Below are 72089 nucleotides of genomic sequence, written 5' to 3' on the forward strand. Positions count from 1 at the left end.
AGGCACGGTGCGTCTGTGGCATATAGACCCCATACATATTTGATGGGGCAGTGGCAAAATCTGCCCAGAGGACGTTGGTTACCTCAGCCTGAAATGCACCAAAGGACAGCTGTAGGTGAGCAGGCAGAGACCATTAACCCGCTCTTACTACTGTTACTATGACTGGATGATTTTCATGAAGTAAACGCTTTTTAAAAAAACCTGAAACGCGGAGAAGCAATATTAAATTAGTGGGTGGGGTAAAAAACACAACAACAGATTATCTAAAAGAGCTTAGATAAAATAAACACTGAAACGGATGGCTTTATAGATTACATTAAATGCAGAAGTGTCAAGCCAAACGCGGCGTACAGGGGTCTGCTTGTAAATAATTAATCTTTGCTCTTCATGTCTTCTTGTCAGTACAGACAAGGGGCTTGTATCCTGGCAACGCGCCATGGTTCCCACATGCTGCAGGGACACGGAGGCCCTCAGGGGGGAGACAGTTTTCAACCTGCCAGCAGCAACCACGCACACAACCGTGATCTGCTGCACACGCAGCACGCATGTATGCATGAGAATTGATGCTAACTGTGTGTCTGCACTTGTACATGCTAAATGCACATGTGAGTGCATGTGTCGGTGTGCCCACGTGTGCAAAATAATTTATACCAGTGAGCCTGAACAGCAAACAGAGGAGGTGTGTTTTTACCTGCAACCTTCCAAACAGATGCTTTTGTCAGATACTGAACTTGGTCTGCACAGCAGCACGGATGTTTCGAGTTTTTCCTGTTTTTACAGCTCGACCCTCTTTAACTGCAACACTCAGGTTGCAAGTTATTTTATTTGACTTGAAAAGAAAAGCATTTTCCAACATCTAAGGGAAAGATCTGAGACAGGGTGGCTTACTGACTCGATCAAGTCATTGTTAGAAATATCTTGTCTCATACTGTGATTATTAGAACTATGACTCAGTATTATTTAATGAAAGGAAAATAAAGATTTATCATCCTTTTTTTTTCCACACAGGCATCATGTTTCTGAATGTCTGACCAATTAACACTAAAGCTTCCTTCGCCCTAACAGCTCATAGCTATTTCATATCTACTCTTCCCAATTCAAAACAACTGTAAGTGTAAATGCAATATGCTTGCTGCATATAGCAGTCAGCAAGCACGACAAATGTTTCCTGAAAAAAAAAGAGCTTTAATATTTGTCTGAAATGTTTTGCTAAACATCCTGAATTTTGCACAACAAACAGGTAATTATTGGTGATTATTTCTGCATCTAACATGAAAAATCCCCACCCAGGCCAGCAGGTTCTGCAGCGATGCCACAACGATCCTGAAAGTGGGGGCATTAGCTTCTGTCTGCTAAAAGCATGTGATACCCGTTTTTTAACCCTTTGCCAAAAGAATATTTTGCTCGTTTGAAGTGTCATTAATTTAGATGTTTCATTAAAACGCAGAAAAGGAAGAAAGAAAAAGAGGCACGCACTGTAATTTCAGAGCAATTTGATGCGAATTTTAAAGGAAGCATTTTCTTACATTCTCTTCTGTGCTTCCTTTCCACAGCTTCTTTCTGACGATTACAAAATAGTGAAACCCAAGCACAAACACGTAAAGGTAGAGTAGCACAGAAAGTGTCATGGAGTGTCTAACTGTGTGTGTGCAGGTTTAGAGCTGACGAAGGCCTCTTTTCTCTGGCCAATTATTATTCTAATGGCCTTTCAGTCAGATGCAAATAGCACTAATGGCAAAGCTACAGTGAAGCTGGTGAGGGAGGGGTGTGTGTGTGCGTGTATGTAAGTGTGTGTGAGCATTAATTATATGAACGTTGGTTGAAGAGAAATATGCTGGTGTATGCGGGGGTGGGGCATTAATAAGTGTGGCTCATTTGGATCAATGAGAGTTCATTTTTCTGCTCAGTTGAAATATTTGACACCAGTACCACGGACAGCTCACATTTGCTGCAGCTGATCAAATATTAAAAACAACCCACAGTATTTTACAAAATTTAACAGTGAATTACCTTTAATGTTTTTGAGTAGTTTTATTGTTATAGATCCAACTCGTGTCGTCAGTTGTGTATTCTTTCAGTGTTCTAAAATTACTTCCTGTCTTTAACGTGACATCATTCATGCATGTTGCTTTAAAATGTTGTTAAATATTTAGTCAATAATAATGCCATTTCTTTTTACTTTGTCTCTTCATTTGTGTCAAAAGAAATGCTAAAGCTAATGTTAAAGCTTTGATCTGTTGAGTTATTTATGGTGATGATTAAAAAAAAACTAAGGCCTTTTAATCAACAATTCTTACGATTTTGGGCCAGACCCACTTTCATTTTTTTGTTAATATATTTATTAATATAAAAGAAAAAACACCAACATTTATATTTTAAGGCATTTCATAATTAAAAAAGCAGTTCCTTTAATGTCACTGTGACTAGCACTGTTATGAAAGAACATCACATATTTTATCTGTCTATTTCTTTCTGCAGAGGCACATGGGTAGCTCACATTAAATTATGAATTATATCAGTCACTGACCCATGTGGTGTGCAGCACAATGCCTGACATCCTGCATCAGAGCTGTGATTGTTAGGAGCTGGAGAGCTGTGCAGGGAGGCGACCATGCTCAGCTATTAACGCTGAGAAAGACAATGTCACTTAGGAGGGGCTGAGCGCTGCTGCATGGACTCACAGATGAAGTCTGCATGCAGGATTTGCTTTGTTGCTTTTCAACTCCCTCATCTCCTCTGCATTTTGAGAACCTCCCTGTGGATGAGACTTTTGTGGTCCTCCAAGGCCCTCTGGGCCCTGGTACTGTATTGTGCTACAAAATGAGATCAGGGCGAAAGAATGTGAGGGCTGGGTCATTATCATAATCAGACAACAGCGAGCGATGGAGCCGTGCAGCACAGCGATCCAGAGCTGGGTGCACTTGTGCCATTATTTTCACACATTTCTTTAATAAGATTTTTGAAATGAGCAGCTAGAAAGATGGCAGAAAAACAGGACTCCTTCACTTTGACAGCCTAATTTAAATGAATAACAATGAGGAGAAGATGTAGCTTCAGGAAATGGGTAAACAACGAGATCATTTTAAAATTCTGTGAGACAAAAAGAAAATGAATAATTGACTGTGTAGTAATCAGTGATGCTGTTAAACCAGGACATTTTTTTTCTTTTTTGCATAAAATCTCTTATTCTCCAATTTTTTTTTTTTTTTTTACTGTTTCTGGACTGTTAAAAAGGCATATTATATGTAATAATTGTGTCAACTATGATTGTACAACATTTTTAGTTTGGACCCTAAACAAGATTTTTGCTTTTTATTATTGTGCAGTATTTTTTAATAAAGTAGTTTATGTGCCCTACTTTGAAAATTGCTGTGAAAAGTTGTTGTTTACTTATATTAGTTATGTTTTATCTATAATTTATTTGTAATCAATAGCGTTTGCAGCTAGAAAGCGATAGGACATCAGCTCTGCACAGGAATTTTAGCCAATAGTTCATAAACTTTAAAAGAAAAAGAAAAAAAAAGAATTTCTAAGACTATTTATTAAAAACCAGATCAAAAGATCCAACTATTTTACCTCAGAGTACAACGGGATTCACTGTGGATTCCTAGTAACCATAAGTAGAAGCTGAAAAACAGCATCTCTGGTGGGATGGGGAGCTTCTGAACACAGAAACAATTGTTTATTCATTTGAAAAGAGGAAGCACAAAATCAAAAATAAGAAAATAATGAGTGTGGAGAAGGAAAGACTGTTGAGTTTCCAAGCATGAGAGACTGGCTGAACTGTTGTCAGCAGTGTGCGATCATGGAGTGTACATTAGTGGATTCACATCAAGTCCTCTTAGCTAGTCTGAGCTGAAAGCATGTATCTGTGCCAGCTCCTCACCATTGAACTCTCAGTGGCAGAACTCAAGCCCCCAGGCTGTGACAGCTGTGGGCCATGAAGTGCTGTTTCCCAGAGAGCCAGCCAAACATTCCTCCATGCTTTGAGGCTCACAATAGGAACAATAACTTAAGCAACAACGTGGCACTCCAACAAGGAGAGGATGAGGAGAAGTGGTGGCTTGTTTTCTGTGAGTGTCAATTATCCGACTGACTATATATCTTGCTTTGCGGCTTTTCCCTCGTCGCCTCTCTTTTCTCTCTTTGCTTTGACTGTCCCAGCTCACACTTGAGAAACTTTACATGGTTTGAACACAACAGATTCCACTTTGTCCTGTGCTTGGCAGTGCTGCCCACGCATTATGCACAAGCTTAATTTCCATCCACTTTCCTTTTAAGTGCAGCGTAATTCATCTGGAGAGAATGTTGAGGCTCCCTCTGAGAGTTAAAAGAACAGAACAAAATGAGCGCAGACAAAGAAGCATAACCTGTTCCAAGGAAAGAAGCTTCAAACTGCTTCTTTTTTTCTTACACTCTACCACAGATTCTGTTTCTGTCCTTCACATCACAAATCAAGCTCAGCCATTTTTCTTCTTCTCTGACAGCCTTTGAAATGTCAAATCGACCCCATAAGTGCAGGACGATTACACTCAGACGTACACCTCACTGCACACAGGAAATGACTCCTCCTTCTCATGCAAATGCATTTGATCAAACTGCACTAATGAGTCAGGCTTTCTGACGCACCACTGCTTAAGAATAGTGCAACAATGAGTAAGTCAATGATAGAGATTGGTTGGACATTTTATTGACTGATCAAATATGGAGGTAAATTCCTTATAACAGTGTTTTGATGATGATTTATTTAGGGACTTATTGCGGGAAATACTTTTTGCATCTGTCAAAAATAAAAAAGAATGTGCAAAATGATTTTGGGCTTTACAATTCCATTTTTTTCTTTTACGTAAAAGATTTGAGGATACTCAAACTGTTTCATGTATTTATTAATATTCTTCTGGTCCTCAAAACAGTAGCATAAACACACAAATGTGTATGATTGATCCACACAGATCTGCAAATTCATGTTACAAATCCCAACGTTTGACTTAAAAACTCTGAAATAAACCATAAAAAAAGCTTTATCATTTTACAAAATGATAAAGCGTTGTCATTTGGTTCTAAATCGTTCTTTTTTTTCCTGAACTATTTTCAAAAAACACGAGGTGATGTAAAACGTTTTACACCTTTCTGCTCATAATCTGAGCTGTTGTGTCTGCAGGAAAAAAAAAACATTTCCATAGACAGTGTTGTTATAAAGAAAAAAATCAGATTTGGCTTTTGAACCTTTGTTTCACCCCAGACATGGAAGTTAAAAAAATAAAAAACGTTTGTTTGCATGAAGCTTACTTTTCTGTGCAGAGAAAATTGTTGACAAATGTAGAGTTGTTTAAATTAATCGATGTGCTGCTGAAAACCAACAAGCCAAACATCTCTACATCTGCAAATCTTCACACACGAGGACAAATTGTTATTTCAAAAGCCCCAAATTATTCATCACTGGGAGTTAGTGAACTCTACCAGATGCAAACATTTTGTGCAGATGTAACACTCATTTGGATGTGTGGACACAAACTGGGCCCTGAATATATGTTAAAAAAAAAACGCCCCTCTCACCCTCCGCGGGTGGTTTCTCCTCCAAGCTCGGGTCCTCTACCAGAGGCCTGGGAGCTTGAGGGTCCTGCAGTATCTTAGCTGTTCCTAGCACTGCGCTTTTCTGGACTGAGAGGTCTGAGGTCTTTCCAGGTATCTGTTGTAGCCACTCCTCCAGCTTGGGGGTTACTGCCCCGAGTGCTCCAATTACCACAGGCACCACTGTCACCTTCACTTTCCATGCTTTCTCCAGTTCTTCTCTGAGTCCCTGATATTTCTCCAGTTTCTCATGTTCGTTCTTCCTGATGTTCCCATCGCTTGGCACTGCCACATCCACCACAACGGCTTTCCTCTGTTCTTTATCCACCACTACAATGTCTGGTTGGTTCGCCATTACCATCCTATCAGTCTGGATCTGGAAGTCCCACAGGATCTTTGCCCTTTCATTCTCTACCACCTTCAGAGGTGTTTCCCATTTTGACCTTGGGGGTTTCCAGTTCATATTCTGCACACATGTTCCTGTATATTATTCCAGCCACTTGATTGTGGCGCTCCATGTATGCTTTCCCTGCCAACATCTTACATCCTGCAGTTATGTGCTGGATTGTTTCAGGCGCCTCTTTGCACAGCCTACACCTTGGGTCTTGTCTGGTGTGGTAGATCTGAGCCTCTATCGCTCTGGTGCTTGGAGGAGAAACCACCTGCGGAGGTTTTATATATATATATGAAAGTTTAGTTTTCTAAATGAAATTATTGAAATAAACACGCCTCTTCATAATAATTTTTTTGGAATGAGTCTGTACATTACATTCAACCCTGTTGTCTTATGAAAATTATTTTAAATAAATAAATAAAGAGATGCATGATTTTAGTATTTTATTAACTTTGTGATCAAGGAACAGGATCTCTTTGCAGTTTAATGAATAAAACGCATTTTCCTTCAACACCAGATTTTGTTTGTGATGCTTTAGAAATGGGTACCTGTAAATACCTGTGAGCATCTAAGATGACCCCCCCCCCCCCCCCCCCCCCCCCATGCACCCACACACACAACACTGCAGTCAGAAATGGATGTTCCTTTACAAGAACATCTCAGCCTTCTGTGCAGGATCCAGTCTTTATCTACAGCATGCTAATTTGTCTCCAGGTAACAGCACATTTATGAAGCTCAAAGCAGCGCGTGAGGCAATTTATTAGTCTAATTTAAAATGTCTGTCAGCAAAATGCTGTGGGAGGCAGTAACTGCATGATAATGACAGTGCAGTGAATGGAGAGTGTCATGTTATAAAAAGGATATGTGCAGGCACTGCTTTCTATGCTAAGTTTGAGCCACCTGCCTGGGGAGTGAGGAGGCTGGGGCGTTCATAAATGAAAAAAACATGCAGCAGTTGAGTAGATTTATTGATGGCAACTTACTCATTAACAGACACAGCCAAAGTTGACCTGAATAACCTTTAACACACATTCCTTTAATCGGTGTGTGTTGACATGTAATACACAGGTGAGAAAGGAGGACCCAATAACTGACCAACAGAGCCATTTTCATGCAGCACTTTGTACAACAAGAGTACAACCAAGGTCCACCGTCATTGTGCCCTGTTTCCAGTTCATGCAGACCATCTGGGGCATAGAAATCAGGGTTTACATTAGGGAAAAATCAAATATAGTGAAACCAGTGAGAGATGTGAAACATAAAGTTACATGTGCTTAGATTTGAAGATAAGATTCATGTAAAGTACATTGGGCCTCGGTTGCTCAGTTGGCTGTGTGTAGCAGGTGCATGGAAAGCCAGTGTTAATTTCTCAGGGGGAGCAACAAGCTTCATCCAGTGTGGGTTCCTAGGCAAGACTCTTCCTCCTACTGCCTAGCTATGTAGCCCAAAGGGGGACTGGGACTGGGTCTCCCTGTGCTTGTCCCCAGCTCGGATATAATACAGGGTTGTGTCAGGAAGGGCATTTAGCATATAACTCTCTGCCAGGGGTGCCCAAACGTTTTTGCTCAAAGGGCCAAAATCTAAATGTGATTTCGGTCCGTGGGCCAAACAATACGTTTTTTGCATGTCATGAAATAAAAGCAGAACATAAAGAATATGGCTCAATTTTTTTATTTTGATTCTGTATTTATCAAGGTAACAAATAAAAAGTAAGTAACATTTCTCTTTGAAACCTTTAAATATGACAGCAGGGCCTCAATGGCCATTTTAAACTGAAAAACTAGAACAAGCTAAAACAAAAACTTTTTTCCAAATACAACAGCAAACTGGGATCCTTGGTGAGAGAAGTGAAGCTGGTCTTTTGACTTTAGCAGTGACTCAATGTTGGGCTGCAGCTTTCTCACTGATAGTGTTAATTGATCTAGCAAGCGTGAGTCTGTGAGGGTCCTCCTGAGTTTGATCTTGTTCAGGTTCATGAGACTAAATGTTTGCTCACAAATGTAGGTGCTGCCAAACAGAGATAGCATTACTTGTGCATTGTTTCTCATCTGTGGGTACCTTTGTAGTGATACATGTGGAAAAAAGCCTTTAGGGGTAGTGATGCACATTTTCTTTTTAGCTCTGAGTCACATTGAAACTCAATTAACACTATCTGCAAGTGTTCTGGAACGGAGTCAGGGCTCACGCTGGAGGGCTGAGAAAAAATCTCCACGGCATCTGCAGTCCTCTTGTCCACAAAGTGCAAATTAAACTCCATATTTAAGTTGCTGAGAAGTTCTCAATAGTCTGGCAACCTATGCACCACCACATTCACTTCTCTAAGGCTAGGGAAGTGTGCCAAGTTTCCTAGAGAGAAAAAGTCAAATAAGAATTTGTCCATTATCATTAGCACTGTTCTGAGGCCACAGAAACTACAGGACACAAAAGACAAAAAAGAGAACAAAGAAAAGCAGACCCACAAAGACGAACAATGACACGTTTTCTGTCAAACAGGCGTAAGCACCGCGGATAGCGACACATCACAGCGACGCAGCGACAGACACACATGGAGCAGCCCGTGTGTTATAATCGCAGATAACAAACAGCCAAAAGTCTGTGTGCAGCATGTTATTGACTTACCTGTTGACAGATGCCGACAGAGTAGTTGCAGCTTCCTTTGGAAAGCTTTGATCTGGTCAAACAGCTCCGTTATGATCTGTTCTTTGCCTTGAAGTTGAACATTCAGATTGTTGAGCAAGTCTATGATGTCCACCATAAAGGCCACGTAGAAAATCCATCTTTTATCGGAGGGAATTTGTGTCCCTCTGCTCGCACTCAAAAGAAACTCAGACAGCGCAACTCAAAATCTTTTGAGTACATTGACCTCTTGTCGTCCCTCACAGCGTCCCAAGTACCGACAACTCCTGTGTTAATTCCATGTCATCGTTAATTCCCCGAACTAAAATCAAAAGCTGAATCCGAAATGTCAACCCCCTTGAAAGTTAGGAGCACATGGCTCCTGTTGGTGGGCATCAGAAAGTGTCCTTACAAACCATCACCCAGCAAATTCAAATTACACTTCTAAGTACTGTAACACTCAGCATTAAATAAGAGTATTTACAAAAATTCATCAGGGTTCTACTTTCTTTCTTAACTGAATGTGTTTGTTTCGTTTTCTTCTATTTACACCAAAAAACTCCAACAAAACACAATGATGTTTCTCAGGTAAGTTGTTATTTTGAAATATACATGTATACAAAAAAACACCACCCGTAGTTGAAACCACCACCCAAATACACCCAGTCTTTTTCTTATTTACACAGTAGTTTAAAGTTTCTTTGGCCTATTTTTTCCCTCTGGACAAAGTGGTCTTAAAGATGATGGGCCCTGTGACACTCCGTCCGCGTTCTGATGGTCAACAGCTTCTTACCGGATCAGCTGTGATGGAAATCGTGTGACTTTCTGGTAAAGGAAGACCTTAGGAAGGGCGGCAGAAAGTTCCGGTATATTCCTCAGCTTTTATAATCGATAGTACCATCTGTTGCTAATCCATCCTTTAAGCGGCAGTCAAACATCACTCCAGCCAGTTTGTTTCTCCTTCCCTTCTCCTCCTGCCCCCCCCCCTCCCTGTACTGTAATTTGCTTTAATCAGCCACACACCTGAGAGACAGGAAGTCACCGGCAGGAAGTCTCTTGGCCGCCATATTAAAAATACATTTTTACAACATAAACAGTCTAAACACAAATACATAAAAATCAAACCATAGTGTGCTCACATGATAAAGAAAATGAAATACTGGTCCATTAATAATACAGGTGGCTTTGGGATGGAATGCATTTACTGTCTAGTATCCCAACAGAAAATGACAATCCAAATGTTATGTGGCACTGCTACAGTACAAACACATTCAGTTCTATCACACAGGCACACACAGCACAATAGGGAGTCACTGGGATCCTGTCTCCCCTGTTGGAGGGACACTTGGCTTTACCCAATGCTGGAGTTCCAGCGGAGCCGGTTGGTAGAGTACCCGGGGGCCCATGCTGATGCCATTAATGCGACTCTGGATTGCTTCTCGAGGTGATGGTGGTGGTGGTGCTTGGGACCCTTAGGCAGTGGGAGGCCATTTATGAAGGGCATGTAGGGTCTTCTGGCATATGGGGTCCTGGACTGGACCTATTTCATCTTGGGATTGGTTACTGGAGCTTTTGCTCTCTGAATTCTATAAATAGAACAGTACTGTCAAATTATATTGAATGTGAAAAACAAAAAACTGGGCTCAGAGGTCAATCTCTCAATGTTCCAAAGAGCACACCAGAAACATATCTTCTCCAATTCTGTTTTTTAAGGATTCAAGAAAGACAATCCCACAGAATGACAGACTTATTTATTCAAGTGGATCAGTGAAGGAAGGAACGGGAGGTATCAGCAGCTAAGAGGTACTCACATTTATTGATGACCAATCTGTGTTGAAGTGTATAGATGCCTGTGACAAGAAAGAGAGTGACACACACATAGTTGTGTTTGTTTTATTACACGTAAAAAAAATCAACCAAAGGTTATTTTTCTAAGTTTAACTTTTTTTTTTCTTGCACCAGATTTCCAATCAACAGTCTTCTGCGTTTTCTCTCTGAAGCTGTCATGAACACAAGCTAATCCAACAAATTCTCTGGATAGATTATTAAAGCTTGATGCTGATGTGCAGGACTGGAGCTGGACATAAATGTAGCAAATGTTCAAACCTCCAACAGGTTTGTTCTTAAAAGAGGAACCAGGGTTGCCTTTTTCTTTCTGCTCTATTTCTTGAACCTCTGGGTTACCTCCTAATGTTACTCTTTAATTAATTTTCCAATAAATAGAATTCTTCCTTAAATTTACAAACGTCAAGCAAGTTAGACACTTAGAACAACTAAATGGAAAGATAACTTTATTTTTATTTTTTTAACTTGTCATGTCCAACAGCTGGGCAGACAGATGAGAGCTGAAGGCCTCTTGTGTTGGACATATTTTACTTTAACAACAGGGGTTATAAATCTTCTGACAACCCAGAGGTATGTCTGAATAAACCCCTTTTGTAATTGAGGCCAAACTTTATGAATTTTCAATCATATTTGAAAATGTTTTGTGTTGGACCGGACGGAAAAGGAAAGGAGGGAAGAAGGGATAGGAGGGTGATTATATGCTGCTTCCCATGAAGCAGCATAAAGCAACAAGTTGCTGGATGGTTATAATCATTACAATGAGGTTCAGATGTAATACAAGTCTATAAGGGTGGGGCCTTTCCACAATGGGAAGATATAACTTGAATGCAGCACAGGTGAAAATTTACGCTCAGAAACCTGATTAAACTCCTTTAAATGTACAACAAGTCCTAACTTGCAAGTCCAGTTTAAAAATAACCACAGAATTTACTATTCAGTACAGAGGATGACCAGTGGCCGGTTTAGCTCGTGCTGGTTTGCAGCACCTTCCATCCAAGAAACCAGGGTTCAAATCCAGGCTGCTCCCTATTCCCTTCTCTGCTGCTGTGCCAGTCCCAAGCCCAGTTGGATTGAGAGGGTTTATGAAGGAGCTTTAGTTTTAATGCATTAGCAACATTTTATCCTGCAGTCAAGTTTTTCAAATATTTCCTGCTGCATGCTAGTGCGTGTTTTATTACAGAGTATGTGTGGCTGAGTACACACTACCATGAACAGTCTGGTGGCAGCTTGTGAACGGTAGCACCACACAGCAGGGCTCCTACTGCGTGGTGCTTCAGAGCACATGCTGACAGAGATGCTCTATTTGATGAGGTGCTAAATGTTTGTTGTTCTTGGGAACGTCTAATTTGTTGCCATAACATATGCATGTCTTCAGCTGCTGAATGATGAGTGTGTGTGGAGAACTGCCAGTCTGTCATCCCAGATGCTTCAAACTGCTTTTATTCCCAACTTTGACAGTCATACAGCAACAATTTGAACTTCCTGATAGGTATTGACCAACAAGTAATGCTATTACAAAGGATTGGTGCCTCTAAATAATGTATATAATGGCTGTCATTTGTTTGTAGGTCTGTAATAAAAAATAATGCCTCATCTTTAGGAACAATCTTATATTTAGGCACAGTGCTGTTACAAGTGGAAAACAAAACTTGCTAAGAATTGTATGTTTTGGGTCATTAATCTGTTGGAGGACCCAAACAATGACCAATTTTAAGCCTCCTGGTGAAGGGAAGGATGTTCTTAATCAGAATTTAAGAACTGCAAGAGGTTAAACCCTTGCAGCATAAAGTATTCCCAATGGTTTTCTTGGAGACTTTGGATCTGCTATGAGATCATCAACTAACTCATGTCGTGGTGTTTCAGGCTGATTTCTCACTGTTATCATGATCATTGAAACCCTACCAGTTCAGATCTTGTTTAGAGCCCCAGACCAATAGGTGGATTGATGGTCATGTTCTTGTATTTTGTCCCAATTGCACCCACAGTTGTCATGGTAACCCCCAGTCGTGGACTGATTCTGTGGACAGTTGTATTTTCTACAGGTGAATAGTTCAAACAGGTGTCTTCAATTAAAGTGACAAGTTGATTAGGAGAGTCTGACTGGTCTGTGTGAACCAGAACTCTTAGTGGTTACGAGATCAAATACTTATTTACATATTTTTTAATAAATTGAAATAGATTTCTCAATTTTCTTTTACATAAAATAAAGACGGTTTTAAAACAAAATTGAAGTAAAATGTGCTGAAATTGCTCTAAACTCAAAGTTGTGTCTTTGCAAAGAATAATTTTTTGTTTGAAGTTTCTCTTAATTTGTCAAGCCTTAATTCTGTTTGTTGTTCCACTACTGGTTAAATTTGGCAGATTTTCACCAGCTGTGACTTGTTATGGTGTTCTTCACAACACAGTTCTGATTGCAGGAATGGACTGTTCTTGTTTTCCATGCAAAAAACGAATTTAGTTGTTTACCTTTTGATGTGGTTTAGGGAAATTAGCAAACAATAATGGATACTGATGTTGCAATAAACTGCATGTTCGTGGTCAATAGTAAATTGATTAAACTTGTTTCAAGGTTAATTATTTAGCTTGATTGACTTACATTTAAACTGACCCTGAAAAGAGCAGAGACAAAGACAAAATGGACCCTCCATGTATAGCTGATGAGTGATTATGGAGTCAACAGCAGAGACAAAGGATAGCATCTGCAGCTATGTTGACCTAACAACACACAGGCAGCTCATCAGCACAGTACACCCAGAAGAACACAACAACAGACACTCCAGTTCAAAAGGTGCTGCGGAGGGACCACCTCTGTCCATCTGTTGTCCAGTCAAGAGGTTAACTTTGAGAGATGGGTGTATTGCTCATGTCCAACAGCAGGGGTTGGAGGGTGGAAGAGGACTTAGAAGAAACTCTTGAGACCTGATCTCTTCCATGGCCTCGCTAACTCTTTCTGCTTGTGACTTTGTGCTGCCCTGGCCCAGTTCCTGGATTTTCTTGTACAGTTGGTGCGATGCTTTACAGAATGCAGACTGTTCAGTCTTACCTCTGAAAACATGACACACATACTCACATGTGACGGTGACTCCTGTTCGGTTTGCCTACCCCAGTCCGGTTGTGTCAGCATCCATCCAGATGTGAACAGGGAGGGACAAGGGCCATGTCAAAGGTCCTTGACCTTTAACTACAAAGTCCCAGGGAACAACAAAAGCTCTTGAATAGAAACTGAGTTCACATTCAAATTTAGCTACAAAATGGCTTTAAGAATGCAAGGAATTCCGAGTAGTGATATTTTCTTTGACTTTGTGAGCATTGGTGCTTTGTTTCATTTTGTTAGGGTTATTCATGTTTTGTGTTAAATACGTTTATGTTCCCAATATTCTCACCAAATTTTAGCTGTTTCCGCTGCTTTGTGTAAATTATAACTCTTAGTTGTTTTAAGAATGTGGTTTTTAGTTTGTCATTGTCGGGTCCAAGCTTTTCTTTTCTTCATTGGGGGTTAGGGGGGCAGTTGCCTCCTTGTTCACTTTGTTTGGCAAGTGTGAAAGCTCATTTGAAACTGTCCACAAGCATCAATCACGATAGAAGTATTTCTGAGAGGAGGGAAAATTAATGTATTGGAAATGTACGACACAACGTTAACAATCAAGTAAAAAGTCCAAACGTACATCAAATAATACCTTGTGGTTTACCAGCTGACAGGCACACTAATAGTGTCTAGTCTCACAAACTCCACAGCTTTCACAAATGTGTGGGACCCAACATAAAACTCTGTAGTAATGGTTCATGGTAGTGTGAATCTGAACTGTGTTCGTATTACTAATTACACAATCTCTTAAATAACTAGGTCTTCTGTCTCTAGTACCACCTGATGGGAGATTCATCACCTGTCTCTGTTTGGTTATTCCCATCAGATGTGTCAATTTGGGTATATTATTGAATCTTCAAAATTGACTGTATAAGAGAACTGAAGCATCTGAGTGTGACATCACACTTTGACCAAAGGAAGTCAGTTCAGCCCCCATTTTATCAATTTTGTTCTATAGCAGACGGTGCAGTGGTTTTGAGTTTGTCTCCCTTCCTGGTTTCTCATGGGGCCAGGTCAGACCAGCTCTTGTCTATTTGAAAAAACTTTTAGTGATTTTGAGCTTGTTTGCTTCGTGTTCTCTCCCTGTTTCAGGGAAAAACTTGTTGTCTCACATAATCGAGGATGAAGGCTTATTGAGTTGCTCTGTCTTCAGCATTTCTCCTTGTTGCAGTCAACATAGCTTTAGAATTCTAACAGATGCTTCACGAAGATTTAGTCTCTTTCCAGTATTCTCAGACGCCAACCTTAAATTCTTTCTTTTCTTTCTTGTCATTGACCCCTGTAGTCTTCTACAGGAATTGCTCATTGTACACGCATTGTTCTTTCACGCTCAAACCTCCGATCTCCCACATCCCCACCTTGTCTCTTTCTCATTGACTTTGGAGCAGATGGCAGGCCCTGCTCTCTCTGTGTGAGCTTGACTGACGGGGGCTGGCCTTCACCCATCAAAGATGACCAGTCATGTGATGTTCCATCCCTTCCTCTTCCCTGTCCTTAAACTGTACACTCCTTCAACTTTGACCATACCTCTTTCTTTCTATAAAAGGTTTTGTATAAATACAATTAATTTGACTTCAGTAAACAGATATTTTGTTTTAAACCCTTTGGTTCATTTTCCTTTCTTGTGCAGAACAGTCTGCTAAGATTATTCTGTGTAATATAATATTTCAGTTGAGTTTTGGACTTAAAAGTCAATGCAACATCTTTCTACTTTTCTGGTGGACCTTATCCTTGTCCCCCAATGAACTGGTCTTAAAGTCAAATGTTCATATAAACAGAGCTCTTAAATGTGTTCATCGTGTGGAGATTCTGTGTTTAGGATGTTGTGATCAGCTCAAAGCCATAGCAAAAATGAGGTGAGACATAAGCAATCAAAGACACATTTATCAACTAGGTTAATTGTGCGGTGACAACCCCCGTCAAACTATGTAAACAAAAAAAATAAAAAATTAGACTTGCACTCTGAAGAATGTGGTACCATCTTTTTGCGAGACAAAGTGAAGCAGCTGAGATTGGATTCAGCCACCCCATGCATTAGCAAGAATAAAAAATAAATCAATATACCTCTTGGGTTCAAGAATGTCACGTCCTTCACTCCTTTGACCCATTTTTAAGCTGACACCTGCAGCCATTTTCACATTATTACATGCAATAACTAACTGTAATGTTTCAAAGTTGGGGAACTGCAGTTCTTACCTGCAAGGCAAACAGATGGATGTTTTTTTAGAATAAAAGAGATGGATCCTTTACCTTTCTGCCCATTCCTTCTTTGTTTTAACATTTGGACAGCTGTGGTGAACAGGAGGGAGTCTTTAGCTGCTGTTGACAGGCCGAAACCTTCACATCACCGCTAAACCAAGCCGGGGAAAGTCTTTCAGCTCAATGTCAACCTGCAAAGTCAAACCAGAGCTATCAGAACCTCAGGTTATGTCTACTTTAAAACCACCTCCTGATTCAACAGAGATCTGTGTGAAACAAAGGCAAATGCCACTGACAGGGCTGCATTATTTTACAAAAACAGCTTGTTGCAGTCACTCATTGCAAAGTCAAATTGATTTCCTCTCACTTCTCAGGAAGAAGTAGGTCTTTGTCCCACTGAAAACCATAACCTGGCAACATAAATAGAGTAGCAAGATGGAGAGGAAATGAACAAGGATCCATCTTCGATGTGCCGCAGAGGAACAGCTGTTTCAGGTCACAGCCAAAGATAAGCCTTCTCATTCCTCTCCCTTATCTCCCTCTCTTCTTCTTATTCATGTTTAGGCTCACTTTTTGAAACATCCCGACACTTAAGCCGGCTGTTCTTCTTCTGCCCATCCTCTCCTAACATTTCACCATCCCTGGATGTTTTTGTTAAATCTAGCACTTTTGGGAACCGCTAATAGCCACACTTTAAATTTGATATCAAATAAAATTTGTTCTTAGCATCTGGAAACAGCTTCAGAACAATTTAGGTTGTGAATTCGGTTTTCTGCTGTTCAGTTTAGATTTTTGTTCTTTAACAAAATACAAATGCAGTGAGCAAAAAAAAAAGCTGCATTCATTTAAACTTTCTTTTTATTATATGGATTTTGCAACCCGGTCTCATCCTAAAATGTGTAGTAGCTACATTTGTCCACATGGAAATGCGTGAGAGTTTCACAAAAACGCCCCCTAAACTGTGAGGGGGATACGTTTCATTTTTCTATTCATTTTCTACGAGCCTTCTCAGGATCACGTGACTTTGGAGGTTTGGCCTGCCGTGAGCAAAAAACATGGCGGATGCACGTTCATTTTTCGGTGGAATATCCCATAAAACAAGATATTTTGAGGACTAATTTTTATTTTGACAACATTTCTAGTGAGAAATATACCATTTTCTTTTAAAATATGCTTTCATTTTGGACATACAGTTTGTAGTTTGCTTGTTTCGTTCAACTTTTTCTCCCAAAGGCTCTGTTACGTTGGAGAAACACGTTAACTTTCATTCATATCTGCAGACGTGCGCGTGGGTCACGTGACTAATATGATTCTCTTTTTTTCCGCAGAAAATGCCATAAAATAGGAGTGATTGTGGACTAATTTATTTTTGAAAACATTTCTAGCAGAATATATCCCCTTTATTTTCATAATATCCATTCATTGCAGACATGCAGTTCGTAGTTTGTTTGTTACGTTCAACTTTTCCTCAAAGGATCTGAAGGCGTTTGATCTTTTCCATAAATATATGCAGCCTGACGTGGGTCACGTGACGTGACGTGAGTTTCTCTTTTTTCATATAGAAGATCTCGTAAAAAGGTACGTTGCTATTTATTAATTATTTTTATTTACATTTCTACGGACCCGTGTATAGGTTTCATGCTGTGTAGTTGCGACTTTGAAGGACATTTAAACAAACCGGAAGAATGTTGTTCAGGAACGGACTGGAGGGTTCTCTAAATTTACTTAGCGATTTATTTTATTCAATATTCTTTTACATGTTAAAGTATTCACACTACAAGTCTAAATACTGTGTACAATGTCTGATCTTTCCCATCATATCTGTGGGCTGACGTGGGGTCATGTGACGCGAGTTTCTTTTTTTTCCCGTGGAAAAAAAATCTCGTAAAATAAGATCGTCTGAGGTTTAATATTTACGTTTAACAACATTTCTAGGGACCGATGTACTCTGTCGTAACGTCCATGCAAGCGTATTTTTTCAACATCAACTAGTTGAGTTAAGAAATACACTGTAAATAATAAAAAAAGACGTTTGGCTCTAAACTGGTTTTGTGATTGCTCCCAGTCCCACGTTTATCGGGAAGATTAAGTTTTAAAAATAAGCCCAGCGACAAACAGGTGTTTATTTTTATTTTTTACAGAAATTAATGTTTCCATTACTAATGCAAACTTTTTGTTTTGCAGGTACTTAAAGAAACAAAACATCAAATGTTTCTCAGAGGGAAGGTATCATGTCGCATGACAGATTGCAGTTGTTTTTTATACAAACTTTATTGACTGTAACAATTCAAAACAACAATTCCAAAAAGCAACAAGAAAGAAACAAACCAGGGGATTATTATGAAATTTTTCACAAAAACATTGAAACTGACGCACAGATTGAATGTTTTAAATGCTTTCTTATTGTCAGAGTTTCTTATTGTGTTCATGTTTTGTTTGAACTCATTGATAAAGTTAGAAAAATGGGGGGTATGATTTATAACTTTGTATTTATGAATGTGCCATATGAATAAAAATAAAAAAAGGTTAATGATGTAGAATTGTTCTTTTTTATGGGATGGACAGTGGGTGAGGCACGACAGATTACAGTAAAACAGTCAAACTGCTACCACAATAGCGTTGAACTTCTGTTGAGAATAATTCATTCATAAATCTGTCTATATATTAGAATATCAGCATCTGGATCATTTACGTCTATTTTAACATAAAAGGGGCTAAAAAGAACTAACATCAACAAACAACAACTACTAATAAATATTATAGGAAATAAGGAAACTAAGTATAAAAAAGTAAAACAGAATAAATGTACATAGTATATTATTTATTATTGTAAATAAAAAAAATAAACATGTCTGACTAAGAGTGGGGGTTGAGGTCAGGGGTTTTTTTGTCTCTTTTTTGGAATCCAGCGTAGAGGCCATGACCCCCCCCCCCCCCCCCCCCCCTGCAAGAAAAGTAGAGAAGGTTCAATCAAACAGTGATAGACAATGGGCTACAGTTTGTTCACTCAGTGCTTACAGGACGACTGTTTTTAATCTGATTAGTGTCAATTATCCTTTGTAGGAAATATTAGTACTATTCAAATATTCATGAATAATTACAATATTACATTGATTTTAATGCATAGCACAAAAGCATCAAATAATCAATATCTAACAACTTGTAGAACATGAATAATAAAATTTGGACATGCATCCATCATCTACCCCTTTTGTCCTTTTATTGACAAAATTAGAAAAGATTTATATAATTTTAAATAAACAAAAAAACAAATTAGGCTGATTATTATTTGGACTTATTTATTTGCGACCAAGCAAAAAAACTGATGGAAATTCATGTTGAAGAGGCATGTTGCTGGATTGTCCGCACGTATTTTAACCATAACCCCGCCTTCTTTACTTGCAAATAGGCACTTCAAAATAAATAAATAAATTCATTAATAATATATACAACATAAAAAATGACGAGCACTCCATTAACTCCATCTGGGTTTCATAAATAAAATAAAAACGTTTACCACTCAAAACAATCATCAGAACTCTAACACAGTAAATATGCCAAACAAATTAATAAAAAAGCATTTATATACATTAGAGTTCTACTTTAAAATAGTAATAATGTAAAATAAAAACTGCTCCTTTTTTCTTTAAATGTCCTCATTGCATATTAATCTTTTCCTCCAATCACACGGCTGCATTCTGAAAGATGAAAAGTGTAAACTTGTTTAAGAGATGTTTAAGAGGACTACTGTAAACTAAGATAAATGTGTTAGTTAAAATAAAGTAATAATGCATAGTTATTTTATAATAAAAGACTAAAAAAGGCAAATTAATAATACAAAATCCAAATCTTTACAAATTCTGCAAGTATTTTGTCGTATCACTTTTTACTGGTGGAAATGCAAAGAAAAGCGACAAATAGGAAGAACTGGTTTGAACATGAATTATTGCACAAAGACGGAAAGGTGGGCGTGTCTCCAGGAAAGAGATCCTCATGACAACCAACATGATTTTTGATACGGAGGCTGATGCTTCAAGGAGAAAAGAAACGTCAACAGCCAGTGCTGATCAGAACACAATCCAATGTTCTCATCATTTGAATAAATCCTGAAATGTTCATCTGCTGGTGTTTGTCTGCATTTCTTGATGAAATTTTGCTGCAAAATAAACCCATTAACCATCACTGTTCTGTCTGTGATGGAATAAACGCCAGGGCTACTATGGGAAGATATACGGTAGTCAACATTTTCTTGGAAAGGATTCTTTTTAAATAATATTTTATAGAATCTTTTAATAGTGTGTAAAATGTTTTTAACTACAAAGCATTTTAATTGCATGTTATATGTTTTATATCAACTGTAATGCCCATTAAAAAGAAAAGCTAAAGTAAACTTGAACTGAATTATTTCTTTCTTATTAAAGATTTGAGGAAAAGTGTAAAAATAACCACCAGATGAATAATTCTGTAGTTTCACATTTCTTTGGAGAAACATTTGTTGATGATAAAAAAACACAGGAATTTCTTAAAAAACATATCATTTTTGCTAACTGTGCAGAAAAATAAGATTGTACCAGGATAGTAAAATGTCAGGAGTTGGGACACTGGTGGACGGCTGTGGGGCTGAAGTGGCGAGAGGATGGATGTCTGAAACGGTTGATGGTTGGACGGCTGAAGCACTGGAGGGCTGCTGGTTTTTCCAACCTTAATGGATGAAAATGATGAAATGATTAGTGTGGTTGTTTTGGTGAGACATGACCAGATCTGCTGACGGTTCACAAATGAAAGTTTCTAATCAAACTAGAGTTTATGCAGATTGAAGATGTCGTGTCATCAAGCTTCCATGAATAATGAGGAACAACAACAGACTGAGGTGAATGTAAAATTATTATTACCAGTATACCTGATACAAGGCCTTCCTCCAGTCAAAGCACGTTTCTGCTTGATCAGGGAACTTAGGGCACCTTAGGGGCACAACATGTGTGTGGTGAGAGGCGGGACTTTTTGGCAGGTTTGGCAGCAATTTTTGTATCGTCATCGTCAAAATTTAAATGATCATATAACACTGTGAACAGATCAACAATTGGTTAATGACTCTGAGTCACAGATGGTAAATACATACCAATACAGACACTTCATCACATGTGAGGCGTTCTCTTTTGGCCTGAAATCTTTGTAGCCCGCCTTACATTTGGATGTTTTGGCGGCCACAGCGATCACAGTTGATGCAAGAAGTTGTCGAGCCTCGTGGCAGAGTCAGCTGAAAATAGGAAAAGCAGAATTTTTATGTCTCCAGTTCCCCATTCTGATAAGATTTGGGGAAAATATTGCCATATTAATGACAATGGTTGTTAGTTTTACAATTAAATTAAGGTAGCAATTGAAGTCTAACAGTTTTGTAAGAATGTGCAGGTTATTATTTCTGAATTTTAAAAAGAAAAGTTATAAAAAAAGGTCATGAAGACTTGGTTTTGAGCTGAAGATGTCTTTCCTCTTATCCAAAATGATTTCTGGAATAAAACTGGTAAAAAAGCAGTTTGACTGGATCAGAGAAAAGGTCTGAGGGAGTGTGACGTCACCCATTTCCTTCCAGATCCATCATAACAAATTCAATTCTGTCGTCGTTTCTCTGTGATAAAGACGTCACCACGTTGGAGCCAGTTGACAGTGATTGATCTGAGTCAACGTTTCTATGGCAACTACTGTCGCCAATCAGGAGTAAGCTTGTTGAAAGTCCACACTGCTTCCACTGAAAGTGAGCTTGGTGGAATTTGTCAAACATTCAAGGTGGCACATGCTATTACTGAGGCATCTGTTGGTCAGTCTATAATTTGAATAACTTGTGATAAAGAAGCAGTTTTGTAAAACTATTAACTGGAATTAGAAAAAACATGTTGAAAAGGGTATCACAACAAGAATGGTTAATCTGACCCATAGAATGACTAACTAACAGCTGTTTGTTTCTCTTTAGAAGTCTATAGGATTTTGGCTCCTTGTACTTCCTGTTTGGAACGTGAGGGGGAGGAGTCAGTCAGTCCAAGTCTCTGAGACAGAGACTGTTTTAAAATATTTACAAAACCAAGTCCAGATGATCGTTGTTACAACGTTTTTTGTTTAAATTTGGAGAAAAACCCTAAATAGGTCAATCATAACACTTTAATATATCAGTAAATTACTGTTCCTTTTTTTGCCGGGAAACCGGCGGTGGCGCGAGCGCTGCCATAATCATTAGCTAATGTAACCCCGATTCTCACAAAGCCTCCCTTCCTCTGCTCCACCACAATAACTATACAGTCGAAACAAATAATTAATACATTTTTCTATGACGATCATAGTAACCTGCAGTCGTGTTACGTTCAGTCTCTCGATGGAGGCCGTATTTTTCAGCACCGCTCTTCCGTCACAGTGATAACAACAGCGGCATTCATCTGTCAGATGAAAATACATTCAGATGACCATAAAGTATTTTCATTACTGCCACTTGTGTTTACATTTCTTACCTTTGAGACTTCTTTAGCTCGTGCAGAGATGCAGAACGCGCGACAACCAGATTACCTTTATTGACGCCCAACACCCCCCGACCGGCGCGCGGATACGTGGGGGTGGGGTGGCTTAATGTGCACGGCGCGCACGCATGCGTATTTGCACTAAAATTTTCACATGGCCTCTTTGACATATAAACCTAACATTTCTATCATTTGTGTCTAAATTACTAGCATTAAATAACACAACTTGATGTGTGTCTGTCATAAAATATTCCATGTTGGGTCTAAATCAGATAAGCATTGTTCATCACATCAAATATTTACATATTTACTGTATTATACTGTTTTCATATATTTATTACTTTTATCATCTAAATTGTCCTAAGATTTATGAAAAAATGAAAATCACACACTGAAAAATAGGGTTTGCTTTATGAGTTTATTCTGCATAATGGAATGTTTGGCTCAAAACTGAGCTCTTTGGCATCAACTCAACCATTGGGTTTGGAGGAAGAGAATTGCTACCTATGACCCCAAGAACAGCTTCCCCACTGTCAAACATGGAGGTGGAAGCATTATGCTTTGTGGCTATTTTTCTGCACAGAGCTACGTCACCACGTTGATGGAGCCATTAATGGAAAATCCTGAGTGAGAACTTCCTACCCTCCTTAAGCCAGGACCCTTCAAATCAGTCATGGATGGGTCTTCCAACAGGTTAGTGACCTAGAACCTACAGCCAAGGCAACCAAGGAATGGCTGAAGAACAATCATATCAAGGTCATTGAGAGGCCCAGCCCATGTCAATCCTATGGAGAGATCTCACAGTCGCCAAGCAACAGCCACCAAATATTCATGATGTAGAAGGGTCAAAAGAAGGGCAAATTAATTTATATAAATTCTTTCAACTTGATTTCTTTCTAGGTTTGCAATTCTGCACAACAAACAAAGGACAAAAACTTTTTTTCCTCCAAATAAAGGCAAAACCTTGAAACTTCATGTGAGTTCTTGGCAACTGCCATTTCCCAAATCCTGCTCATACTGGACCCACATCTCCATGTCTTGGATATAAGTAATTAACTTGCCAATAACAAAGACTTATTAAAGGTCACTGAGGTGAACTTTGTAGACAAGTGCGGAAACTGTATAGTGTAAGGCTGATCGGCAAATAAAAGACCATGAAAGTCATCTTGGACTATAGTAGGCACAGAGGAGGGTTCACAGCTTCCCTTTCCTGGGCATCCCCATCTCAGCTGATCTAACTTGGTTTCCTAACATTCAGGACGTTATCAACAAGGCACATCAGCACGTCTGAAGCTGCTGGCAACCTACCGCTCAGCCAGTCCAACTGTATCCTGGTCTGGCTCTCAGATCAAACTGAAGAAGAGCAGCAGAAGCTTCTGTGCTGAAGATACTGGAGCAGATCATCGGCTACCCCCTTCCCTACCTGTCATCCTGTCTGAGTAAAGGGACGTGTCAAGGACAGCCCCCTTCCTGCAGCTAACATACTGATAAACACACATATCACTCCACACTTCTAATATTCTTAATTTCTCATGTCATTTACCCCTAATTTAAGATAACTCATTGTCATTTTGCTACATTTTACTTCAGTCTTGCTACAATTAAAATGTAGTCTGTACCCTGACAAGGATTTGGAGATGCATAGCACATTTATTATATGAGTTTAATAGGTCAGTGTTTCATTCTAAGGTGTTGGACATACAAATCAAAGGCCAAACGTTTGAGTTAAAATGAGAAGTGTCTTCAGCACAGGTGTGAGCACTGAAATGTTTAGCTAGTGTTGTAGAAACTTGAACGGAGGTAAAAAACAATGTAATTGTTGAAATTTAGGTTGAAAAACCCTTCATTGGTGCAGTTCAGAAAGAATCTCTCATTTCAATTAAAAGTCATTTATTGGTACAAAGTTGAAATGAGGTTTTCCTTTATATAAGCCTTTTTTTAGAGGTGGAGCTGGGGCTTGAACTGCAGAAAGTCTCCTCCTCAGCAGACAATTAGTCCCTCATGTTCTCTCTCCATCAATGACTCTGTGCTGCCTAAAAATGAAATGAAGAAGAAAACACATAAATGCCACAAGCCCTGGACATCCATGCAGATCACAAAGAGAAACCTCCTGACTTTGTGGGGCAGAACCTTCCAAAAGCTGGGAGGAGAGCTCTTCAACCACACTTCAAGGACCCGCAGTGCTGCTGGACTTCACCAACCACAGTCTGGTCAGCAGCATGACATCATAGAGCCTTTAGTTCTTTACCATGGCACCATAACCTGCAATCCATCACATCATGCTTGATCAGTTATGCAACAACTTTAGAAAGTGTAACCCTTGTTCTATCCTAGGCACTTTACCATTAGGAGTTGGGTCATCTAGACCCACTAGACAGAGCTCTGAACCTTTTTTCTTCAATGATTTGTGATCTTCACTGGTGTCCATGGATTACATGAAATCTTTCCACCATTATCCACCTTTGTCATGGTAGGGAGAACACGTCAATGTGAGGGGGGGGGTCACAAGATAGCACAAAGGTTACAAAAGATTTTTACCATAGGTTGATGACAGCTGATTCTTGTTTTCCTGATGCTCAGACAAAGCCCTTCAGTGTTTTTCTCTGGGTCATTTTGATTGGTCCTTGTGGGAAGAAATTAATGTATTAATAATACTGAAGAAATCAAGAGATATTCCACATCAACAGCATGAGAGTAACATGAAAGGAACAAGCCAACATTTATCTACAACATTACCACAGTCTTTACCTGGAGGTATCATTCCGTTCACGTCTGCTCCAGCTTTTCTGACTTCCGCTTATTCCAGCCACTGGCCTGAACGGCGAGGATGTCTGTGCAGAATGAAAGGATCAAAATGTATTAAACTGAGAAAACAAACTACACAAAAAGGATGCATCTTCAATGAGTATTTACCAGTTTTTGACACATATGTACTCGGAACATGTGTCTGCTGAAGAGAGGAAGCTGTTCAGTCGGTTCAGTCCCTTTCCCTGATGTTGTCCCTTCTTGATTTCATCCTCGGATCCTCATCATTTCAACCAAAATGTATGTTTGCAAACTTTTGAAACATAAGGGGTTAGAAAAAAACTCCAACAGGAATAAGGGCAGAGGCCCTAAGGGAGACCCAGGACACGCTGGGGAGACTACGTCTCTCAGCTGGCCCCGGGGTCCCCCAAGAGGAGCTGGAGGAGAGGGAAGTGTGGGCATCTTTGCTTAGACTGCTGCCCTCACAACCTGGTTCCTGATGAATGGAAGAAGATGGATGCATGGATGGAACGTGTTCAGGCCTTTCAGCAAAACTCCACGATGGCAGACTGCGATCCTTCCTCATTTACTTTGCCAAAAAACTTGTTGGAGGACTCTGGTGCTGCCACAAACTTACCTGCTCCACTTCTCCCATCTCCAGGATTCTATCAAACAAATAAATGTCGTATATTAACATGATGATATGACACAAAATACAATAAAACATATATGCAGGCATGTTCATTTTCTTAAGGAAGAGGCCATGAAAATAACCTTACATATTCTATTTCCCCATGAATGCAGTTCACAAAGGAGGTCACCACAGTGTTTTTGGTCAAAAACGCATCTTCCAAATAACCACTGAGCCTAAAAGAACAGAAAAGTTTACATAAGAAAAACATTTATACCATCAAAAATGTAGGTGCAAAAGAATTTTACACAACCCAGTTGGCTCTCAAAACAGTACATTTAGCAAGTTCCATCCACTGCTACAGCCAACATGGAGGGAGAGCATGCAGGACCCTGAAACAGATGAACCTGACAGCCTCTCCATCTCAAAGTTAGCAGAAGATCAGTCCAGGAACTATTTGTACATGTTGTCTCAACATAACTGACCAGTCTGAGAGAGGAAAGGGAAAAAAACATGAGGTTCTTTTATGTATATACATACATACAAGAAACAGGAATCAGACATTCTGTTGGAGTGGGACTTTAAGTCCCACTCCAACAGAATTTTTAGCTATTATAAAATCGTTCCCAGTGTTTTTTTTAATTACGATCATTTTGTTTTTTTAAGACATTTTTCTGCAGCACAGCAGCTCATAAGAATTTCACCTCAGAGCTGTGGTGCAGATGTTTGCCTCTGCTAATTTCCCATAAACCATTTGTTGATTCTCTCTCCCGCTAGCTTATAGCACCTCACAAGCCCTAGCCGACATTAGCATAACAAAAAAAAAATCAATGAGCAACATTGGAGCTATCCATGTGTAAACTTTTGAGCCAGATACCAGCTCAGACAAGGGAACTCAGGACATTAATGGATCTACTGGTTTTTGTCTGCAAGTGGATGCATCAGAATTGGAGCGGAGTAGAGACTTTGGCCCATTCATGGCAGTTAGAGCGTCACAACTATAAGCTTTTTGAGACAATGAGTTTTATCTTCTCCTGATCCATTGAGATTTGAATAAATACTCAGAAACAGTTTTAATCTTATATTATTGTGTATGTGTTTATATTTTTGTTAATGTTCTCAATAAAGAGAAAAATGTTTGATCTTAAAAACATGACTTCCATTGGAGCGGCTCTTTAACTTTGTTGACAATGCTAGGATAAATACATGTGGTCAGCCAAATCAGCCATAATTGTTTAGACCAGGGGTCTGCAGCCTGAGGCTCCACAGCCACAAGTGGCTCCTTGACCCCTCCTCTGTGGTTCTCCGACAAAAAATAAAACTGTTTTTAATTCAAACAAATATCCTATTTTTCAGACGACACAGCGCATCACGCAAAACATAACAGTCAGATAAGTCAAACTTTACTCAACTTGGTGATCTACTCAACAGTTGAAGCAAAGTATTACTGTGCCAGGCTCCTGACTACAGTACCCATAATGCTTCAATAATCTATCAAGCGGTGATGCACAATATTTTAAGAAATTTATGAAGAATTTTTTTAAACCTGACAACGTACCCTAAAAAAAATCAATTTGAGGTCAATACGCACAATTTAGAGGGCCTATCCCATGCTAGCCATTTAGAATAAACTATTTCCTCGAGCTCTGAGGCTCCGCCTTTCTCTTCTTGTGGGTGTCGCCTATTTCATGACATCAACCTAGAGTCGGCGTCGGCAGCGTTTCTGCGTTTCTTCCATCCAAACTTTTGCAAAGATGGATGTGAATATTGTGCAATGAAAGCATTTTGCTGAACACCACTAGCTCCATTGAGAAAGTGGGCGTGTCTGTTAGCCTGGAGGCGGTTTTAGCTGCACAGGCTCTTCCTAGAAGAGGCTGCTCCTCACTTATGATGAGGTCACAATGTGAGGACCCTCTTATTGTGAATTGGGAGGGGCTGGTGCTCAGAGGGTTTCAGAAGAATGCTGAGAGATGCGTGAATGGATCAAAATACCGCTGTGGATTAGTTTTTGTGAGGAATTAACATTATAATACACTTTAAAATTTTAAAACGTTGATGTTGCATGATATAGGCCCTTAAAGAAATACTGGCTGAGATGTACTAACAACATAAAATCTACAATGTGTAAAAAAAAAAAGCCTTTGTAAACCCCAGTAGTTATCAAGTTTCCAAAATAACATAAATGCAAATGAGTGTTTGATTTTCTAAAGGCTGAAGAGACACCTTGTGTGTCCTACTGAGTTCTGGACAGTGAGACATTAGAAAGGCTCTTAGCTGTTTAAAGGGCTGCAGACCCCCGTTTCTGGCTAAATGACCCAAAAGGAAACTTACCTCTGCGGAGACCACGTGACGTTTCCGCCCCCCGTCCTCTTTACAGAAGAGGCCTTCACCGTGATCCTGCGGCCTTTTAAATTTAAGATGGAAAAACGCCTCGTCATTCAACGTTTATCCTAAACAGCCAACACGTTTTTACTAAAAACCCATCCCTGGTTTCCCAAATCTAAACATTACATTTCTACAGAGAAAAGTTCAAAGCATCGCCCACCTTCCAGCTGTCCAAGAAGTTCTTCAGCCGCGCGCCTTCCTGCGGGTTCATCCGGGGGTTTCCGGGGGAGTGGGGTGGGGGTGCCCGTATGACGCTGCGTTCACTGGCTTTTCGAAATGCGCACTTCATGTCAATTGGGGCAAATTGAAGGCTTAAAACCCTGTTTACTTTAGATAATATATCCTATTTAATATATCCTATTTAAAACATTATTGAGAATTACTACAGGAAACAGTGATGAAACCTTTTTTAACAGATAAATTAGACCACTTCATTGTAATACTATAATATATGAGATACGTCAAAAAATTGACAGTTAAAGAAAAAAGAATATAATAGATCCTAATATTTTATAAACTCCATCAAAATAATTTTTTCATCTCATTTATCATAATATTTATAGTTTTTTCTATCACACACCATTAGACTCGTAGTGTAAATAAATTAAAATGCAGAAAAATCAATTTAAAGAACTCTTTGGTCCGTCCCTGAACTCAACATTTTTCCGGTTTGTTGTCACATGTCAATCAAAGCCTGATCGCCGCAACAGCAACACGGAACGAGAAAACCTATACACGGGTCCCTAGAAATGTAAATAAAACAAATTAGTAAATCGCAACGTACCTTTTTACGAGATTTTCCACAGGAAAAAAAGAGAAAGGCACGTCACGTGACCCACGTCAGCCCGCATATATGAATGGAAAAGATCAGACGCTTTCAGATCCTTTGAGGAAAGTTGAACGTAACAAACAAACAACTTCATGTCTGCAATATTACGAAAATAAAGGGGATATATTCTGCTAGAAATGTTTTCAAAAATAAATTAGTCCACAATCACTCTTATTTTATAGCATTTTCTGCGGAAAAAAAGAGAATCATATTAGTCACGTGACCCACGCGCACGTCTGCAGATATGAATGAAAGTTAACGTGTTTCTCCAACGTAACAGAGCCTTTGGGAGAAAAAGTTGAACGAAACAAGCAAACTACAAACTGTATGTCCAAAATGAAAGCATATTTTAAAAGAAAATGGTATATTTCTCACTAGAAATGTTGTCAAAATAAAAATTAGTCCTCAAAATATCTTGTTTTATGGGATATTCCACCGAAAAATGAACGTGCATCCGCCATGTTTTTTGCTCACGGCAGGCCAAACTTCCAAAGTCACGTGATCCTGAGAAGGCTCGTAGAAAATGAATAGAAAAATGAAACGTATCCCCCTCACAGTTTAGGGGGCGTTTTTGTAAAACTCTCACGCATTTCCATGTGGACAAATGTAGCTACTACACATTTTAGGATGAGACCGGGTTGTTCTGGGCCATCGTGCTGTTCATTGCCTCAAAGCGAGCGTAGAAGGAGTTCAGATCGTTCAGCAGGGAGATGGAGCTGTCATGTGTCTGTTGTGGAGGCTTGTAGTCTGAGATGGTCCAAAGTCCTCGCCACATGCTCTGAGTATCTCTGCTGTCGCTGAAGTGATGAGCGATCCTTCTGGAGTATTGTCTCTTAGCTTCCCTGATGCCGCGGGACAGGTTGGCCCTAGCTGTCCTCAAGGCCACCTCATCTCCATTTCTGAAGGCAGCATTACGGACCTTCAGGAGTCTGTAGACCTTTCCTGTTAGCCACGGCTTCTGATTTGCCTGGACTGTGATGGTCTTATTCACTGTGACATCATCAACACACTTGGCGATTTAGGCAGTAACAGTCTCTGTGTACACCTGGAGGTCTGTGGTGTTGTGGCTTTTTACAGCCTGCTTGAACATGTTCCAGTCTGTGGAGCTTATGTGGACCCCTCTGGGCATACCCGTATGCTTTTCCAAACTGGTCCGGCCACTTTCCCTAGGGGTCTGTGTGCAGGCATTAGCATCACAGTGATGTGGTCTGAGGAGCCAAGGTGGGGGAGGGTTCTGTAGGCTGCTCCCTTTGAGGTGTTAACACTAGTATGTTTTCTCCACGTGTTGGAAAGTTAATGTGTTGGTACAGTTTTGGAAACACACTTTTGGGGTCTGGGTGGTTAAAATCCCCAGCCAAGATGACAAATGCGTCTGGGTTTGCAGTCTGCTGCTCGCTGGTCTGTTGGTGCAGGTCATGCAGTGCCTCCTTCCTGCCGTCGTTGTTGACGCTGGGGGTGAAATATACTGCAACAAGCAATATTGCTGTATATTCCCTCGGAAGGTAGAACAAGTGACACTTTATAATCATTTATAATCATTTTAATCATTTATAATCAATCATTTATAATCATAATAATCTTTATAATCATAAACTCCAGCACATCTGAGCAAAGTTGAAGTATTAGAGGTACATATCTTGTGGCATCGTTTTTTGTGCATTAGCCAATCACACTCTTCACACAGTCCAGTAAGTGTGGGTTAGCATGCACGGTGCACAGTAAATGTGTCTGCGTGAGGTGTTGACCTGAACTGCAGACAGCTTACTCACAGTAGACAGGCGGCAGCAGAATCCTTATCTTGCCTACCTTCTCTGATGGTGTTCTGATGGGCCGATCTGCTTCTGAGTACTGAATCCAGGGACAAAACCACTGATAATGTTAAAATTGAGGAGAGGAGGGCAGAGCAGAGAGTAGTAAATAAACAAAACACCTTTTACAGTGTAAACAACAAACTGAGGATGTTTCTGTTGTAAATTGTGACAATAAAACTTTCACTAAGTCAAATGTTTACAGAAAAACACAAGGACATTGTGTACTTCAATCTGGTCAGATTGGGCCTCTTTGTGTTGTAGACACCTTCCCAGCCTGCTTCACCTGTGATGTGCCCAAGAACAAAGGCAGCGTTTCCTTCAAAGGGGAAATTATGTCATATCTAAAGCACATTCTGAAATGACGCAGTGTAAAACACAGTTTGACATTTAAATACCAGAGCAATAGGATGCGGTAAATGATTCTACACTGATGTATCTTATAGTTCCCTAAAATAAATAAATGAAGAAGTCTTATTGTGTTTTCCTGTAATAATGGCTTCTATCACTAACAATTAATTTTAGCAAATTTGTTAATAAATTATGATCCAAGAATTTAACTCTATTCATGAGTGATTAGAAATACAATTCATCAGTTATCTAAGATGACAGCACACAGAAAAACAAAACTTACAGGCAGAAACCTAAAGCTCAATAGTTAAAAAAAAGACTTATCTATAATAACTCTGTTAAAGAACAATACTAACATGCCTAAAAGACACATACTGATGAACCTGACCAGCAGACTTTAGCAAAGTTGGAGCTCTGTTATCAGCACCGCTCACCAATGAACCTGAGACCCGTGTGCCTCAACCTTTTGAGACAATACTACAGATACATTATGCAACATTGACAGGTAATGATGGCAGGATTAAATATAATTATAAGGAAGATAAGTGTTTTTGTCTGTGAACCTACATATTTCAAATAGTAGGTGAGAGGCAGGCATGTGGTGCAGATTTTCCATTTTTTTGGACCCCTCCGAGCCCGATAGGTGCGCACTCCTTGTGGTCCTTGATTGCAGCCTGGCTGTTAGAAATGAAGAAATTAGACAGAGTGTAGCTTGTGTGGACATCCTACGGGCATCCAACGGGAACCTATGTATCACCTGCACACTCCGTGCGTGCAGCATTTGCACCTTGCCTCTGGTGGAAGGTTGGCGCAAGTGTGTGGCAGCATAGCCGCCACCAGCGTGTGAATATGAGTGTGAATGGGTGAATGGGTTTGTGACTGTAAAGCGCTTTGGCCTTTGAGTAATGGCGCTATACCAGTATACGCCATTTACCAATTGCGCATGGTCAGTAAGGAGCCAGTCCTTGCACCTTTGTAACGACTAGAGTGTGGCACAATGACGCAGTACGACAGCATCACTCGTAGGTCCTAAGTGCGTGTAACTCACATTATTCTTAATATGTTATAATGCACTTACCACAAGCACAACAATAGTACGTTCCATTTTCATAATGTTCCTTAAGGTGGCTGTACAAGCCTTAAGAGAACTGCAAGGCACAACTGCACTCCCCTTAAGATGCAGCCTCTACGACCCTCCACGCGGCCCAGAGAACCCAAAAATCTGCCCCACCCGTATGGGTCAGCCCCTGTACAGGTCCATGTTACCAAGGCAGTACTGTGATTGATCACTTTTGGAATGAATTACTCCCAATGCTGTAAACCAGTGCAGAGTAGCCAAGTAGTCTGAACCCAGAAGAACTCCAGCTTTGACCATAGGTCTGTGTCACACAGCCACTACGTACATATTGCGGATTTTCCACGTATGAAATTCCGGTCTTCTGTGATACATGTGTAATTGTGACAGGGTTCTTCTCAGCAGCGAATAAATAAATCACTCTCAAATAAGATGACCAAGCCAGCAGACTCCAAATTTCAAAAATGGGATTTTATTGATCCCCCAAAAAATAATCATACAATAAATTCAGCTGATTTCGGGAGAGCCTGTTGCCACCACTGCAACCAAGACTGTCCTCTCTCACCTGGGAAAAGTTCACCCCTTATAGAGGCTTAGCCCCTCCCACATTCCAATTAACCAACAATTCCTTAAAACAAATAACTGGAAGAATTATCAGCATAACTCCAAAATACAGATATTTAACAGAAAAAACGGCAACAATTGAAATACATAATTAGGTTTGAAACAAAATCAATTAGACAGAAAGGGGGAACAAAGCAAGAAAAAAAAAACAATTCTGACACATGACGTCACTTCCTGTTTCCTGTGGATATAGATGCTGATGTGTCCATTGCTCTGGTTTGGCTGTTGGTGGAGGAAAATTTTGATGGTGAGTGAGATTCTGTTTAAAACCAAGTGTGCACCCTTACAATTAAACACAACATGAAATGTGAATAATTTGTGTCCTACAAAACTATAAACTGTTACTGGGCTGGGAGAAAAGAGAAAAAACAAACAATTGAAGCTCATGTTCAGGCTCTGTCCTGCAACCTATGATGCTACTTCATCACAGTAATACACATAATTCATGATTTTTTTCTTGCACTCGTCATTCGTTGATGTCCATCGAGGGTTTCAGTTTTGAGCTGTTCCGAATATTTATATCGCGTAAACGGCACACGTATTAGATTCAAATAACAAAATTGATGCACCAGTCACTAATGACTTGCCACAGTTCATGTTCTATGTTGATTTTTGTATTCTTTTCGTACTTCTTCTGTGGTTTTAGGTTCATTTGTGAAAATTTATTCGGAGATAATACAGACCGCAACTTTTATTACTTTTTCTGTGAATATTCAAGTATGATCAGTTTTTATCAATTTTTATCTGTACAATTTTTTTTATCTGTGTGACACAGCCTCAAGAAAACAAGTTTGTGGACAGAGATCACCTGAGTCCTCCATAACTGAGTCCTCCATAACATCTCACGCAAGCCATTTTCAGGGTTTACTCATAGTTACTGAACATGCATCCAAAGTACTACATTTTAAGTTATTCATGGTTACTATTCTGGGCATGTATCAGTTTGAGGATGTCTGTGCAGGAAAAACATTGTTTCATTAAAATCTTTCCATAGCAGTAATTCTGCTTCACGGCCTTCAGATGTTTCTCAGGATTTCCAGATGTGTTCAGTGGGGTTTGTTTGTTGAGTCTGAGCTTAGGAAAGCTTGTTTGCAGTCTTCCTGTTTGCATGTGCAGCCACTTGGGTATTTCCTTTTCCATAAAGATACTGTGGATCTCTGTGTATGCGGTTGCGTCAGTGCATGCTCATGCTGGTGCAATAACTCTCAGAAGTAGTACGATTAATTTATGTCCTACCTGCCTTTTTACTGAATTACTCTGCACACCCTCGGGGGTTTGTGCTGCACTCAATGTTGCAAATAAAGGCTCAAATGAAAAAATGCAAATGATCAGCCTGGATCCAGCACTGAATCCACAGGGACCCCTTACGCTCACACCCACACACACTCACAAAATGTCTCCTTCACTTGCTTTCTTTCCATCCATTTTCTTCCCTTCTCTCTTTACTGCTACAGGGAGAAACCGGATAAATATCAGCAGGGGTCAAAAAAATGCTTGCAGTAAATAACAAATGCATAATAAACAGAACCCTTCGCCAAAATTATATGTGTCGTAGTTTTTCCTCACACACACACACACACACACGCACACAAAAACACACAAAGGAATCCAATCAATCAGCAAAGGTTTCTTATCTGCTGCATGCGAAAATGGAACTTTAGAAATTAGCTCATTTATTTTGGACAATTAGGGTTATTGGAGTGTGACAGTTAAAATTCAGAGCTCACTCAGGCGTGCACTCAGCAACAATGGTAGGGAGCCAATTGAGTGCGAGAAGCATTTAAAGCTGTAGTATTTACTTATCAGTGTAACTGCCGCTCTGTGTTGATCTCATTAAAGCTTCCTCCTCTGTGTTCCTTTCTTTAGTCCAGACGCAGAGGGTGAAGAAGAGACGGGGGCAGCCGTCCCTGTCGCACATGATATTGAAGCCTGATCAAAACACAGCAATGGAGCCGTGAGAGGAGCCGTTTTTACAGCCAGCTCTGCTTTGTCAGGATCGACAGACTCTAGAGTGGTCAACAACATTCAGCAGGTTTCACATCTAGAGTTTAGACATGCTCAAAGGAAGCTGTAAATATTCTAATAAATCTGTATCACATCAATTGTAACAGCTAACAAAAGAGAGGGAGAAACGTCCAAGCTGCTGTCTGCAGGACAGAGAGGAAGACGTTTAACATCTTTCATGGTTAGTTCTCTTTTCTTCAAGAGATCATGCTTTTGAGCCTAAAACTTTGACGTCACCATAGAAAACCGTATGACTGAATGACACATGAGGACGTTTGTGGGTGTCCTCATCTGTGTGGGTTGGGACGCGATTGACACACGTCTTTCTTCCAGAACTTCATGTCTTCAATTTCCTAAAAATATGTCACTACTAATAATGACAATGACCCAAGCCTGAGCTGCACAGTGGCGCAGTGGTTGGCTTTCTCGCATCACTGCAAGAAGGGCAGCCTGGTTCTTTCTGCGTGGAATTTGCATGTGTGGGTTTTCTCTGAGCCCTTTGGCTTCTTCCCATGGTCCAAAAACATGCTTCATAGGTTAACTTGTGCTTCTCAAAATGGTCGTTACACTTGTGTGTTTATAGTTCTGTAAATGCCCTGTAATGAAGTGGCAAAACATCCATAGCCTGCCTTCCCCCTTTGTTAGTGTGGTGGGCTCCTGAAACCATGACAAGCAGGTTTAGAAAATGCATAGAGGAATCAGAGCACTTCTTATTTGAAAGTCCTGGTACATCGCCTGTCCGTCTTGGGAGAGGATCCCTCCTTCGGGTGGACACCCCCCGAGGTTTCTTCATTTTTTTTCCGGAATCTGTTTTTTGAGGAGTTTTTCCTTACTGAGATGGAGGGTCCAAGGGCAGGGATGCCCAGTTTAGTCTAGTCTGTTTGGTTTAGTTTAGCAATCAGCTGCCGTATTTTATAACATATTTTATATTTTGTGCAATTAGTGAAGCCCGTTGAAAAAACTGTGTTGTAATATTGGGCTTGAATTGAATTGAAACTTTTGACAAACAACATCCTTTCTAGTCAAACTTACTAGTGTTGCTGATGGCAGCTGCTTTGCTGTGCTGCTGTCTGCACCAACAGGAGGAAGATAGATCCATGCAAATAAGTGATTCAACAGTTTCATCATGACAAAGATGCTCAAACATTTTCAAAAGCTAAATTCAGCAAAAATTCGATCATGTTATTTGGTAAGAGTTTAAAGGATTCAGTATTCTTTATTGTCATTTCACCCCAGGGATAAAACAAAATCAGTGTCTCTGGTCTCGGATCAGCCGTTTACAGTGAAAAAGACAGGAAGTAAGAGACAATATGATATATTATGAATATATCATATGTAATATTTTAGTATATATTATTCCTATTGAGTATTGCACAGAGGAGAATATATCACATTATTCCACAATCCCATGATTACTGCACAGTCCAATAGTTGTTGCACTGAAATGTAGCACTGATGAGAGTGGACCTCATAGCACTGCTTTTTCAGGTTGTCCGTGGAGGGGGGTGGGGGTGGTTGTTACCATGATCTTCCAGAGTTCAGCAGTCTAAGTGCTTTTGGGATGAAACTGTTCCTCATTCTGGTGGTCCTGCTCTCTATGCTCCACAGCCTCCTGCCTGAGGGGAGCAGGGAGAACAGCGGGTGTGAGGGGTGAGTTGCTTCTTTCAGAATGCGGGAGGCTCGTTTCCTGCATCTGGTCTTGTAGATCTCAGTGGTGGGCTGCAACCCACTGTCCTCTGCGCGGCTTTAGCCCCCCCTTTGCAGAGCTTTTCTCTCTGCCACAGAGCAGCTGCCGTGCCACACAGTGATGCAGGAGGACAAAAGAAGTCAGGACTGCGATCCCCATCCCTGTGTGCCTGAGGAAATAGAGGCGCTGATTTGCCTTTTGGTTGTTGGTGCTCCAGGTAAGGTTGTTGGAGATGTGCACGCCCAGAAACCTGAAGCTGGAAGCCACTTCCACCGCGGCCCCTCCGATGTGAAGGGGAGGAGGGGGATGTCTGTCCTTCCTGAAGTCCACGATCATCTCTTTGGTCTTGTTCACGTTGATTCAGAGGTTGTTGTCTCTGCACCAGTCCTCCAGATGTTCCACCTCGTGCCTGTAGTCGGACTCATCGTTGCTGGTGAGGCGTCCAACCACAGCTGTGTCGTCTGCAAACTTCACGATTGGACAGCTGGGGTGACTCGCTGTGGAGTCGTGCGTGAGCAGGGTGAACAGGCACTCTCCCTCTTTTTTACATTCCATCACCCATAAACAGTCACCTGAGCACAGGGGTCAGCTCACCTTTGCAGAAATTGCATGCGTGACTTAATGAAATGCTTTACATGTGATGGTTTGTATACATATGTGCGTGTGAACTGTGGTGTTGTGTACGTGTTGACATGTTTGTATGTGAACATTTTTGGAGACAACAAGTATATGTGTGTGTGGACAGGCCCCTTCCCTTTCGACTAACATTTACACCTGACAGTAATGATGATAAACTTCCAGCAACTTGCTACTTTATGTTTCTACCCCGCCCCCCCCTTCTATAATGATCCTTCTATTTCCTTAACCCCCCTTTTTCTTCCCTTCTTCTGTGCCTTACCCCTCCCTCTCTCTAACATCCCTCTCTACTCTTTCCTCCTCTTCTTTTCTGTCCGGTTCAACGAAAAATGCTACAAATATGATCAATGTAAATACATTTTAGCCTAAATTATAAAAGGGGGTTTATACATATATACACCTTGTGTGTTAGAAGATTCATAACCTCCTGCTGTAACAGTAAAATATATCCAACACGAGAGGCCTTGAGCTGTCATTTGTTCACTCAGCTGTTGGACAGGACAAGTAAAGAAGTCTGTAAACATTAACTGTCGAAAGCAGCATTTGTTTTATTACAGACAAACCTTAGGTTCCAGATATGCACACATTAGACAAGGAGCCCATAATATCTTGAGTTCTCACAGGTATTTGCTATATAAGGTTTTTTATTACATTGAGACTCGGGTAAAATGTCAGGCATGTTACAGATGTCAGAGTCCGTATTTCAAGTCTTTTTATTTTATCTTCCTAAGATAATAGTGGCTAATTTTCTCTTTTCTTCCTGATTTTTAGTGCACAATAAGTTTTTTTTTTTTTTTTGTATTTGAATACGGGATTAAAATGATGCTGCATTCTGCACTGATTCTGTTGATGAGTTGCCAAAACTAAAATAATTTTAAATAAGAATGTCCGTAGCTTTTTCCCAGATTTTTCTGATTAAAGCAAAGAATATAAAATACACATCTACTGTTGGTACTCTGCTCGCTTACAGTCCTAATTCATCTTCTTTGTAACATCAGAGGAATGTTTTCCTTTTTTTTATTGCCAAATGAAAATGCAGCTCACAGACAAATGAAAATATGTTGCTGCAGCTTTCTTGGCTGTGGACTGCAGCAGCTTTGCACTTTGTGGCTGACAGACACAAACTGCAGCTGCTGCATTCACCTGCGTGTGCAAGCACGTTACCTGTAAAAACCCCGCTTCACACGCTGCTAATACCAGTGCCTTATCAACACGCAGCCTTCTCTGGGGCATTTCTTCCACATTTAGCTAAGGGACTTGGTCTGATTTATAAATGAACTGTCTTTTACTTAATTTCCTTGTCCAAGTCTGCATAATTCATCACAATCATTTCAGCAGTTGATTTTAATCAGGCCATTTGTGGAGAAGGCTGTTGAATCTGAACAAAGCTCACACAGTGGTCTTCTGGGTAACAAGAGGAAATGGTGACACGACCATCTATAAAGTAATAAATATTTAAAGTGTAATTTTTTTGCATATAAGTACTGTTTGTGTCTTCCTGCTTGTCATTACTTATGCAGGAGTGTTTTTTTTGTGTGCGTGCGCTATCGGCACCTCTTCAATATTAACGCCTCCACAGATGGATTCCTGATTGCCTGGCTAAATACGTGTATCCCTGCTTTTGAATTATTACTGAGATTAACATTATTAATGGATTTTCTGTTTGCAGTCAATTTACATCACACTCTTTGAGCAGCAGAGACGTGTTAGTGTCTCTCCACCATCATTTCCCCCTTCTGCCTTTTTATGCTGTTTTTTCTTTCTCTTGCTTTTCTTGTTCATTTATTAGATCCCACTGCCAGCCCATATAAACCTTTATGTATTCTGTCTGTAAATGAAGGAGCTCCTACACTTTATTACTCAGAGTGTGGCTGTGGTGTTATCTTTGTGTGGGGGCTTGACAGCATTTTGAAATGCAGCTTTCCTCTCTAGCTGCTGAACATGAACATGGCTGAACATGGCTGGTGTTTGATATTGATTAGTTGATGAGATCATCCCATTACTTAACTTTGAGCTTCACCAGGTCAAGATGATTGGTCATGTGTGGAGAAATTACAAAAAAAAAAAAGATGGTTTGTAAATTTGCACTGAAAGGCCTAATTATATTTAAATTAAAAATAAACGAGGATTGTTGTTCATCCTCACAGTTTTTTTTTGAGGAAAATTAAGGGTGAATAATTTTTCACAGACCATATTTAGTTAATTTTCCTAAAATTCCATCATTGTTTTCAGAATAATCAGTTTTGCGATGCAGAGTTCAGTTCAGCTTGAGACAGAGAGGAGTTCTGTATTTATAGCTTTAAGATGAGAACAAAAGTCACAGTTTTTAAAATAAAAACTTCCTCATCTGCAAACATAATGCAGTTTTGGTACCTGTCTGTATATGTACCTGTATAGAAGGCACAATCAAATGTTAAATGTTTGCTTGCAAAATCTCATCAATTCATTCAAAATCTTTTTTTTTTTGTGTCCTTCAGAAACCTGGTTAACATCCTGTCATTTTCTCAACTGTTTTCTCTAAAATCTCAAAAAGGATCAAGACATATTTCTATTTTTTTAAACACATTAAGTTAAAAAAATCTAATAAATATATATTTGTATGTGTTACACGTCTTCAGATGTTGGAGAAGATGCTTTGAAGCAAACACTTACGGCAGCTATTTTTATTGAGCCCCATGAAGAAAACTACAAATTCCTGTTAACTAGGTTTTTTCTTCTAACTTCATTCTATGGTTACTCTTTACTGACGGGGTATAAACAGGGTGTACATGAGATTCACAAGTGCCTGTAGGATGTCTGTGCGCTTGTAGGATGCCCACACAAAATATGCTGTGATTGTCTAATTTTCTCATTTTTAACAGTCAGCACTAACGCGCACTTGCACGTGAACAGCACTAACAGACTCCTTGCGCAGTGTGTGGGGTTAGGGCTAAGCCATCAGCTGCAAAAGATGACAAAGACTAATAAACTGTGAGCATTTGACTTATGTAAAACTGGCAAAAAAGACTTCTACTCTTTATGTTTGCATGCAGTTATAATCCAGATTTTGTTTCCTTTATCACACATCTTTCATTCACACGGTGAATGAAAGATGTGTCCTGGAAAAAACTGCTTCTTTGTCAGTAATAATGACCTCCTTCATTTACAACACACACATACTCACAAAGTTATCATTTGGTATCGGCAAGATCTGAGATCTCAAGATCTGAGGATCGGAACCAGAGTCTCCATCGAGGACAAAGTAAAGACAAGCCGAAAAACTGCAAGACTGAAGGCTGTAAAAGCAGATGCTTGGAAAACATAAATGTTTTTGGAGGTCTGAAAACCCAGTTGAGCCTTACGTTGACCATGTCTGCAGCACTGCCAGAAAAGCTCAGTAGACTTTTTTGTTGTTTCTTTTCTCATCATGCTGTACCACAGTAAACACTGAAAAGTTCTGTTCCGTTTCCCATTTAGATCTGTGCTAACATTTGGATCCCTGGTACTGCATCATACATGAGCTTTTGACCAACACTTCTTAGACCTTAGTCAAAATTAAAGGTGAGAGAGCAAAGAACCAATGTAATTTGAAAGCTAAATGATTGTGTCCTGACATTAACTGTTGGTTTCTTAGTATAGTTTATGTTTGCAGCTCTCATTGTTGTGTTGTCACTGCTCCAAAGTTTGCTCTGACTCCTGAAGCTGTGCCAGCTCAGGCGCCGTCCAGCCAAAGGTCAGCTTCAGGTGAGCCAGGAGAGCCAGAGTACCCTGATGGAAACTGGAACAAGATGAAAATGGAGTTGATGTGAGAACAAAGTGCTGTTGGAATCCAGTAATCCTTCTCAGAGAGGTTACATGCAGAAAATGTGGAGTGAATGGATGCTCCGAAACCCACAATCAAGGCTAACTGCAAAGCAACTAGCATCCACAAATGGCAACTGCTATCACAACTTAAGATTGAAGGGGTACAACACAAATGCAACCGGATTGCCAGAATTTCAGGTCAGGAAGATGGCTGTATCAGAGATCAGGAACAGAGCCCAAATAATTACCATTACGCTGAGGAAATGGTAAATGGCGTATACTTATATAGCGCCTTTCTTCCTACAAGGACAAAGCGCTTTACAGTCACAGACCCATTCACCCAGTCACACACACATTCACACACTGGTGGTGGCTCCGCTGCCAAACACAGGCACCTGCCTACCCCCAGAGGCAAGGTGGGGTTCAGTGTCTTGCCCAAGGACACTTCGACTCATGGGCGTGCAAGGCGGGAATTGAACCTGCAATGTTACGATCATGGGTCGACCTCCCTACCGCTGCACCACGGCCGCCCAACAAAGGCAAGGAAGGCAGTAACTGACCCGAAAGACAAGATCGTGGTTAGCACGAACACCAGGCAACCCTGACACCAGCTACAATGACTAAGTTATGAACCACCTGAAAGTCTCCTGGAAACTGTGAATGAAGCATTGAGAATTTCCTGCCACGACAATCTCTGAAACAAATGAACTGGTCTACACGTCAGTGATCCTAGAGTTGCTTGAATATATAAAACAACCATGGGAAAACAATACACACCATGGAAGCAACAGTTGAAGGCTTAAATCAAGGCAACTCGGAGAGCAGTGAGTCGACTGACAGAAACCCAAAGAGGTGCAGTAAAAATCAAGTCCCCAAGAGATACAGCCAGAAGCCCATACAATTGTTTTATGAGTGTAACATTTAAACAAATAAGATTTCTACAAGACTGTTAGTGTTGACTTGATTTTAGGGTCGTGTGCTGAGTTTAGACATAAATGAACAATTCAGAACTAAGAACCAGAACATGCAATTCTGGAAGCACTTTACATGTGCTGCCAGTATTTGTATCAGATGCACCTGAAACTGAAACTTTTTGCTCCTTCATTAATCACTGCAGATGTGTTATAATAGAGTAGGAATAACGGAGGCCCTCTCTGTTACAGAGGGTCCCTCTTTAACCCGCCGCCACAACAGAGGACACTTCCATCCGCTGCTGAAACACTCCACTAAACACACAAACACTCATACATGCTCTTACAGAATGAGCAAACAAGCCTGGCAGCCAAAGCAGACCTGGCACGGTTCCTAATGATGCCCGGCAAGCATCTGCTCTCGACAACAGTGGGTTAACACCTGCCAACTTTTACCAAGGTGTAAATGTCTCTATTAGTGAGCGCTGCTCCCACGTGTGCACAACGGATCAGAGATGGGAATGCGGGCCCTCTGGTTGCTGTTCAGCACCTTGCGCTCGCCAGGTCCAGCGGGCCTGTTCAGCATTATGTCCACTTCCACTTCACATCACTGATGTAATCTGAAAGAGCAGGTGGAAAATTAGGAAGGGAATTTAAGTACGCTGCCAGTTCAGATATTAGCCCAGCAAGTTTGCACAAGGTAACAATCCTCTGTACGTTTGCAGCAAACAATAGGAACATTTTCATCTTTTTTAAATGTTCCCTCATGTGCTTTTGACTCCAGAGATTTTTCAGACTGATGTTGAACAACCTGTGAAGTGACTGTCCTCCAAACTCCATGGATTCCTCTGAGCTAAATAAACAGATACCGGATTCCATTTTGACTGGAATCCTCATGGAAACTGGCTTTTCCTCTCAATAAAAATAAACATCCCTGCAGTTTATAGACAGGGAATATTTGTTTTATGAGCTTTTAGTTTAGAGAACAAAATTGCCTGTGCTGAAATCAAGTCATCACTTATTTTCCGAGTCTTAATATGCAGAAAATTATTATTTTGTTTTGCATAGATCAGGGATATGTTTATATTTCTTTCTAAATCTCCCTGAAAAGCAGCTGCACCACGTTAAAGAGCCTCCCGAGAGTTAAATCCAAATGTCAAATGTTCTCTCAATTCTGACCTTAAAGCCAGCTTCCCACCCAAAGCAAAGACTGTATTCAAACATGCTGAGTGTTTGAATACAGGATCCTTTCAGGTCAGCATCCATGCGAGGTTTACTTTCCTCAACTGCGGTAATCCCTGCTTTGTTTTTACAGCAGCCTTGTATTTGTGTTCACATTCCCCTCCTATAACATATCTATAGGGCATGTGGTGGGACAGACTGTGGTATGTTGCACATGCAGCAGACACCAGGTTGGTGGATGGGAACTGCAACGCAAAAGATTAAACTAAGTTGGATGTTTTTGAAAGAGCTGCTGTTACATTTCACCATATCCACCTATCCCTCTGAGAAATGAAAGCAACTGTGCAGCCAGCTCAGAAATAATCCCTTTTGTAACGCTGTTGGATTAATTGCATTTTCTCAATCAGCTGCTCAGGAAAAAGAATACAGAACAAATTTATTGATTCCAGGCAGAGAAATTCAGCTGCCCAGCAGTTTAAATTTATTATAGCTAAATACATTACTGGATTATAATGTTCTAATAAAACACAATAAGACAAATGGAAAACTGATCTTGTACCCGTTTCATCTGCCTAGATGGGGACTGGAGAGATGGAGAACTGAAGAGACGTGACAGTGAAGCAGCTCGGATCTGAGAGTTCTGGTCTAACTAGTCGCCGGTCCCTGATTTAATGAGCTTGAATATGGTTCATATTTTAGAAAAATGCTCTGTATTAGTCTTTTTACTTATGCCAGACGTCTGAGTGGCCCATCAATGCAACATATAACAGATCGTGCCGGGACAGGAAGTTGGGTACTAAGTTCAAAATAAAACACAGAACAAATTTTGGGAAAAACAAAATATTTATGGCAAGTTCACAGCGTCCTCACCAAAGGCCTGACACTAAACTGATAATATTTTCTGAGTAGAAATTTCTTCTTTAAACTCTGTATCATTCAGTTTCACAATCTTCTGTATGAAAACGTTTCCAAAAATAAAAAAAAAACTGTATTTGGAAGATAAAATGCAAAAGAGAATTTAGATATGAATCCCAACATAGAACAAGAGTCACATTAGATACAGCTTACAGGAACTGGAGGTTTAGGAGCTCAAAAGCAGGAAACAGAAACCTAAACTTTTACTAAATAAACCTAAAACCCATTGAGACGACTGTTTTTGGGCTATATAAATAAAATTGAATTTACTTAAACAGGACAAAAGCTGTGCAGACACATAAAGCAGATGACCTGACAAGGTAGAATTGAAAACCAGAGCCACTTTTACTCGCTGAAGACAGAAATGACGACGGCCTTGGATGATTAACATGAACCAGGAGTCCCTGATAGGACAGAATATGACCAAAAACACCCCTGAAAAACTGAACTAAACTGCAGAATCCTCACAGCAATTAAAAGCTTTTCATAATTACAGCATTCTAGGGAAAAAATTTATGGGACATCTGTGTTTAAAATATTTCCATCAGGATTAAACATGGTTCATGATGATAATGCCTGCAGCATATTGTGCCATTTTGATATTTTGTGCGACCCACCCGCGTGCTCCGTACAGGTTTGCCCTTTTTTCACCTGCAGACAGCCCGAATCCATCTGCAAAGGCAGTTCTGACCACACCATCAGCTGAAGAGGATACACTCAAACACACTGAGGATGATTAACCACTTGAAGCTGGTGTGACTGTGATGGGGAAAAACACAAAACCCGAAAACAGAACATGAAGCATAACCGAGACAAAATAAACCAAACACAGAGGCACAATCCTCACAGATGTCTATTCAAGAATTTTAAGTCAGCATGTTTAAAATAACTAGAAAACAATGTTCCAAACATGAAATCCTGGAAATAAATCCAAAATTAGAATACAGGTCAAAAATTAGCGAATAACACTGGAGTAAAAAAAAAATGTAAAAGGAATAAAATAACTAAAAGTTAAAATAGATAAATAACCAGATAAGTAAATACATAAACCTCAATAGACAGATATAAATCAGTAAAAGTGAATAAAAATATATCAAATTAGTAAAAGGAGAACATAAAATAATTAAAATATCAAATTGATTCCTAAATTTCAACTAAAAGCTAGATCAAAAAGGTATTTCTTGAGCCTTCCTTTAAAAACATGAACAGTCTCTGCAGCCCTGAGGCTCTCTGGGAGGTGGTTCCATAGGCAAGGTCCATAAAAACTAAATGAGGCCTCACCGTTTGTTTTAATTCTGACTGTTGGAATAACCAAACGGCCTGTATCAGACGACCTCAGGGTCCGCGTGGGCTCAAACTGGGCTCAGTATGCTCATATCAGATATATATGAAGGCCAAAGACCATAAAAACAGAATTGAATTACTTTCTGTGCAATCAATTCTGAATTGTACAGGGAGCCAATGCAGGGATTTTAAATTCAGTGTAATGTGTTCCTGTCCCCTGGTCCTCTTCAGCTAGGCTGAATTCTGCAGCAGTTGTTGGTTTGATATCCTTCTTCTGGGAAGACCAGAGAACAGGGCATTACAATAATCTAATCTGCTGGAAATAAACGCATGCATTTGCATCTCTGTGCTGGCAAGAGAGAGAACTGGGCGGACTCTGGCAATATTTTTAAGATGATAAAATTCTCTATTTATTATATGTTTTGTTTATATGTTTTGTTTGTCGAAAACAACACCCAGGTTTCTTACACACTGAGAAGTTTTATAATTTTTTTAGTTTAGATAAAAGAATCTCTCTCTTGTCTTCAGAACTGATCACTAAAACCTCTGTTTTGTCCTGGTTGAGCTGTAGGAAGTTTTCTGCCATCCATAATTTAATGTCTAAAATGCATTTTAACCCTTGTGCTATCCTAGGCACTTTAACATTGGGAGTTGGGTCATCTAGACCCACTAGACAGTGCTCTGAACCTTTTTTCTTCAATGATTTGTGATCTTCACTGGTGTCCATGGATTACATGAAATCTTTCCACCTTTATCCACCTTTGTCATGGTAGGAAGAACACGTCAATGTAAGGGTGGGGTCATCTAAGATAACACAAGGGTTAAGAGTATGTGGACTCACTCTTTGTCATCAGGAGACACAGCGATGTAGAGTTGTGTGTCTCAGCATAGCTGTGAAAACAAACGCCATGCTACCTGATGACGTCCCCAAGTGGCAGCATCCATTGATTAAAAAGTAGTGAGCCTAAAATTGAACCCTGGAGGACCCCACAATTGATTTCAAAGACCTTTGAGGAGCATGTGTCCATACTTACAAAAAATCTTTGATCTGTGAGATTGGAACAAAAAAGATCAAGATCAAGTAAAAGGCCATGAGTGGTGTGGTAGGGTCAATATTTGACATTCACCATTAAAGGATCAAAGAGAACTGATGTTTACTTAGGTAAAAACGAGGTTTATAAGTGTTCATGAATGTAGCACTTGATGTAATCTGCAAACTGCCTTCTCTTCAGTAAGATAAACAAAGAGAGCAAATCAGCATCTTGTAGGAATACTGACTGAGATAAAAACTCAGGACTTAATGTTATTTGGCCGAGGCAGCGGCTTCTTCATTTTCTATCATTTATGGCTTAGTTATTTCATTTAGGGGTTTTATATTCTTGCAGTGTCTGGCACTCACAATGTGTTACATTTGCATAGATTCTATCCTTGACACCACATTTCATCTGCAATAATGCTCCACCTGCTCCACTGGGATGGTTTGTGTTCCATTTGATGAACTGCAGGTCACAGATAGAGCTCCTGTCAGTCAGCCCATCGGCTGGTGCTGAGTCTGGCCACGTCAACGTGGAGTCAGGCTGTGACCTTGCTTGTGCGCTGTGTGCCCACACAAGAGCACAGCACAAACAGATTGATTGTTAGCTCATAATTAGAAAACACTATGGCTACATTTAGCAACAAGTCTTGACTGCTGACATTTGATATTGCCAGACAAGAAATGAAGGCCCTAAATTATTGAAATACTGAATAAAAACACACGACTGCATGTGCTAAAAAACATATTGTAAAACACTATTTAGTTAGGATCCATGCAATACATTTTGTGCAATGGATAAAGGATGCAAAAAAAGTAGTAATTAAAAGAGGTGTAAGTTTGTGCTACGAATTACTTTTGTTAAATACAAAAAGTGTTTATTTGTAGAAATTCATAATTATACACCCCCCCCACATAGGGACAATTTTAGATTCATCAATTGACCTGTGAAGACCCCCCAGGTCTAGAGTGTGTGAATTTTCAGGCTTCACCAATACTGCAGACTCCAACTTTTGCAGAGCTGATTGCAGGCGTCCTACCCCACCAATCACCTAGTTGAGAGGGAGGTTTAAAAGGTCACAGAAAACTGAATTTCTGGATGGAATTCGTTCCTGGGCCTGCCCCTGCTGTCGGCCTTGGTCCAGAAGCCTTTTAAAGCCTAGTTTTTGTCTGCTCTAGTGGATATGTGGTTTTAGCCTGCTTACATTTGCTTCTGTGGTTTAGTTCCTGTTTGGTTTCCTCTTTAATCAGTTTTCCATTGGGTTCTTGTATTTTGGGGTTTTGTTTCTGTTAATATCTTTAAAGCTGGAAAGCCTGAGAATTCATGTTAATCATTTCCCCCACACTTTGTTTTGTCCCAGTCATATAGGTTTCTTAGATTTGTCTTTGTTTTGTGACTTCTGTCACCCAATTAAAGTTTTTAACCCTCCTGGTTAAAAACTTCTACGGTATATTTTTAAGCTATTTTCTCGCTTTTCTCCAGGTCAGATATGTGACAACCTGGGATTTGAACCAGGACCTATTGAGGCAAGAAGACTAACCACCACATCATTGTGCAGCCCCAGAAACAGGACAAATGCACAGAAAACTAGACACTCTTGACTCTCAGTCTTAACTCACTTTACTGAGCAACAATGAACAACTAAACAGCTTTGCAGCAAAGATCTGATTAGTATTTCCAATGAAGCAAAACAATAAAAGCTTTCCTGGGTCCTAAATGAAGTTCTTGTTTTTGAAAATGTCATTGACTCATCCAAAAAACTCAGACGAACCTCAACAAGTCCTTCAATGTTCGTCCATGAGCGCGCTGCTTTTTTCTTGCTTTTCGACCATGTAGTTGGACTGATTAAAACCATCTCTAACATTTATTCAGTATTAACTGCTTTAAACAAGTAACTGCTAAAAACAAGGCACAAATTTTGGGTTTAGTCAACTTTGTTTAGCATCTTTAGCTATAAATGTTGCAGAACTCTGGAGGAGGACTATGTCTGAGTCAAAATGGGATACATTTAAACAGTTTTTCTTTGGGTGGATGACTGTAGAAATATTAAGAGATGGGTGTAGTGGCATTTACAGCATCTGTAATTTCTGTCGTTTTTTCAGATTTTTATGGGTCTGGTAATAATTGTCTTCTCCTTAAAAAAGGAGTGCACTTAAAGATGTTTTCCAAATTTAATGTATCTTGTGCAGATGCTGTCCTCCACCAACTAATGGAACTTAAAATAATTTTTCACTTTGCTATTGATATTGATAAATACTAAAAATAAATCTGCATGTTTTGAAGCATTTGTTGCTTAAACACTTGAATCAAGAGAACAACAATGTTTTATATGTTATTTTCAAGACATACGGTATGTTGCTTGTCTGATGGTAAATGCTTCATCACAATTGTTTGTTTTTATAACATTTTCCTAATTGAGAGACATAGCATTCAAATCCAGATTTAGCCCACCATCTGTATTACTTTAGGTATAGTAGATAAATACTTCTGCAACCATGACCAAAAGCAACGTATTAAAGGGAAATTTTCTATTTTACCATTCCGACACACGGGAGAAAAAATACAATTGAAACTATAGTATGTCTGTGATTTGGTGAAATATGCATCTTTTACATTCATTTGAAATAGTAAATATCAGACTCTGTTACCATTTTTTTATTCTCAACAAGTAAATAAAGTATTTCCAAGATAATGTTCACCCTTTGGCATATCCAAAGGGTGAGTCTTTCACTAATTTGCACAGGTAGTTACTCTTCCTAACACAACCCTGTATATTACCCGGACTGGGGACAGGCACAGGGAGACCCAGAATTGGACCCCTTTGTGGCTGTAAAAGTGTCTGTAAGATGTAAATAGTGGTGGACAAAATTGTTGGTACCCCTCAGTTAAAGAAAGAAAGTCCACAATGCTCACTGAAATGACTTGATTTTAAAAAACAAACTAATGAAACAGGGCTGGACAAAAATGATGGTACCTCCATAAAAGACTGAGAACTAATTGCCCAGGGGGTCATGATGAATTCAGGTTTGTCCTTTCATTGACATCACAGCTGTTTTCAAACCCATAATCAGTCAGTCTGCCTATTTAAAGGGAGACAAATATTCACGTTGCTGTTTGGTGAAAAGGTGTGAACCACACTGAACATGGACAACAGAAAGGGAAGGAGAGAATTGTCCCAGGACATTAGAAACAAAATTATAGACAAACATGGTAAAGGTAAAGGCTGTAAAACCATCTCTAAGCAGCTTGAAGTTCCTGTGACGACAGTGACACATATTATTCAGAAGTTTAAGACCCACGGGACTGTAGCCAACCTCCCTGGACGAAGAGGAACATTGATGACAAATTGAGGAGACAGATAGTTAGAACTGTATCCAGAGAGCCCAGAACAACCTCCAAAGACATTAAAGATGAACTCCTAGATCAGGTTACATCAGTGTCAGATCACACCATTCGTCGTTGTTTGAGCCAGAGTGGACTTCATGGGAGACGACCAAGGAGGACACTACTGTTGAAAGGAAATCATAAAAAAGCCAGACTGGAATTTGCAAAAATGCATGTTGACAAGCCACAAAGCTTCTGGGAAAATGTCCTTTGGACAGATGAGACAAAACTGGAGCTTTTTGGTAAGGAACATCAGCTCTATGTTGGTAGACTCAAAAATGAAGCATCCAACCAAAAGAACACTGTCCCTACAGTGAAACATGGAGGAGGCTCAGTTCTGTTTTGGGGCTGCTTTGCTGCATCTGCCACAGGGTGTCTTGAAGTCGTGCAAGGTCAAATGAAATCTCAAGATTATTCCTTGTGCTATCTTAGATGACCCCACCCTTACTTTGATGTGTTATTCTTACCATGACAAAGGTGGATAAAGGTGGAAAGATTTCATGTAATCCATGGACACCAGTGAAGATCACAAATCATTGAAGAAAAAAGGTTCAGAGCACTGTCTAGTGGGTCTAGATGACCCAACTCCCAACGTTAAAGTGCCTAGGATAGCACAAGGGTTATCAAGGCATTCTGGATAGAAATGTGCTGCCTAGTGTCAGAAAGCTTGGTCTCAGTTGCAGGTCATGGGTCTTCCAACAGGACAAAGATCCAAAACACACAGCCAAAAACCCCCAAGAATGGCTCAGAGAAAAGCGTTGGACTATTCTGAAGTGGCCTTCTATGAGCCCAGATCTGAATCCCATTGATCACCTGTGGAAGGAGCTGAAACATGCCATTTGGAGAAGACACCCGTCAAACCTGAGACAACTGGAGCAGTTTGCTCATGAGGAGTGGGCCAAAATACCTGTGGACAGGTGCAAAAGGCTCATTGACAAATACAGAAACCGTTTAATTGCAGTGATTGCCTCAAAAGGTTGTGCAACAAAATATTAAGTTATGGGTACCATCTTTTTTGTCCAGCCCTATTATATTAGTTTGTTTTTTTAAATAATTCTGTTAAACAACTCAAAAGTAATGGCTAATTTAGATTATTTAATTTTCAATACATTTTAATTTGTTACTTTTGAACATTTCAAGTCATTTCAGTGAGCATTGTGGACTTTCTTTCTTTAACTGAGGGGTAGCAACTATTTTGTCCACCACTGTAAGTGGGGCAAGGACTTATACTAAAATGAAAGTATCTTTTCTGGCAGATTTCTCTGTTCAACCCTTGTGCTATCCTAGGCGCTTTAACATTGGGAGTTGGGTCATCTAGACCCACTAGACAGTGCTCTGAACCTTTTTTCTTCAATGATTTGTGATCTTCACTGGTGTCCATGGATTACATGAAATCTTTCCACCTTTATCCACCTTTGTCATGGTGGAGAACACGTCAATGTAAGGGTGGGGTCATCTAAGATAGCACAAGGGTTAAAGGAAAAGCCCGCAGCTGGTAAAGATGCTCTGTTAGCAAAAGAAAAACATGCAAAAGAGTTTAGAGAAAATTGGTTTAAAAGTAAATCGACTCTCAGTTTATTGAGTAAGCAGCGACAGAAATTGTGTGTTGTCTCCACAGTGAAAACCAAAGGACTAGCTGGACCTATCAGAAAGCAGCTAATTGTTTGATAAATACACACTGGAGCAGGAGGAATGTTTCCTTATTAGAAATTCAAAATCCCTCCAGGACGACTATTGAACACAATAAATCATTTAGCCTGGCTGCCCGCCCTCACTAATACTGCAGCATCAGCACTGCACAGACAAGTCCTGTATGCACATCAATTATTAAGTTTGGCTAACATTATTAGCATATTCCTCTCAGAGAAATACTGTGGAGTCGATGGATGAAAACTGAATGCAGAGGAGGATTGATAGATGGATGGACTGTCACAATCCTTTCCTCCCTTGTTCATCCTCTGCCCTGGTCTCTTATCTTGGAATGTAAGTAAGTAGGAGTTGGATGGAATCTGACATGTGTATTATGAGGTGATTATTTATGGAGACGTTTTAATTAAAAGAAAAAACGCTTATTAGGAATCCTCGGTTTGCCCATTAATATCTGGCAGAAGAGGAGCCCGTGTTGTTTGGGAGTTGGCAGGGTGCAATAATGGAGAGGTGGCAGTGGGGGAGGGCAGAGATGAGAACTAGTTAGTACAAAATGTGATGAGAAGTGTGGTTGAGGGATGTGTCTGAGATTTTACAACACGATTTGCAAGCGTGCATGAGGTGCACTGCGGCTTTGTTAATTGTTAAAACCTTGTAGACACAATGCTTGTCTACACAATGCTGAAGCGTGGAGATGAAGTGACAGAGAAGACGTTCCATATATGGAGAATAATTGGAAGATTTTACAAGGATTTTTCTGTTCTAATAGGAGCTATAATTTTACTAGCAAGTGTTCTGCTTATTAGTAATGTTTTGTAGTTATTGTTATCGACATAAAAAGACTGCACGTTTACAAGAAAATGCAAAAACAAAGACTTCCAAATGTTAGGGATAGTTCTCATTCATCCAGGTGAAACTGTCCTAAAGTAGAGACATTGATGAAGCTGCTTGGATGAGTGGCAAAATATTTCATGCAATGACTCAGTTTCAAGACAATGTTTCAAATGATACACAAGCTGACTAGCAATTCAACCAGCAGTTCATGAACAAATGAGCAGATAAATTAGACTGTACAGTACAGACCAAAGGTTTGGACACACCTTCTCATTCAAATGAATGGGAAGGTGTGTGCAAACTTTTGGTCTGTATTGTATACACTTACAGTCATGTAAACACTTGCTTACAGTCACCAAAAGCAAAACAAATGGACAAACTTTACATGAAACTTTTTCCCAAAATTTGTGTCTAACAATATACTTACATTTTAAAATGATAAATTACTTTGATGCTTCAAATGTTTATGCCCTCCACTTTTTTTTTAAGACTGTAAATAGCCTATCTAAAGAATTATTTTTAGATCACCTGAATGATCTAAAAGCAGGTACAGCTTTACTGCAAGAGACCCACTTATCTATAGCAGCTGATCATCTCCTGTGCTGCTCACATTCATTCATTCATTCATCTTCTTGACCGTTTATTCCCTTTCGGGGTCACGGGGTTGCCGGAGCCTATCCCGGCCACTTGGGCGTAGGCAAGGGATACCCTGGACTGGTCGCCAGTCTGTCACAGGGTAGAATATCTTCAACCACACATCCATTCACTCTCACACTCACACCTATGGACAATTTAGAGTTGCCAATCAACCTATGAAGCATGTTTTTCGGAGAGTGGGAGGAAGCCGGAGATCCCGGAGAAAACCCACGCATACACGGGGAGAACATGCAAACTCCACACAGAAAGGTCCCCCATTGATGTTGTGTTTTTTTTTTTCATGTCCCCCAGCCAGGACTTGAACCGGGGGCCTTCTTGCTGTGAGGCAAGAGCGCTAACCACTGCGCCATCGTGCTGCTCACAATTTCCCAATTTTATTCATGTACTCTGGTAGTTACAACTCCAAACACGGAGGAGTTGCTGTTTTAATCAATACAAATATTCAACATAAGGATACAGTTATTGACCCAGAAGGCAGAATTGTAATCATTCATTATCAGTTCAGAATCACAACTTCTGCATAGCTAGTATCTATGGCCCGAATGTTGACGACTTCTTTCACAAATTCTTCACTTCTCTTTCAGTTCACTCTGAATCCACAATAATTATAGGAGGAGGCTTCAATTTGGTTCTGGATCCTGAACTTGATTGAATCAGAGCAGCAGCACACATGGTGGTCTGTGAATATTCTACAGCAGTACATGAATGATTTGTGTCTCTGCGACGCTTGGCACTCATGTCACCCAAACACCAAAGGGTTCACTTTCTTCTCTCCAGTTCACCTCTCACACTCTTGTTTAGACTATTTATTAGTCAAAAAATCTCTTTTAAAAGATATCAAAAGTTCCAGTATTCATCCAATTATTCTCAGTGATCATGCGGCAATGGTGCAGTGGTAGGGTGGTCGACCTCTGATCGGAAGGTCGACCAAATCAGATGTCTTGCAAAAATACAAAAAACAAGCATTTTCCATCTTCCACCCAAAGAAATATAATCTGTTTTTTCACAAAAATTACAATAATCTAAAAAATAATCTAAATAAATAATCCAAAAAAATACAAACTCAACGTCAGGTGAGTTATATGACCTGCGGGGTTGGTCACTAACTTCTGGGTAAACAAAAGAAACCAATGATGAGGCTGTCCAAGCTTTGTGTAAGTGAGGATGAAGAGTCGGCAATCACGTATGCACTCAGGGTACCTGCAGAGGAACAGGGACGGAGAGAAAGGTAAGTTTTAGTAAATGAATGGCGTGATTGTGTATCTGCATGTGCACATCCATTAGTGTGGGTGTGTGTGTGTATGTGCGAGCACAGCCACCTGCTGACGGTGCTAAGTCCCCACACATGGCTTCACCGTCACTTTGTGTGCTTGGTGACATGAGTGCCATCGATACAGAGGATTAGTATCTAAAACTCTTTGTATTGCAAAATATTTTTTTACAAAACTAGAAAAATACGAAAAATATTTGGTAACGCTTTCTTTTACAGTACAGTACTTACAGTGTACTTAAGTGGTATTTACATGGTACTTATAGTGTAACCACTGGGTACTTTCAGGGTACTTACATGGTACTTTTTATGGAATTTACTGGGTACTTACAGTGTGTTTACATGGTACTTTACTGGGTACTTACATGGTACTTTTTGTGTCTACTCTGTACTTACATTGTACTTACTGTGTATTTATATGGTACTATTTGGTTCATACCTATGTGGTACATACTGGGTATTTATAATATTCTTACTGGGTATTTACATGTTGTGCAAAGGTGTCTTTTATGGTACTTACCACATGTAAGAACAAGGTAAGTACAAATAAAGTACCTTGACCTTTAGGTCTGCACTCGCTGCACGTTTCATGGTATTTACCATGAATTTACCAAAGAAACTACCCCTTAAGTACAGTGAAACTGTAACTGTAAAATAAAGTCTGCCCTATTTCCACTCAACTACATGGTACTTTCATTACTAAATACCGGGTATGTTCACTTGAATAAGTACTTGGTACTTACCCCTTAAGTACAGTGAAACTGTAACTGTAAAAGAAAGTCAGCCCTATTTCCACTCAACTACATGGTACTTTCATTACTAAATACAGGGTATGTTCACTTGAATAGTACTTGGTACTTACCCCTTAAGTACAATGAAACTGTACTGTAAAAGAAAGTCAGACCTATTTCCACTCTATTACATGTTACTTTCATTACTAAATACCAGGTATGTTCACTTGAATAGTACTTGGTACTTACCCCTTAAGTACAATGAAACTGTACTGTAAAAGAAAGTCAGACCTATTTCCACTCTATTACATGGTACTTTCAGTAGTAAATGCCACTTATTACCTTCCCGTACAGTGTACATGAACACACTTGGTCTTCTGACCTCACCACATGAGACAATGCTAACCTGTTGGTAAGGGTAAAGTAACTACATTGTAAAAAAAATATACTGGCCTGATTACTTCTTGTAACATGAGGCAAGTTTAAAGAGAAACAAGACAGCTGTGAAAACAACAATCTTTAATATGATACATGTCTGCAGCATACAAAGTGTCATCACAATGAAATAGGTTTTAAGTACAAAACAGTACAAAGGAGAATTCTAAAAAACACATTATTGGCCTGAGGGTCGTGCTTTTTGTCCAGTTTGGTAAAGGTGCAGGACTTCTTCAGGGTTTGTAACTGCAAGAAAATTCACAATATGATCTCAAGTGAACATAAAAAGCATAACGACTTTGATGAAATACAAAATAAATTTTACTTATTTAATCATTTCTGTAATGAGTTTGATAAATCTCTATGAATTTTTTTATCGCTTTGACGGTAATGCTTGAAATTAATCAAGTACTATCCTCATTTAAAAACATGATAATAAATTATTCAAAACTTAACTTTTTTTAAATATTGTTCTAAAAATGAACTTTTTTAAATATATATTATATAATGTCAGGAAAATATGTAAAACAACAAGGCTAAATAATTAGTTTTAATACTAAAAACCCCCCGAGTGTGTGTTTTTGTTAAGTATGCCAGGGGAAGTAAAGTTGCAAATTCCCAGCGCACTTGAATGCAGCACAACTACCCCCAAAGTGAACGTGCAGATTAATCCGGAGAGCCTCGAGGCGCGCGCAACAGTTTGAATTTCTCTTCATCTGGCAGGTAAGCCAGTGTTTTTTTTTTTTTTTTAAATTTTGGATAAATTACATGTAAATATTTAAACTGATCAAACTTTATAAAGAAGCTAACCTCGTGATTTCAAGCCGCTATCTCTGTGTTTGAAACATGACGTAAGAGCATGTCTACCTTACTGCAATAATTTCAGTTATTTCATGTATACATTTTCAAAGTTTGTAATGAAAATCTACAAACATTTTTGTTACTTACCAGGAGAGAGGCACCTGTAAAACAAGCACGTAGCCTAAATGATAAAGTCTGTTGTTCTGTGCTCGTTTGACTGAGCGCACGTCTTTCTGGGAAAATCAAAGAAAGGCGTTTATTTAAAATAATGATGACGTACTTCCGTCTTTTTACCGCTTTAGATCAGCTATGGTGAAGAAGACATCCCAGACGAATCCGTGAAGCCACAGGAGAGTAAGCTAAAGTAAGCTAAATCCACCAAGTGGACATATTATTTACATTAATGAAGAGTTTAAATGCCGTTTCCCCATTTTCTTTTCTTTCGCCGTTTTTATTTTATTTTTATTTATTTATTTATTTTCAAATATGATAGAGACAACAATACCACCCAACAGTGAATGTAAATGTTTGAAAATTAAAACATATTTTTGTGAATAACTGTGTTGAATTTGAAATTGCCTATTTATTTATTTTTTCCTTTTCTTTTACACTGCCATGTTTTTCATGCTAATGCAAATTGTAGGTGCGAATAATATTTATAAAGAATAAATACACACAGCAATTGCCAATTAAAACATTGCTTTTGTCATTCTTTGTCTAAACAAATTTGATTTTTTATGGCAATTTTGATTTTTTTTCTTTGATTTCTTTTTTGTTGTTCTTGTTTATGTAACTAAAATATAAAGTTGTGAATAATTTATTGTCATGTTCATAAATGAGGATAATTGATTAATTTCAAGCATTACAGTCAAAGCTATAAAGAATTCACAGAAATGTATCAAACTCATTACAGAAATGATTAAATAAGTACAATTTATTTTGTATTTCATCAAAGTCGTTATGCTTTTTATGTTCACTTGAGCTCATATTGTGAATTTTCTTGCAGTTACAAACCCTGAAGAAGTCCTGCACCGTTACCAAACTCTGCTGAAGAAATTTTGACGGACAAAAAGCACGACCCTCAGGCCAATAATGTGTTTTTTGGAATGCTCCTTTGTACTGTTTTGTACTTAAAACCTATTTCATGGTGATGAGACTTTGTATGCTGCAGACATGTATCATATTAAAGATTGTTGTTTTCACTGCTGTCTTGTTTCTCTTTAAACTTGCCTCATGTTACAAGAAGTAATCAGGCCAGAATATGTTTTTACAATGTAGTTACTTTACCCTTACCAACAGGTTAGCATTGTCTCATGTGGTGAGGACAGAAGACCAAGTGTGTATGTACACTGTACGGGATGGTAATACGTGTACATACCCAGCATTTACTACTGAAAGTACCATGTAATAGAGTGGAAATAGGTCTGACTTTCTTTTACAGTTACAGTTTCAGTGTACTTAAGGGGTAAGTACCAAGTACTATTCAAGTGAACATACCCAGTATTTAGTAATGAAAGTACCATGTAGTTGAGTGGAAATAGGGCTGACTTTCTTTTACAGTTACAGTTTCACTGTACTTAAGGGGTAGTTTCTTTGGTAAATTCATGGTAAATACCATGAAACGTGCAGCGAGTGCAGACCTAAAGGTCAAGGTACTTTATTTGTACTTACCTTGTTCTTACATGTGGTAAGTACCATAAAAGACACCTTTGCACAACATGTAAATACCCAGTAAGAATATTATAAATACCCAGTATGTATCACATAGGTATGAACCAAATAGTACCATATAAATACACAGTAAGTACCATGTAAGTACAGAGTAGACACAAAAAGTACCATGTAAGTACCCAGTAAAGTCCCATAGAAAGTACCATGTAAACACACTGTAAGTACCCAGTAAATTCCATAAAAAAGAACCATGTAAGTACCCTGAAAGTACCCAGTAGTTACACTATAAGTACCATGTAAATACCACTTAAGTACACTGTAAGTACTTTACTGTAAAAGAAAGCGTTACCAAATATTTTTCCGGTGGGGGCAATGAAGGCTCTGTTGGTCGGGGGGTCTGGGTCGGCGCTTGGGTGGGGTAGTTGGGGGCGCCGCGTGATCTTCTTTGCTTGGGCGTTAGGGGCTAAGGATGGCGCGATTGGTATAAGTATAAGTATGAGTGACAAAATAAAATGCTTTACGTATGTTTGTTTGTATGCATATGTGTATGTGAACTGTAGTTGTGTTGACATGATTGTATGTGAAAATTTTTGAAGCCAACAGGTATGTTTGTAACACTTGAGTATGTGTTAGTGGACAGTTTCCACCCCTTTTTGACTAACTTTTAAACCAGACCGTAATGATGATAATCCTCCAGCATCTTGTCGCCCAATGATTTTACTCTCCCACCGCCACCTCTGTAATCATCCAGATCTCCTTAACTCCCCTTTTCCCACTTTCTTCTGTGACCTTATCCCCTGTCTCCTACATCCCTCCATTCTTTCCTCTTCTTCTTTTCCGTCCGGTCAAATGAAAAAAAAAAAACATACAACTGTAATCAATGTAAAAATAAATAAAATTTAGCCTAAATTAAAAAAGGGGGTTTGTACTAATACACACCTAGTGTGTTAGAAGTTCAAGAAACCCATGTTGTACCAGTAAAATATGTCCAACACAAGAAGCTTTCAGCTCCTATCTGTTTGGTCAGCTGTTGGACAAGTAAAAAAAAAAACAAAAAAAAATATTAATGCAAGTCAATACAGGAATCTGCTGTTTGATCATATCAGCTTGGAAAAAATGTCAGCCAGTACAAGTAACTTGGAAAGAATTCTGTCTCTCTGGTCTCCTATTACTAACTTCGTGACTGAGGGGGTGGGGTGCCTGGGCACTACCGCTCCTCGTCCATCTGCCCTTGTCTTGAGGCTGGGGTCAGGGTCTTCTGGCACCTGGTTCTGGATTTTCTTCATTTTGTCTCTCATAGTTAAGGCAAAACTATGATGAATATTACAGACTTCTCTCATCATTTTAAGTGGGAGAACTTTAACAATTGGTGGCTAACTAAATACTTTTTTGCCCTACTGTGTACAAAAATTGTTACCCATCAGGGGCCAAGAGCCTAGGAAAATAATTAACTTGATCCAGACTGTTGAAAAATCTGTGACTGGCCTTCAAGATCTTGTTGACACAGGAGCATTGAAAGCAAATTACCAGACATGTTGAAAAAGGAGTGGCTAGTGTACATGATAAATCTGATGATGAAATATCTGAAAATTGCTTTGATTTCTTGTTTCAGTTCTTCAAAGGACAGGAGAACATTTATGAGCAAGTGGATCAACATCAAACCAGAGTTGAAGCAAGACAGGACAAAAGTGTCCAAAAGTATGTCCACTTGTGGAGTGTGTGGCCATCCAAGGCATGCCCTAAAACTCTACCTATGCAAGAAGTTGGGGACAGACTGGAAAAAGGCAGTGAATACAGTTGGAGCTTGCACGGAGTGTTTAGAAGTTCATGAGAAAAGCATCACGTGTACCTCTGAATTTCTGTGTAGGAAATATCAGAATGTAAAATTTGTCTAAGCAATCATTACTACCTTTGTCCGAAAACTGGAGTCGTACCACAGGGAAGCAAAGCCACGTCAACAAGTGGCAAAATTACAGAAGTGCAAGAAGATTTTTTGGTTAAACTCTCACCTGAACTCGCACAGCAATGTAAAAAGGCCTTCTGCAACATTGTATCCAGAACAGTGAATACTACAGGGTACAAAATAGGTTTGAAAGAAGATAGAGGCCTGGAAGATGCACCAGTCATCATGATGATCTTGCGGGTGACAACAAAAAATGGACAGAAGATTGGTACACTCATTGACTTAGCATCTTACACCAACAACATCACCCATGCAGCTGCTGAACAATTAAATCTAAAGAGTGAAAATATCACCCCTCTTGTTGTACATGGAATTGGTGGAAAGAAGATCTCAGTAGAAACAAAAAGAAACTAGTTAAAAGCCATGATTTGCACATGACAACATGCTTTCAAATCCCAGCAGTTACTGTGTTTTTGACTTCACACTATTGCACACATAGAGCGACATCTTTCAATTTTTTTTCCAAAGGTCAAACTGGATTAACTCAAAAGACCTAGAAGGATAGACTTACTCATCAGTCAAAAGAAAGGCAGGCTCGCCCCCCGAAGGATTCAATTGATAGGTGACCTGGTACTGTGTGATGACCCTTTAGGAAAGACTGTTGATGGCACCACCCAGAACTGTTTGAAGAACTCACGTTGAAAATCCACATGTCAGTAACTCACTTTGCACGTTCAGTGAGGTCAGCTGCTGAAAGATACAAAGAGCAGAGAGATTTTCTGAGATGGTGGCAATGGAGAAGAAAAGCAGAGAAAAATACCTCATTAACACTACAATTCTCCTCAGCATCATCAATAATCAGGCTCAGTGAATCTGTGCTGAATGGCTCTGAGACAAAGTGTCTGGAGGAAGCTTTTGCACGGATCTCCTCACGAAGAAGAAAATATTACACTTTGATAAATGACAAACCAATGGAGCATGAAAGCATGCATTGCAAACAGCAATTACTTCCAGAGCCCCTGCAGAGGATCTCCACGCAGAGCACATTCAGTTTTCCTGTGCACAGTGTGCAGTGGATTTACCAAAAAACACATCCAAACTTCTAAAACAGATCAGTTCTGCAGAACGCTGGTGTTCAGTTTCCAAAATGCAATGCTCGTGACATAAATCACGTAAAAAGTTCCAGCAAGGTTATCCTAGGAAAACACCAAAATGGGGTTGGTAGGGGCTTTGAGGTCAGACTACACACACACTCACACAGAGATAAACCAGTGGCAGGCCCTGCTACTGGAACTCTCATATTGTCTCAGTCCAACAATGCAGCAGCTGGCACAAACAGGGATCTATTTAACAGCCACCAATTGATGCTGCGCCACCAGGTGTTACTGTGTGCTTTTCCCATCCGCATTTTATGCATCAGCAGAATTTCTTTATTTTCATAGCTTAAATGTTGGGGCAAAAAGGCCCTGCCATAAAAGCTGACATGTATGCCTACCTCTTGAAACAGGGCAGAGTGAAAGGTGTGACATTGTTCTTTCTCACACTGCAAAGACAAATAAAAGCTGAAATTTCACACAGATTCACTGATGAAGTGTGCTGTAACATTTATTTATTGTACACTTTTATTGACGTTTGTGTACACATGCGGATACAGGCGTCACTGCGACTGCAGGAGCATGCGTTTCCCAGAGTGCTGTGCTTTCATGGGACCTTTTAAATGGACACAATCTGTTTCTGTTACAGAAGTCTTTGGGGAAAACAAATGTTAAAGTTCAGATTCTCCTAAACCAGCAGCTCTGCTAGTTGATTTACAATTGATACAATGATGAAAGGGGGAAAAAACTATAAAACAGAGTAACAATTGGAGTAATTTTCCTTTGTGGTGTGATGACAGTTGGTGGAACCCTGCAGAGTAAAATCAGAGCGTGGACAGCATTTCTAGTCCACGTTTTGAAGCACAAGTGGTTCCGGTTCAGTGTTCTGTTTGCTGAGGTGCAGCTTATGGGACACAAAACATTCCTCACTTGGTTATGACTAGTGACATTGTCCCAGAGTAAACACATTGTGAGCACAGATGACAAACACACTCAGACAAAGAGCAGCACCTGGTCAAACTCCCTGTGTGCCCAAGCCCACGTTAAGAGCTTATGGTTTATTAGAATGGATCTCTTCTCCACTGTTTTTCAAAACCATCCCTATTGTTTTCAATGCAGCCTGACTATTTGCTAAAACTGATCCACCTGCAGACCTCTCTGAGCAAATGTAAACATGCAGCTCAGACCTTAAGCATTAATCAGTCAATCAGCCTCTGCACCTTTGCTTTCTTCTACCCGTCTGTGATCCTGTCCATCATCTTTACGATAAGTCTGACAGCTGTCAGGCTGCCTTTCTCCTTCTCCCTGTGTGTCTGAAACCACTCTGGCCTTCCTGCCAGGCACGCAGAGACAGACACAGACATGATGTGATGGCCACACTGTCTGATAGCTCCCTGATCCGTCACGCTGTAACTGCACTTGACTGTGGAGGAGCCAGTAAACTGTCTGCTACAATAGGGGACCCGTCCAGGAGATTGGGTATGACCAGGTAGGTCATCTTGCAGATTAAGACTGTTGGAGAAAGAGCTGGACACATCTAAAGCTTATTCACACCTCAATGACACACACATATGCATGCATGCACACAAAAATCTGCACTCATATAGAAATGCATACAGACAGACATGTATTCACACAAAACAGGCCCTATAGACATAAATAAAATGTTTTTACCCCATTGGCAGATTTTCTTCAAATAAGCATAATAAAATCTGCCAATGGGGTATGAAAAAGGGTCTTACTAAGAGTTCTTCTTTTAAGAAAGATATTTTAGTCGCTACGACATGTTTTTCTCAAACTAAGATTATTTTCCTATTGAGAAACTTCCTTAGGATAATTTTTCTTGCAAGAAAAAGAAAAAGACAATTTTTCTTGAAACACGAATCTTTTTGCTTTATAAGGAGGTTCCGTTTTTGCAGTGCACATGCACATAGACAAGCACACACAAACACATCTACGCAAGCACACACAGATCAAAGCATGCACACACGCACACAAAAATGCACTCACACAAAAATGCACGTGCCTGCACACAAGCATGCACGCACACATGCACACCAAAATACAGACACACATTGAGGAGTTTGTATGGTATATCATTGTGTTATAATTTCTCTGCCAGCCCAGATATTTTTTGTATTGTATTCACCTCTGTTAACCCTGCAACAACAGTGAACACGCACACACACACATGTTTAGAGGAAACACACATTCTTCTGACTTTAAGCCTCCCTAATCCCTGAGAATGATTTGCAACAGTTTGACGTAATCCTTTTGCATTTCAGCCCTTCTCACTCCCAAATGCCTCTTCCACTGTAGCTTGTCAACAACCCGCATGTGACAGCTTTATGTAATTGGAACCATCAAAGGCTTTCCAACAAAGAAGTGATTTGCTAATTTTTTACAATGCAGACACAAAGATCCATGCTGTTATTTAAAAGAATGTTGGTTGACTAATAAAGGCTAAAATCTTGGCTCTAATGGTTAAAGTTATATCATTGTTTTTGCACAAAATGCAAAGTTGCATACTTTTAATGATCGTTTTCTACTTGGATTAAGAGGTCAATATCCGGTCTGTAGGGTCTGAAAAAGGGAACATTCACATGTGCTTCATGGTATGATTTCAGGAAGTGCAGGTTTTGGGTAATGTAGGCAGGCGCCCAGGGTGCAGTCCCACAGGTGGTGCCAGCAAAAGATGGGGAAACCAACTAAAAACTGCAGTGAATATGACTGAGAAGTAAAACAGGTAGAGCGGTGGTGGACGGGGTTACCCTTGGCTCACACTGCATCCAGTTTAGCTCCGGTGCAACAACCGAAGCGGTGTTGCCACAGCAAATGACTCTCATTGCCCACGGGTGGCTGCAGTCCTGCTGCAGCCCAGGCTCTGTCCTATTTGTCGTTATCCTCATAAAAAGAATGTGCAGTATCATAAAGGATGGGGTGGTTATGGACCTCTGTGATCACCCTCTCGTTGTCTATGGTGTTAAATGACTGATATAACGCCCAACCACACACTTTGTGACCCAGTGTCAGCGGGAATGACGTAATGTTTACAAAACAGTGAAAACATAGTGAGTACAGCGGAAAATTGGTTTCATTTTGAAAAATGCACCGTATGCAATTTATGATGGCTCGCATGATTTCTGATTTAGGTCGTTTTATTTGCCCTAACTTCACAAAAAAGTGCTCTGGCTTGCTCATTGGCTGTAAAAACAATGGACGAATCGAAGTGTGACGTCACCCAAAGAAAATGCATTATCTCTGGCTCTCGCGAATTGAGGCAAAATCCTTCACCATTGCTTCCTGATACCGGTGCTGCCATGTTGAAACAAGTCGAGGGAGATTGGTCCGAGTCGCTCCGAGTCATCGTATTTATGGACAGTAAATTCAAATATGGACAGTAGTTGCCATAGACAGGACTCAGAGCATCTCGGACCAATCACCCTCGACTGGTTTCAACGTGGCGGCGCCCGTATCAGGAAGGAATAGTAGTTCCTAATTGGGAACACGAGCAGGGAGGGATTGAACTGTCCATTGTTTATACAGTCAATGTAAATATGGCATCTGGCCAAAATTTCAAGCCTACGAAACGGATTGTGAGCGCCGGAGAAGCCCTGTGAAGGCACTTTGCACTTTTCAAGTTGCATAAATTCTTTGTGGAGTCACCGGAGCGGGACTGGACACAGACTCACCGTTTTTGATTCCAGACGGCATGACACCCAAACTGCTGCTTTCAAATAGGTGTAAATAAATAAATAGTTCTTCATTCATAAAATTAACATACTTTATTGGGTATACCAGATTATGTAAATAAAACTAAAAAAACTAAAAAAGAAAAAAGAAATAAACAAAAACAAATCTGTATCAAAATGAACTTGTTCAAATCATCTCACTCGTATTGACTCTGGGTGTTTGACAGGCATAAAAGTCTTAAGTCTATTTAAGGTTGTGAATAATGGACAAAAGTTTAAAGGAAGTATCAGGTGCACAATTTAGAAAGAAAAGAGGAAGAAAAACACTAAAAAGATAAAGGTATGGAGGCCGAGTCTGAAATTAACACTCGCTAGGAGGCAAATGCGACTAAATTTGCAGTTTGGCGAGTAAAATCTTGAGGATCATCTGCCATATGGCTAAAAAAGGTTTGCACTTAATTAGGCTAGTGTTGTTAATTAGCTTATTGGTGGATTTCATCTTAGCTCTTCTGCCGTTCAGATGCAATGAACACAGTTTTCTTTTTTATTCAGTTTTGTGTGGAACTGAAGCACACATAAAAGAAGAATACATTCTTTAGTTTCTATTAACATCCATCCACAAAGCCAGCAGAAATTACCAGAAATAATTCCTTCATGATTTCTGTCAGAGTTGCGTTCCGCTCAAGAAATATAATACTAGGAACATGTGGCGATCTTTAACAGGATCCAGCTTTTTAAAGAAGGCTCTGGCACCCCCGTGACCCCAAAAGGGACAAAACAGATTAAAAGATGCATGTCAAACTAACTTACACACTGTATCCTATTTTGTTCTTGTGTTTGTCTGTATGCAGGCTTTGAGTCCTTGGGGGTGGGACTTGAATGGAGTGGGGAGGGGAGGGGGTGTCAAAATATCCAGGACTGCCTCTGATTTCAGGACAAAGCTCATTCTGATGGCTCACTGTACAGCAGCAGATAGCTGATTCAGGCTGGATTTAATTTTCATTGAAGCTCATAACTGATTTAGTTGCTTTCATATTTGACAAGTTGGCTAGGCTTTTTCTGTCCTAGCTCAAAATATTTTTTTAATAAGTCATTAGAAATAGCAATCACCAAGTTTCCAAAGTTTCTAAAAAAACAAAAAAAAAACACACAGTTCACAGTTGTGTCTTATTTACACTTTAAGTCAGGTGATGCTGGGTCCTCATCTTCACCTTCATGACAGCTCAGTCATACTAAATTTAATCTCACATTAGTTCTTCTGTGCCTGTGATGAAAAGAGCTTTTTCACAACTTTCTGTCATGTGCGGGGGGTGGCTCGAGAGCCGGTAGGACAAAGACGCAGAGGTGGGTCTGGCGTGGAGCCGAGCTATGGCGGGTCAGGCATGCCAGTGGAAGCGGAGACCGGTTGGGGTTCAGGCGGCACCCTCCTGGGAGCCGGGACGGGTCGGGGCGCAGGCGGCACCCCCCTGGGAGCCGGGACGGGTCGGGGCGCGTCCGGGACCACCTCTGAACGTGGTTGTGGTGCATCCGGGACCACCACCGGAACATGACGGGGATGGGGTGCATCCGGCACCACCATTGGAAAGGGATGTGGTGCGTGCCGGACCACCTCTGGAACAGGAAGGGGACGGCGGGGACGGCAGGGACGGCAGGGACGGCGGGGACGTCGACCCCCCCTCATGGCGAGACGGCTCCCAGTGTAGTCCAGGGGGCTCCCACTCCAGGCATACGAGGAGAACTGGGCCTGGTCGAAGACCCAATAAGACCTCGTATGCTCGGCTTCCTGGCAGTAGGCCTCTAGCAGCCGCATGTCCCGCTCTGCTGGGTCCAGAAAATAGGGCTGGTCCATTCTGTCATGTGCGGGGAGTGGCTCGAGAGCCGGTAGGACCCAGACGCAGAGGCGGGAGGCAAACAGTTCCAAGGCCAGGGGGTTTAATAAACAACAAACAAAAGGCGCTGCAGAGCAGGATGGCAAAACAAAAATCACTGTGGCGTGGCATGAAACATGGCATGAACGGACGAAGACACATGAAGACGTTAAACACACGACCAGAAGTTAATGGACCAGCACAAGAGGAAGGCAGAGACAAGACTTATATACAAGCAGGGCAGACAAGACACAGGTGAACACGATCAGGGCAGATGGGGAACAAAGGAAGTAAAGCACAAGTAACAAGACAGGAAACCTTTCAAAATAAAACAGGAAACAGAACCAAACAAGACAGAACAAGAACTAAAATGAAAAAACACGAAACAAACTCAAACCATCACACTTTCAAAGCATGTAAGGATATGACTTTTCCTTTATCTCAGTGAGGATCAGGTTTTCATTCATTTTGTATTCCTTTATTCTCTATAAATACTACTCAAAGTGAATTATTGTGATTAAAGGTAAATCAGGTCAGGGAGGGCCAACAGATCTTTTGCTTTTTGATTAAATTTTAATGTTTGATTTATTTGTGGGGGAAAATGAAAACAAGGTACAACTAAAAAGAGTAACATGAAATAAAGTAAAAACTATACCAAAAAAAACATTTATACTTGCATGTGTAGAAAATAAGAGGGAGTGTTAATTGTTCCTAATAAATTTACACATTAATTCATTGCTGTAGGTTTTTATTATAGTTGGCTATTGTGTTTACATATTTACTAAAAGACAAGACCTCCCCACAGCACTGAGACCCCTCTGACCAACTTGACTAATGATACACATATGAATACAGACAGTGGAAATATATCAGTGCTTGTTTTGCTGTTTTATTGTATCTAATAAAACAATTAATACGGTCGATACAGTTGGCCATGCTATATTACTCAAATGTCTGGAAAACTGGGTGGGTCTTAATGTGCCATTACCATGCTGGTTCAAGATACAGACAGATTGTCTGTATTTTTGGACCGAAAGACCTTCTAGTTTCCAGAGCACCTCATCATTGTACTGTAGGACTCCAACTGAAGCAGCTTGGGCAACAGGCAGCTTGTCCAGGGCAAAAATCCTCTGGACATGTCATGCTTGCTTCAGGAGCCGCCCTGCAGCTCATACTTTGATCACTTAAATAACCAAATTCTGTCTGTTTTCATGCTTTTCATTGAGCTACCAGTGGGCTTTTTCTTCCCCTCTTGTCTTCATGTGGAGTCGTCTTTAAAGTTTACTAGTTAAACGCCCTCCTTTTGCAGCTGTCCAACTGGTGTTTTGTGGTGAGTAATCACTTTTCCCACCTGCAGACAAGCTTGCTGTATGGAAAGAGAACATAGGAGAATGTGGCTGTGTGTTTGTTCTCTGCCTGCATGCACATGTGTGCGTTTGTATGTGATTTATGACCATAGATTTTACCATAGGCGGTGTTTTCTGCTTGGAAGGAGGCTGGTATCCTTTAGATAAGTAGATGAAAGTAGGATGTACTGAATTTAAGTTAGAGGATCAACTAAAAAAAAGTTTAAATTGCAGTTAAATGGGTTAAATTCTATTTTTAGTCTGTAATAGTTTGTATTAATATATTTCATGTTAATTGCATTGATTTAGATTTAGGAATTGCACTTTGAGAAACTAAAAAAACTATTTCAGACAGCCCACCCACTCAATATGCCCCTACAATTGGAGAGGTAGGGAGCAGCTGTGGGGGTAGATGAAGAACTTGGATTCGGCCAAACCCTCTAGTGTCAGACGTGTCCCCCGGTTTAGCCAGCACATGTCCGGGCCAATACCATGTTCTCTAGTGAGCAATTGGATGATCCAGAAGAGGACTGGTGAAATGTCATGTGGTCAGATGAGACCAAACTAGAAGACCACACCCAATGTAAAGCATGGGGATGAAAACATCATGGTTTGTGACTGTTTTCTGAAAAGGGGACAGGACGACTGATCCATGTGAAAGACAAAATGATTGAGGCCATATCTGGTTAAATTAAGGAGAAAATCCTTCTTCCAGCAGGGAGAGCATTGAGGATGAAACATGGCTGGATCTTCAAGCATTACAACAAAGGAGTGGCTACGTACAAAGCATTTTAAGGTTCTGGAATTTTCTAATCAGTCTTCGGATCTCAATCTAACTAAAATTCTGTGGAAGGAGTTCAAAGTCTGTTTTCCAGCAACAGTCCCAAAACATCAAAGCTCATCAGAAGATCTGGATGAAAGAATGGACCAACATACATTGTTGGAAAATCTTTAGAAGACCAACAGAAACGTTTTTGACCTCTGAAATTCTCAACAAAGGGTACATAACAAAGTACTGAAATCAACTTTTGTTATTGACTAATTACGGATTTCCCACCATTAATTGCAAAACAGTAAGAAGCTTTCTGGCTCCTCATCTGTTGAAAATGGACCAAAAGCGAGCTAAAGTATTTCCTTTACTCAGCCATCTAACGTTGTTGTGCAACCGGAGGTAATTTGCATTTGCCTCAACTTCTCTTAAAAAATCTTTCAAAAGACGTTGTTGGTGGGAGGAAGAAGCTCACAAGAAGTTGATTACTCGTAGTTTTGTCATGGTGCCCATTACTTTGCTTAACTCTTCCATCAGAGAGGCAAAGAGAACACTCTGGTGGAAAAGACAGTGGTATGCAATGGAATGTGGTTCATCTTCTTTCATCCGCGTTACAGCCCCCCTCTCTTTTCCTAACATGGCTGGAGCACCTTCTTGTGAGCCTCGTTCTCCCACCAACAACATCTTTTGAAAGATTGTCTAAGAGAAGTTGAGGCAAGGAGATGCTTCAAGGCTGTCTTCGCCTCTTGTGTGCGTCCCAAGCGGCCTCATACCCAGCAAGTCTTTACAAATCTCTTTGGTTTGTTTGTAACAAAAAAAAATCTAAAACCAACCAAAGGTTGAGCACTATCTGTGACATCCATGGACTCATCAATGGCCAAAGAAATGCATTCTGCACTCTGAAAAGCATCCTAAAGCTGTGACAGCACATGAGCTGCTAATATTTCTGATCTTCTGATTGTGCAGGTGGCTGACATTGGGATTTGTTTCATAGAATGACTGAGTAATAGCTGTGTATTTCTTATTAGAAGTCAATGGGATTTTAGGTTCTTGGAGCCAACAGCTACTTCCTATTTGGAAGAGGGGGTCAAGCTGTCCAGTGATATATACGTCCATGGAGGATCTACTTGTTTTTGTAGATTGTGAAGGGTTGGTGCTCAGAGCACAGGGTTTTAGAGGAATTCTCAGAGATGCGTAAATTAAGATAAGATAAGATAAGATAAAGATACTTTATTGATCCCAGCTTGGGAAATTCAGTTGTTGCAGCGTCGGCGTTAGGCTCAAGATACAAACTTACACACAATAGATGACAGAGAACCAAAACAATCAATCGGAAAGAAACATCAGTGAATTAGCACAGTCGTATTGCATGCCACTTCAGGAGAGAGAAAATAGACGGACCATAAATGACTTTATCTATTGCACATGGATGACAAGTTATAGAGTCCAATGGAGTGAGGAATGAAAGATCTCCTGAAGCGGTTTGTGTGACAGCGAAGCTGCCTTAGTCTGTTGGAGAAGGAGCTCCGCTGACCATCCAGTACAGGATGGAGAGGATGCTCAGGATTATCCATGATGGATACCAGTTTATTTAAAGTCCTCCTCTCCATCACAGATTCAAACGTGTCCATTTTGCAACCAATTACAGAGCCCGCTCTTCGGATCAGTTTGTTCAGTCTATTGCTGTCCCTAGCAGATATGCTGCCCCCCCAGCAGACCACCGAGAAGAACAGAGTGCTGGCCACAACAGACTGGTAGAATATTTCAAGCATCTTGCTGCACACGTTGAAGGACCTCAGCCTCCTCAGGAAATGGAGTCTGCTGCTGGCCTTCTTATACACAGCAGTGCTGTTGCTCTTCCAGCTCAGTCTGTTGTCGATGATTACTCCCAAGTACTTGTACTCCTCTACCTCTGCCACATCTCTGCCAAGGATGTTGAGAGGCTGGGAAGCTGGTGGTTTCTTCCTGAAATCCATCAACATCTCTCTGGTCTTTTCCACATTCAGCTGCAGGTTGTTTTCTCCAGACCATCTCACAAATTCATCCACGAGATCCCTGTACTCCTCCTCCCGCCCACCATTAATGCAGCCAACAACAGCAGAGTCATCAGAGAACTTCTGAAGATGGCAAGACTCTGAGTTGTACTGGAAGTCACTGGTGTATAAAGTGAACAGGAAGGGAGAGAGCACAGTTCCCTGTGGGGCCCCCACACTGCTTGTCACCCCGTCAGACAGGACACCGCTCAGCCGGACAAACTGCGGCCTGTCTGACAAGTAGTCTATGATCCAGGAGACTAAGGCGCCGCCCACACCCATCCGCTGCAGCTTCTCACCCAGTAACCAGGGCTGGATGGTGTTGAACGCACTGGAGAAATCAAAGAATGTGACCCTCACAGTGTCCCCCCCTCCATCCAGGTGAGAGTGAGCACGCTGCAGCAGGTGAATAACAGCATCCTCCACCCCCAATCGTGGCTGGTAGGCAAACTGAAGTGGGTCGAGAGATGGTTTCACCAGAGGTCTCAGGTGGGACAACAAAATCCTTTCCAGAACTTTAGCTGCATGGGACGTGAGGGCAACAGGACGGTAATCACTGGGTCCAGAGGGTGCAGTCTTCTTGGGGACAGGAACCAGACATGCTGTTTTCCAGGTGTCCGGCACCTTCATCTGACTGAGGCTCAGGTTAAAGAGGTGCTGGAAAACAGTGGAAAGCTGGGCGGCGCAGGACTTCAATATCCTGGGGCTGATGCCGTCTGGGCCAGGAGCCTTCCGTTGGTTAATTTTTTCCAGCTGTCTCCTCACCTGGTCGGTCGTCACAGTCATTTGGGGGGGCTGGGTTGGTGTAAGGTCGGGGGTGGTTTCAGTCTGGTCAGGTAGACAAAAGGAAGATGAGGGAGAGGGGGGTTGAAGGGGGGTTGCATAATGAGGGATGGGTGGTTGTGAGGATGCCGGAGGGGGGGTAATCCTAATTCTGCTTTGGTGTTGTTTTTCATGAGGAATGAACATCACAAAAAAACGTAAGAACTCCAAAAAGTCCATTTTGCATGATATAGGCCCTAAAAAGATGCAAAAATAGATGTTACCATGTAGACATTGAAAAAATGTTTCAGTCTCCTTTTTCTTTTAGAAAGTTATTTACTGTGTGCCAGCCTTTGAAACACGTCTCCTGCACATTTCTGCCTTCTCTCCGGTTAAATCTAGAGAGGTGCTGTGAGTGAATTTAGAGTTTCTCTGCTGAATCAAAGACATGCAAAGAAACTGAAAATATTTTTCAATCAGTCGTTTAGAGTAATGATGTTTGCTTTGCTGTGGCAACAGTTGCGTGGTACTCATCTCCATTCAGCATGTATGGCCCATGCATTGTCATTAAGGGACTATTTCATGGCACATTAATTTAAATGCTTCTAAAGAATGCCACATCAGCACATTTCCCAGCTCATAATTCTTTCTCAGAGGGAAACATTTGGATGTGTCACTTTCTGAAATTTACTTTTTTCTGTTTATCTTGGTCACAGGGCTTGATGTAATATATTTATCTTGAGGTCAGTATTTTACTAATAATCACATAATGAAAGTGTAAAATGTTTGCCGTCACGCCACCAGAACTCACCAAATGCATAATTTCATGGCTTTTTAATCTGTTCCCAAAAAGAACCATTGGGATTTATTTTAAATGCAGTTTTGGTGAAAATTGCTCACGTAGTAATGGACTACTCTCTGACATTTCTCATCCATGCTTCCATCCAGCCATCCATCATCTTTTGCTTTCTGGAGTTTGGGTCAAAGGAAAAGCCGTCTCAGTAAGAAGATCCAAACCTCTTTCTCCTTAGTTCTTCCAGCTCGTCCAGAGGAAAACTTTCTTTAGCAAGCCCAGAAATATTAGCTCTTCAGGTA

At 40.2% G+C, this 72089-nt stretch overlaps 2 long non-coding RNA genes across 9 annotated transcripts; both read right to left on the reverse strand.

Moving 5' to 3' along the window:
- Positions 1-19974: 19974 nt before the first annotated feature.
- On the reverse strand, positions 19975-23148 carry LOC111948970. The gene is made up of 4 exons (XR_002874966.1): positions 22208-23148; positions 22047-22135; positions 20830-20967; positions 19975-20411 (listed from the first exon to the last, which is right to left on the reverse strand). It is a non-coding gene; the product is annotated as an uncharacterized LOC111948970 (long non-coding RNA).
- Positions 23149-23858: 710 nt separating this feature from the next.
- On the reverse strand, positions 23859-29218 carry LOC105358540. 8 transcript variants are annotated; one of them, XR_002874963.1, is made up of 9 exons: positions 29179-29218; positions 28135-28241; positions 27921-27993; positions 25738-25825; positions 25127-25623; positions 24962-25044; positions 24752-24836; positions 24329-24475; positions 23859-24246 (listed from the first exon to the last, which is right to left on the reverse strand). It is a non-coding gene; the product is annotated as an uncharacterized LOC105358540 (long non-coding RNA). The 8 variants fall into 8 exon arrangements; XR_002874961.1 differs by lacking the exon at positions 29179-29218 and adding an exon at positions 28759-28811; XR_002874962.1 differs by lacking the exon at positions 29179-29218 and adding an exon at positions 28759-28773 and having other exon boundaries at positions 28135-28257.
- Positions 29219-72089: the final 42871 nt, after the last annotated feature.

Source organism: Oryzias latipes, chromosome 16, assembly GCF_002234675.1.
Source record: "Oryzias latipes chromosome 16, ASM223467v1".
NCBI lineage: Eukaryota > Metazoa > Chordata > Actinopteri > Beloniformes > Adrianichthyidae > Oryzias > Oryzias latipes.